Genomic DNA, 70,416 nt, shown 5'->3' with positions numbered 1-70,416 from the left:
TGTTTTAACTTGGTTAAACAAGTGGCCAAAAGAAATAGCCATATTTCTTGTAGCATCAAGACAAGTTACAGTTAATAAGTCATTATGTTACTGAAGAATACACTGCAAACATTCTATTGTGAACCGGAACATGGTTTCCATTACTATGAGCAGTCATCCATACCAACAAATTTAGAAATCCATGCAACTATCATGCATGAAATGCAAAAACTTGTAACATGCAGCAGAATTACATTCTGTGAATACTTTTTGATAGTGTACCTGAGGAATTCCTACGCACGCATTATGTAACCCTTGAAGTTGCTGTTTATCACCCTCGATGGTGGATGCAAGCTTATACCGAGTTTCTGATAAGAAATACGTGATTAGTAGATACAAACAGCTCAGCAAGACAGCAAGGAGCATAGACATTAAATATACGCCATTATTTAAAAAGAAAAAAGAAAAAAGAGTAAAATGGTGTTCAGTAAAACATGCTCTTTTTCCATTTTAAATAGGTGATCTTTATTTATCAGAAAAAAAAAATGGTCAGTTGCGGTTTCAACTCCAGATGAACTAGGACATCCACCTCAAACAAGTAAAAATCCAGAATTAAAAAAGAATAAAACATTTGGGCAAACATGGTATGACATGTTGATTAACATTTTACATGCTTATTTATCACTTTTAAGAAATAATAATTTCAATAGCAAGAATTACTGGTAAACTGGTCAACTATAGTTAGTGCTGGCTCCGTTAGTGCTGGCTCCTTTTGATGAAAATCAGGTTCCTCAATTTTGGCCTTCCAAAGAGCAATAACTGAGCGAGGCTGCGCATCCTGTTCATTGATCAAAATCACAGTTTATATGAAGCACAAAGATATGGTAGGATATGAACCTGAAAAACAATTTTTTTGAAGTACAAACAGACAAATGCACAAATAAAGGAGTAGGTAATGAAAGAGTAGGGTCTGTTTGGCAACACAATTATTCTCAAGTATTCTTAGATATTTCCTTTCCAAACATCACTAAAACACAACACTTTTCAATTTCAAATTTTCAACTTTTTCATCTAATTATTACAACTTTCTCAAACTCCTAAACAAAACACACAAACAATATTACTTTTTCAAATTTCAAAAAAAAATTATATTCAAACAATTTTTTACCTTTATAATATTTTTATTCAACTTTTTCTCTCTCATTTCCCAAAACTTAATAAAACATCTTAACTCAAATCATTTAACTACTATTCACAGATATACTGAGATATTCTAAGTATCCAAATAGGCCTTAACCAGTTAACATATCTTGAAGTACAAATTATAAGTAACGTTTCTTCTATTCTTAGAGGAATTACTCTACGAGTTCAGCTGGTAGCAAGAAGTATTTTTGGCCGCTACTTTAGTAGCTCAACAAATTTTAGTGGATTCTCCCCTCAAAAATAGGGGAAAAAGGATGCAGCACAATGATGGGTATAAAACCCAAATTCTGTTTATGTGGGCAACACCTCAGAGCCAGAGAACCACATGAATAAGGGAGAAATTTATTGCTGCGGCAATCATTATCATTCATCCACCAGCCAGTACCAGGAACTTGGTTTGCGGCTGTAGCAACTCAAATGCAAAAATTTGGATACAATGGCAAATTTAAGAAGTGCTTTGAATCCTTATTGTGAGGAAAAACCTAGAGAGGAAAAACCATGACCCAACCAGGTTTACAATCCATTAAATTAGCAAATCATGGACAGAATTGTTGCATTGGCATTCAGACATAGAAAGGAGCCAGCCAGATTCACATAGAGTGTCTTCTATTATAACAATCATATCGACCGATTAACTTAAGAGACCAAGCATATACAAAAGAAAGAAAGGCTAAAACACATCCATTAGGTTGTGCGCCCACACCGCATTTTCTACCCAAGGTTTATCTTTGCGCTAAGGTGTTAATCAAGAATAATTTCTAGAATCTTTGAAACAAACTGAATATATGCCAAGGTCCTTTGGACCAGATGGTATAAGACCTGGTCTCCAAATGGGAGAACCAAGTTCGAACCCCCACCCCTGTATCAAAAAACAAAAACTGAATATATGAACATCTATGCTCAAGGTTGAGTAGGGATGCCAGCATGTATCAGCCAGGGTCATACAACTCATACCATACTATTACTTTCTATGATATCATAGATAGATACCATCTAGCAGTCTTACTCATCTTTTTTTTTCCCATAATCCAATTTCATAATAGGTAATGGCAGCCAAAAGAAAGATAAATACTCCCACCAAACAAAGAAATTAGAATCACAAAAGTATAAAACCATAAATAACTTCACCGACTATGTTCTGTCATACTTGCAAAGTACGATATATTTTGAGCTCCATTTTGAGAGGCATTGTAGAATTACTGGAACCAAAAGGTATAACAACAACCCAACTGCATGCAATGAACTCATATCAGCAACCATAAACATATATAGGGATCTTTTTCTATTTACTTATTAAAGAAACATATATAGGGATTTTTTTAATAGTAAAATGCTTAAATCCCTTTGGGAAAAATGGTAGATATTGTATCTATAACTAGCATTTGTGTGCTCTCAAAGGTGCATGATCGAAAATGATATCCATAAAAAGAGCATTATAGAAAATGCAGTGAAGACTTATCAAAAAAAAAAAATATGCAGTGAAAATAGAGAATGTGAATGGTATACAGACATTGTTCTTGATAACAGTTTAGGCACTAATGCTTCAAGAAAGCTTGGACCATAAAACTCCCGCAACCAGCCAGAGAAATAGCAGACATGATTCTGAAAAGCAACAAACAAAGAATACAGCTTTGAACAAATTAGACTGCAGAGAGAGAGAGAGAGAGAGAGAGAGCTTTCGAGTAATTGCAACTTTTAAATTTCTCACTCACACCTCAATTGCACGAACAATATTGGCGTGCCCTTTTACTCTGGCAACATCAAGCGGAGTTTGACAATCATCATTCCTCACCAGGGTATTTGCTGCAACAGTTATTAATAAACTAGTCCTTTAGATGTGGCAAAATAAATATCACGCTAATAAATGATATCAGCTTGTTGCAGCAACGAAGCCCATCCACATTAATATGATAAAACAAACCTCCATGGGAAAGAAGTAACTTAACAGACTGTTCCAAGCCTTTTTCTGCTGCGTGATGTAAAGGAGTACCCGTATGAGGCCCTGCCAAAAATGAAACAAATCAGAAAGCAATCAAGAAGATACAATTAATCTTTCCTGTTCATAGTATTGCTATTATTTAAAGTGCCACACGACTTTTGTAACTGTTTTATCATGATTATTTTGTTTTTTCAGTTGTTATGTTAATGAAATAATTAGTAACTTGGTGTAAGAACATGAAGTAAATTAAACACGAATAACTTTGTGTATGTTATGCAACAAGACATACGTCTGACTTTCAAACTACCCCATTTGTAACATAATAGCCAACGATTCAGTTGACAATGTAAGACTTTCACATGCATACCAGGACAGTAAGCATTGACGTTGGCACCCAATTCAATAAGAGTTTTGGCAACATGAATCAGTTCGGGATTCATGCATGCCAAAATGAGAGGGGTCCTTCCTTCTCTGTCAGTCCACTGTACAAAAATCAAATTGTCAAAACGTTCTCCATAAACACGCATAGAGCAACCACATACAGCTTTGAGCAAAAGAATCAAGTTTTAGAATTAACACGAAGAAGTGTTTCTGTTAGAGAACCAGTACAATCAGTTTCAATCACGAAGATACAGTCCCAAGTTATTTTCTTAACAGAATCGATGACTATAACAAAGACCCAAGATGACAGGATACCCTGACTTGATAAATTCACCATAGTTTGTTTATTCTTGTACCAAAAAATGTCGTTTATAGTCATTCGTACTTAATTCTCAATAACCAGATTGATGCTTCCACTGCCAGAAAAATCAACAACCATGTGAAAGCCCATTATGCTAACCGCTACTCCCAAACTTATCAGAAATGAAGAATAAGATGTAGATGATTGAACTTAAAATGTTGAGAATAAACGAATTAGGAGGGGGGGAGGAAGAGGAGCATCGTTGGCTTTACCTCAAGGCTAGCACCTTCACTGCAAAGAGCTTTGATGGCTTCCACGTTTCCAGTGCTGACCAGTTCATAGAGCAACTCCGCTCTGGGTCGTTGTTGGCTCATGGAATTGCTTTGGCCCATAATTCAAGATTCAAAAAGAAAGGAAGTAACAAGAGAGAAAAACAGAGAGCAACAGAAAATCTGAAGCCAAAAGAAAGCAGAAGAATCCACGGGAGAGCAAAATCTGTTAAGTCTCTGAATTGTAAATGGGTTTTGAATAACACGCTCGCTCAACAGTTTTTTCAGAAACTTTTTTCAATTTTTTTTTTTTTTTTTTTGAGAAGGTTTTTCAGAAACTTAGCAGCGAAGATAAGTCCGGGGTTGCTTCAGAGGAGGAGGCTTCCGATATTCTTGAACGTTTGGGATTTTCGAAGGACAATGCTGCCCCTTATCTAATCTTTTATATAATTCTTTTATAGATGTCAATACCAATTTATGAGATTATTTTATATAATTTTTTTTTATAAATGTAATTGTACTTAAATTAAAAATATTAATTATTTTTAAATAATTCCATTTAAGAAATTTTATATTATACATTATATTATTTAATATAATTGATGTAAAAGGTTTATAAAATATACTAAATATATTAAATATGAGATTCTTAAATAAATTTTCTCTTTAAAAGTACTACTCACTCACGTGACGAATATTAAAAGAGAGTGACATTTCTGTCAGTCCCTTGGTTTTATTTTTTTAATAAAATTTGGACCCTGAGATATTCTCTTCAAAACTGTTCATGGTTCATTCAAAACAACGACAATTATCAATAGAAAAAATATACATTTCCTTTCGGTGCTCTATTATAAACAGGGAGAAACAAGAGCTGTATTTATTATTTCCTCCATGGTATTACGAATTAAGCAAGCAAAACAGATCAACTTTGCCGGCAAAGATGCTGAAAAATGCAATTGCTAATCAAAGTCCGAGACTTTCCCCTATGATCTTACCATCAAAATAAGAAACACCCCCAGCATGTTGAATTCGATGCATTTTAACCAAAAAGTAACATGACAAGAGAGACAACAGTAAACAATCTCAACATGGACATCAATAGCTCATATCCAAAAAGACCTAGGAAATGGATAAAGGAAAGATTCAGAACTCGCCAGTCATTGAAGCCCTCGGGAGGGTTAGAACAGGAGTACAAAACAAACTGATCATAAGTGTCTACTACCAAAACAAACTAAAACAAACCTATAAACGAAGAAACGCTATCATGTTTTTGCTTTAGTCATACATCATAGATCATACCAAACTCCCACTTAGCAATTCCACAAGCTCACTCTTCTTCATCTTTGAATACCCTCTTAGACCAAGAGACTTTGCAAGTGCCCTTAATTCTGGTAGCTTCAATGTACTCAAATCCCCATGCTCATTTTTTGGCTGCAAAACTCCATTCTCATCATTAAAAGGTTCGTCAGCATCTGAACTCTCACCTTCTGAAAAATTGGCAAGCCTACTATCTAGAAAAGTGGCCTTTGGCTTGGGCTCAGGCTCAAGCTCCAGCTCCAGCTCTGGTTCTGGCTCTGGCTCTGCTTCCAACTCTTGCTCCAACTCTTGTTCAGGCTTTAGACCCTTCTCAATTCGATTATCATCTCCCTTCTCACTTGAATTCACATGTGGCATGGTATTGATGGTTTCCACACCAGAATAAATAGGCTGGTATTTAACACGAGGGATAGGAGACTTGCGTTGGAAATTTGACACGGGCCTACCTAAGAAAGTGCCATTACGTTCTTGGGCCTCATCCTTCAGACCGTTATTTGAATTATAGTAGATTGTACTTTTTCTTCCATTGTAGGAGTCATTCTGCACTTGCTGGTCCAACATGAGATCTTTGTTACTGCCATTGCTTCTGCTGTTTCTCTTGCTTTGCTCTACAGAGTGTTTCCTTAATAACTTAAGGAGGGAATCTACAGTGTCGCTCTCTTTGCCTTGCTCTTTCAAGGTTTCAATCTTCTTTTCTACTTTGCTTGCAGCTCTCTCTCGAAGCTGAGCCTGAACCTTCCTGAACAGCTCAACTATCTCCTTCTCTCTAGGTCCAGGGGCTGCAGTTGCATGGAACTTTGGGGTATTGGAGAGGGAGAGTAATGGTCCATTTTTCGATGATAATGCATCAGATTCATTGAGGTTATCAAAGCTCTCTCTCTCTTCATTTTGCCTGTGCCTGTTTCTAGAGAAGCCATGCCTGTTTTGCCTGGAGAAGTCTGGATTTCTCCTATGACCACTAGAACTTGCTTTGCAGACTAAAGCTGCTCCCTTAGAAGCATCTTTCTGTGATCCAATCTTGACCTGTGAATGGAATCTATAGTCAGCACGAGAAGAAGAAGATACAGAGGTTGCTCTTCCAGAAACTCCTGAACAAGGAAGACAGCTGCCTTCCACCACTCCACAACCTGCAAGAAACCCAAGATTTATATCTAAAGAAACCAATAATCACAATGAAAAAATTTCTTTTTTCTTTTTTACTTATAACACACATCAACACTAAGCCATCAGATGTGACTCCCACATAAAATAGAAATATTCAAAATTAAATCATTTAAATACCATATAAAAGGTTGATGGTGCTTTTTGCATCTATGCATCCTTATAAACATACCGATTAAAGCAGGGCAAAAGCACAAATAATAAAGTTTGGCCCAGCACACAATGCATGCTGCAAGAGGACCAAACTAAAATAACCAACACTACGTAAGGACATTGAATTCTTAAACACTAACCAACCGTTTCTGAAACATTTATTATTTGAAAGCATGAGCATCCAAGTTCAGGTTGAGTTATTAACTTACCACACGCATGGATTTAGTGATCTTAAATCTATTGAAATAACTGACTTCTTATTAGCAAGTTTAAATATCAACTAATCGGAAAGCAACCTTGAACTCTAGTGTCAGCACTATACATGATGTAAGTGGCATATATTTTTTATAACTAGAGAAGAGGCCCCTGACTATAAATTGTACAAAAAGGAATCTAGGCCCCATTTGGATGTTAAGCTGAGTTGATATAAGTTGAATTCTTTATGAATAGTAGTGAATTGAGATGGTGGAGTGAGTTTTGTGGAGCCCACCTAAAATGAGTTTAGATGTGTTTGGATGTTAAGCTAAGTTTAGATGTATTTATGGAAAGTTGAAAAAAATTGTGGGTTCATGTATAAATAGGTATTAAGTTGAAAAGAGTTGTGCGTCTCATGTGTAAAGAGGTTTTGAGTTGATATGAGTTTAGTGATTTGAGATTTGAGAGTTGAGTGTTTGGATATTAGACTCGGCTTAAAATTAAACTGATCTCAGTTCAGTCCAAGTTCCAAACGGGAGCTGCTTGTTAAAATTAAACTTAAAAATGTTAATCCAAAAGGTTGACCTTATATGTAGATTCATGCTTATAGCAAACCCCCCTAGTAGTTTACGATTTATCCAACAAAAATGAAAACAAAACTTTTAAACAATCAATAAATGCAACAGTACAAGTGCCATACCAATACACTAACATTATAACATAGTTAACCAAATTCAAGACTGAAAGCATTTCAACAAACAGATAGCGGGCAACACGAAATCCACAACGGCGGTACAAATTATTTGTTCATTTCCCATAATTTTTCCTACTGTATTACGCCAAACATGTCCACTCTCCTTGACCCCTTTCACGGCAACAACCAGCATTCAAATACACATATACATAAACAAAAGCGAGAAAAAAAAAAATCTTAGTAACCAATCACCATAAGAACGTCCATTTAAAAGAAGTGTTGAAATTTCAACAAAAAGAAAAGAAAAGAAAAAACTGGGAGACACCCAGAACCGAGTTTTTTTTCTTTCTTTGTCCCACCGTTTCTGAAGAACGAAACACGGAAACAGAAAGAACAGAAGAAGCACAAAAGGAAAGTGGGAGCTGGAGAATAATAAAGAAGACAAGTACCTGGGACGTTCTTGGCGATGAGGTGGACTCCTTGAAACATTGCTCGTACAGGGAGATGTTGGCTGGAGTAAGTTCAACGGTGGTTTAGTTTTGCATTTTACGCAGTCAGGTTTTCTCTGAGTAGGAGGCTATGATGTTTGGCAAAATTATATAGCCATTGATAAGGGACTTGTTGGGTAATATACGGTTCTCATAGGGACAAGAGTGGGTGAAAGGAGGAGTGACTTCACTGACTTGTTATAAACTCAAGGTGGCTGTGGGTTGGGCTAGTTTCGAGTTGGGTCATTTGACCCGAATCACCGTATTTCTTTCTTTCTTTCTTTCTTTGTTACAACTTTTATTATTTAAATCATATTAATTGATATGATGATTTAAGCAATTTTTTATGTCAAATATTTAAATAAAATATAAATATAAATTAAAATATATTATATTACTTTGCGTGATTAAAAATGACAAAATATAAGATAAAGAACATCATTTTCCTCCATTCTTTTTTTTCCTAATCTTTTTAGTTTCAACAACTTCCCACAATAATTCCTTAAGATGGATCAATGTGATCTAATAATTATTTAATGATGAAACAATATTTATATAAGACAAATATTATGTACCCTTGAAAGGGGAAAAAAAAACAAATTTTTAAATTTCACTGAAACACACATGCACTAAAAGATTTATGTATTAGATATGCCTTTTTGTATATAAAATAATGGTATTCTTCCATCATAGCTATGTCATGTCATGTCATATCATATAATATGTGTGCGCTCACACTCACATGCATATATGGTTGATTAATAAGACATAAGATCTTCATGTCTTTTTGTATTTATTACTCTTTTTTGTATTGAGTTGATGGAAAAGAAATCAAGTGATCGGCATTGCGTTGTTGTAATAGAAAATGAGGTCACCGGCAAAAAAATAAATACTAGATGAAGATACTCGCGACCACATTTTGGGAAAAGACAATGTAATAAAGTCTTCTCGTTGCGAAAGGGATCAAACCATACAGCAGAGTCTTTCAACTATGGGTGTCAAATCGTGTTAACGGGTCGTGTTCGTGTCGTGTCAAGACATATATATTATACTATATAGGTCAACCCTAACCCGACCCGTTAAGCTTATCGTGTCAAAATTTTAAATCCTAACACGACCCAATAACATAACGGGTCATGTCGTGTCAACCCGTTTTGACCTATTTATGTAAATGAATTAAAATAAACCCAAAATTAACCTTTTTAATCTAGTTAAGTTTAACATAAATTTATATAAATGTTAAAATCACAATATCTATAAAAAAAAATATAAAACTAACTACAAGTCCAAAATTACAATCTAAACAATGAAAATATCAAAATTAAAATTCCAACAATTTTATTTTTTAGGCATAAGGGTATAATTGTAATTTTAACTTTCTTAACGTGTCATAACAGGTCATAATAAGTTGACCCGTTATCAATCCGTTAAACTATCGTGTCTTAACGGGTCAACCCGTTTTGACCCGAACCCGTTAAGGGTAAACCCTAACCTGCTTTTATCGTGTCGTGTTCGTGTTGGATTAATGGGTCGTGTCACATATTGACACCCCTACTTTCAACGTCCTGAACCTTTTATCTGCTTTCCGCAGTCATAAACGCAAATAAAGCGGGATGGCAAAGGCAAGCAAGAATTGCTATCCCCCCCCCCCCCCAAAAAAAAAAAAAAAACAAAATCGAAACTGCTATATAACTATATGAAAGAAAATCTCCTCCGTATCATTCAATATCACATCAAACAAGACCAGGTTCGATACCACTTGAACTAACTTCTAATGTTAAACAATCTATCATTTAAACCCACTCATGTCCATTCTAGCTATGATTGTTTCTTCTTTTTTCACGAAAGCTGACCTTAGAATGAATATATTGATGGTAGTTTTCAAGTGTCAAGATTTAATTAGGAAAAGAAAATCAAATTTGGTGAAAATGCAAAGCATGATCTTTGAATTAGATTGGCCAACTAAGCCATTAGAACATGAAAATACAGGCAGTGTAAGTGTATTACACTTTTATTGCAGAGCAAAAGGAAAAACAAAGACTGCCCTGTCTAGATGACAATCCCAGTGGTTTGTAGAGCATAAAAAGCATGTTAAAACACGTCCAAGTATGGTCTGCAGGTAGGGTGAAAAATCAGAACAGCTTTCAGAATTAGATGTTACATTCAAAGCTTGGCAATGGCAAGCTCAAAGGCAATTAAAGGCAAGCCATGAGTCCTAAGATAAGCATCCAGAACAGCAACAGATGGATTCCTTTTCCGTTTCGCTCTTTTGGCTAGTTTTTAACACTACCATACTTTTTGAAAGCAAGCTAAATATAGATGAACCTCAATTCGGAGCAGGCCGCATCATATGCTCCAGTTGGAAAGAATGACCAGATTACCCGATTGGCACACCTGGTCAAGGATAACCATGAATATACCAACCTTCCATCGCTGACAATGCAAAATCCATTCTTTTATTTCTCACTTGCAGTTCAAACAGGAAAGAAACGGTAATCCAATTGTGACAATGGGGAGGAAAAGAATTACATACACACCAAGTCAGTGCATTTTGTGGGTACAGTTTACGCTTTGTGGTTTTTTGCCATCTCATCAACATCCAGTTCGACTTCCAGCACTGGTAAATCCTTTCTCATACTGAAATGACTGGTGGAGGAAGCCAAAAATTTCAATCGTCACCAGAACTTTTATAATATAAGAAGAAAGCTGAGTCAAGGAAAATGAACTGTGAACTTGAGCAGCTCACCTGTTCTGCACAGGGCCATGATCCACAGCTGTTCGCAAAGAATATATTACCCTGCCAGCAATGTCTGTCATGGAAACTGGACCAAAGGTTCGACTGTCATTCACTTCCTGCTATTAGAGTGAAAAAAGAAAATAAATTATCCATTCATGCCGAGCATAACGAAAGATCCTTGCCACTCCAAGCATACTTTTTTCTAAATTATTGAGAAAGAAAATGAAAAATGGAGGTAATAAAGAAAAGGGGAATGCATAAATAACTACATTTGTATGATTAAGAACGCTGCCAGATGGGTAGCATTAGGACTGGGTCCAGAGGCAGAAAGTTTTTTTTTTTTATTGGCACCAGGTGTTCGAGAACAAAGTCCCAAATAATCCCGGGGGTGCACAGGCCATTGGCAAAGAGTTTTCTACAAGTGCACCTCGGGTAATTCAAGGCGAAGTTCCCCAGTCCGATGGCACTTAGAAATTGTTTTCACCCAAGAGAATTCGAACCTTAGACCTGGAGGGATCATACCACCAAGACCAAGGCCTTTACCACTTGAGCCAACCCCTAGGGATTGGCAGAAATTCCCATAATCATATAGCACGCTGTAACAAAGGGTACTGTGATATTAAAACTAGAAGAAAATCCCCCAATCTAATGGCCCCTAGAGATTGTTTGTGCCCAATGAGATTTGAACCTTAGACTCAGGGGGAGCATACCCTCAAGTCCAAGGCCTTTACCACTTGAGCCAACCCCTAGGAGTTGGGCTAATAATCCTAAGGAATGGAGTAAAATGACAATCCTCCGCCTTTGAAAGGAGCAGGTCGGGGTTTGTGGTACAGTTACCCCTGTTGAAAACACAAAAATAAAGAAGGATTCCACTTAAGTCAGTTCGAGACACAATTAAATGAATTTCGACTAACACCCACTCGTCCAAGTTTGATAACCCCCATGTCCAAAACTGTATGTCATAGATATGTGATTCCTTCTAAATAAATTTCCAACAACCAAGAGCTTGAAGTCTAAAAGACCTTCACTTTAAAGGCTACAGAGAGAGACAGGAACCTTCTAACAAACAAAGAATGAAATTTGGCAATCTCTCTCTCTCCCCCTTTTATTCAGGGAATGATGCAGATCTCCACCAACAAATTGAAGAAAAAGTAAGAGAAGACACCAAAATCTCTAGTTCCTATGAGCTTGTAGGCATGTGTAAAATCATAAGACTCAGAAAGCAGAATATTAAATACTAAAGTACTTCTCTTGCCTCAGACTCATGTTTCAGTGAACTTTTGTAATCAGCTAAAGAGGTAGATGCCTCCAAAAATTGTTTATATTATTATTAAAAAAAAGCTTCTAGAATTTAAATCATGAACTGAGTTGATAGTACTTTTATGAAACCTGTCTCATAGCCCTACTTATGAAGCTCCAAGAATAAGGATTAGATTTGATCTCTGAGATTTCCTGATGGAAAGCTCAGCATCAGAACAGTCCCAGAGTGCAGTATGTACTGCAGTATGTAGAGCAGATACAATAATAGGTTTCCTGAAGGTCCTTATATAAATCTTCTACGATTCCAAATAACTAAAAGCTAATCCTGTAACCTTGCTTGCTGGATGAAAACTGTGCTTCTGTAGCAAGAACAGCAGACAGCAACTAGGCTTAACAATTGCTCCCATTTCAATCATCATCTTTCTTCAAGTAATTAGAATGTTTGAGAGGATTATAACCGCTTCCCCAAATACCCACCCCCTACCATCCAAAATGAGAGAAAAAAGGTTAAAATTGAAATTTTGAAAGAAGAAAACTGAAAATTTGATATGTAGAATTACATGTTAATATTTCACTAAACGCTTCGAAGCATGGTGATTTCTCTCAGAAGATTAGCTTTTCCGATATGCATACCATGTATAAAGAGAAGTGGGGTAGACCGGTAAACAAACACAATTATCAGATTATTAAATAAGAAAGTCCCATCTACCTTGGGCTTTAAGTTGTCATTATCAGCCAACACCCAGCACTGGTCCTTTTCAAGAACAAAGGGCTCATCTTTTTCATCTTTAGAGACCATTTCATACCCTTCAATAGCAGCCAATCTTCTGACTATATAGTTATCTGAGTTCTGGGGGTCCTTCAACACCACAACATCTCCAACAAAAACACGCCTGCCAAAGCAACACGCATGCTGTAAATCAGATTTTAAGTCCAACAAAAGATATGAAGAAACTAGACAACAAATAAGATATCAAAGAAAACAACTATGATGTCAAAATGATCCCTCGAGTGTGGAAACAAAGGGTGGCAGCATGGTGGAACCGAAATAAAGGCTTAGATTCTTGGTTTATTGCAAGGTCATACACATATAATATTTGTTAATATAAAGTAAATTATGTGCAAGGAAGCAATATCGGAAAACCTTATCCAAACTATTGGACTCAACAATGTAAATCCTGCTTCCTTACCAATGGATTACAAGTTTATGATCTTAACCATTGTCCATGACAATCCACATTATCATTGGAAACTTTGCATTTGCTACAAAGAATCACTGTGACAAGATCATCCTTTGTCAAACAATCTGACAAAAAGAACATCTGAACCTGGTTTGGATAAAAAATTTCAATTATATTCTCTCCATTCCAGTTGGCGAGCCAGTCAACTTTCTAGGGCTTCATCAACAAGCTAATCCAGCGAACTGGTGACTGTTCCCATTACAAAAAATAAATAAATAACTGGTGACTGCACCTATTGTTTGTCAGTGTGATACTCTGCTTGAAAAACAAAGGTTTTCACACATTCAAGGAGATAAATCCAAAAGTATCATCCAAAGCTTATTGTAATTGACAACAACTCTCCCAATAACTAAAATAAAATTCTCACTTTCCATTTATATTCACAGAACTTTTAAACAAAATTCTGAAGTTCTGTGTCTCATGTATCTTGCAGATCATTCGGACAATAAACTGTTTAGGCAAGAGAAGCAGGTTTCCATTCACTCATACATGTGGGCAATTAACAAGTCTCCAGGGAAATATGATCAAGTTCAAAGATATATGCCATTTCCATATTGATTATCCTGCTAAGGTGAGCAGCATTATAGGATGGGCACCTCCCTTGAAATTCTCCTCAGAGAACACAAAAACAAAAGATTAAAATGGGACCAAAAAATCATAATACTCTTTTGGGTAAGTAAGAAAAGAAAATTATTCACACAGTTCCAAATAGGGTCATGTTTGAATTTTATAAATGTGATAGTGCTGACCAAAATTACTGTCATATAAAAGACTCGTTCCTCTAGTAAGTAGGGCAAATCAGGTTTCAATTGATTTATTTTATGCATTTTTTTTTAATTTTTTGTCATAGGGTGTCCAGAACAAAGTCCCGACTAATTCATGGGGTGCCCAGGCCATCGGCAAGGAGTTGATGCATTTAAAATTATCTGAAGTATAAGTGACATAAGGAAGTGAAAATATAAATGCTCTGACTTCTACAAATTGACACTCAACTTTGGATGCAGAAGAGGAGAAGAATGGTAAATACGACACTCAGTTTGGGAAAGGAGTAAAAACTAAATAAGTTCCAATATGAATGATGAGGGCCAGCATATATTGTAACAAGCAGAGACAATACTGGTGGTTATCTTAAGGCTTACACTCACTCCATTTTTCATCACGTGCATAAATTGTTTGAATCACAAGAAAACCATTCTACATTTAATCAAGAACATATAAGTATACAGGATTTGCAAATGAGTTCATGTTAAAACTGTTCAATTCCAAGCATATCTAAAGTCATAGGACAAACCATACCCATAAACTCAATTACTTGATGTTCCAAGTGAATCAAGAAGGAAAAATGTGATGATAAACATCAAGAAAAAATGTGATATAGTCAAGTTATTTTCTAATTGGTTTTTCTTTTCTTTCTAAAATTTTGATGGGGGAAAGCCTCGTCCAGAGTTTCTAACCCACACAAAGAAGTTGTATAAAACAAACAGATCTAGGCCTGATTGGGAACATCTTTGGTAAAAAATGACAATCTCCAAAAAAAAAAAAAAAAAAAAAACCCAGAACCCTCCCTAAAGAATAAGAGGGAGAAAATGTGAATTATAATCACATCTATCAAACGAGATGGAACAAAATGTGATAGAGATCTCTAAACTTGGAGTTGAATTCAACTGAGTTCTTATAATGGTAAGTTCAACAAATATTCTTCTAAACACTCGAGTAACTTGAAAGAAGACATTGGAGAAATATATTACAAACAGATTATTGAAGTGGGGGACCCACTTTCTGAACCCCACGTCCACTCGAAATGCCACATATGAAAGTAACTCAAGTGATCAACGGCTCAGCAGAGTAGTTGAATCCATTTAGATGTGTAGTATGATAACATTACAAGACATGACACAAGAATCATTCGAATTTGTTCGGCAAATTTAGACTAAGAATTATATACTAATCAAGACAATGGTCAAAATACAACAACCACAGCAATATAAAATTTTGACAGAAAAAAGTGTTCCCTTTTAATAAAAAGAAAGGTAATTACGTTGGATCTGCAGCTGGTAATTTCCGAACGAGAAGAGTTCCCCCTTGTGCACCTATAGTAGGGGCCATTTCCTCTCCCTTATTCCAGTGCATGTATGTTAACTTTCCCTGACATAGATTCTTCAAAACGGCATTGCCTACTTCTCTGTCTGTTATTTGACCTCTTTTATAGCTCTATATCGCAGATATGGTCAGAAAAGTATATAATGGAAACAGTTTTATGAACAAAATCCTGTGCTTTATGAACAGGAGAATCAATCTTAATTTTCTATCAAAAATGAAACGTCACTTTGCATTGGAGAAATTTACCCAGAACATGAAAAGCAAGTCAGAAACCCATTAGGAAAACTAAGCATTACTTAACGATGCATCTCTCTATGTAGGCGCTCGTATCAATTTTGGGACACTACAGTTGTAAGATTCAGACCGCACAAATTGATTCACACCATTGTCATCAGAAGCTATAAAAAAAGCTGTTTTCATCTAACAGAAAATCTCAAGACGATATTCTTGAGAGCTGAAGTGAATTCAATGCTCCTTAATAGAGGACACAGAGCGCCCCAAGCTCGCTCGCAGATCCAAGAACCAATTTTCCTAAAACGTTGTCAGGATAACACAATGATGCAAACCTCGAATATCATGCCTCAACTTTCAGAGCAAACTAAAATGAAGGTTAACCGTCACCTTCTTTCTTCCATTATAGATTGCTTTGACTAACAATTCTTCGATGTAAACATTCAAATTTAGGAAATCCCAAACACCATGAAAGCTAAAACGATTACTAGCGCATATCCCAGAAAATCCATTTTCTATTCAGAAGAAACCCCGCAAAGAAACCAGGTGATAACAAATTAGGAATTCCAATGAGAGGAATCAATCAAAATCAACAAAACCGATAAGCGAAATCACATGCAAAAAATGGTACATCGCAAAAAAAGGGAGGGACCTTCCAGCTGAGAGAGACGGAGTACTCGAGCTTGTGGGCTATGTAACGGAACCACGTCGATAGGGAAACCATCGCAAACAGGGAGACAAGGAGTTGCTGCTATTGTTGTTGTTCTTGTCTTCTACGTTTTTGAACTGTAGTTGCAGTTTCAACTTTCAAGTGATTACCAAAACCCCTAAATTATTTTTTATATTTCGGGCTCATCCATTACCACTATTTTTATAGCTTCACCAAAACTTTTCGATTTTTCTTACACGAAAACACTAGAGATAAAAAGGGATCCCGCAAAGAGATCTAACACACTGATGTGTATGTCATGTCTCCTCCTTTTTTCCTTTTTCTTTTTCTTTTTTCTCTCTTTTTTTTCCTCTTCCTGTGCATCTCCCCTCCCCCGACCACCTCAGGGCCAGCAGAAGTCGCCTCGCAAGGCAAAGGCAGAGAGGGAAAGGGGGAGGAGAGGAGGGGAGGGGAGACGCACAGGAGAGGCACTGGCGTGAGGGGAGGGGAGACGACGACGGCTTCTGCCAGCCCTGAGGTGGTCCCTGACCACTATGACAACTACGGAGAAGGCGAAAGCAGGTAGAGGTAGGCGAAGACGCATGAGAAGAGGGAGACTCACAGGGAGGGGGAAAAATAAAGAAGAAGAAAAAAAGTGGGTAGACATGGCACATTAGTGTGCCACATCAGTATTTGTGATCCCTTTGTGTCTATAACAGCTTTTACAATTAGATCCATTGTTATTAGGAGTGTAAACTCAAACCGAAAAACCGGTTCGGACCGAACCGAACCGAACCGGTTTTGAACCAGTCCGGTCCGGAACTGGTTTTTAAAATGTAAAAACCGGCCAATTCCGGTCCGGTTTCGGTTCTGGAATTTTTTGGCCCAGACCGAACCGGACCGGTTGATTAAAAAAATAAAAAATAATATTTTTATATATAAGTTTTATACAAAATATTTCATATATATTAAATATTAATATATATAATGTATAATTATAAATTTTTATATTAAATTTTATATATAATATATATATTCATATATAAAATAATTTCTTATTATAATTTATAAATTATTAAATAAAATGTTAAAACTAAATCACTAGAAGTTTATAACTAATACTAATATATAACTTATAACTCCAATAGTCTAATATTAATACTATTATATAGTCTAATATATTAATAAAAGTATAAGATAGTTTTTTTTAAATCAAACAAATTTTTTTTTATAAACAAATTTTTAATGACAAATTGTGAAACTTACATTTTAAAAAAAGGGACCGGACCGGTAAAATCGGAAGTACCGGTTTAGGAGGGTAACCGGTGCGTAATCGGTTTTGAAAAATACAAAACCGGTACAAACCGGTTCGGTTTTAGATTTTACCCAAAAACGGACCGAACCGGACCGGTTACACGCCTAATTGTTATAAATATCCTATTAGGGTTGGGGTTTTTTTTTTCTTAAATAAAAGAAGGATAGTCTATAGTTATCTAATATCCAATTTTTTTCTTAACGAAAAAATTAGAAATTCGATCCTTCTTCCACCCTCTACCCCTAGTTTTCTTTTATAGTAAGTAAATTTGAAAACCCAAATATACTCCCAATTTGAATATTAATTTAGGAGAAATATTTAATCCACAAATGAATTTCATAAAAATAAACTTATAAACTGATATTTTTTGATGCTTTTGATTCTAAAATAATAAGGCTAGACAACAAGGGTCAGTCTTGTGCATCTTGCCCAGCCCACATGGCGCTAGGCAAAAAACATGCCCGGTTTGCTAGGTGGGCGGGACGGGTTAATTTTTGTTTAATAAAGCAGGGGCGGGTATGATCCATCAGTCTAAATATCCACCTGCTCGCCACTTATATATATACATATATATATATATATATATTCTTCCTCCTCTCCTCACTTATTTTTCTTCAATGTCGTGGGTCTCATGAAGTTCTCTAGATCCTTCTTCTAGTCGTGATGCCACCATTCTAAACCAAAGATCCACGACATCGTCCTCTGGTTGCAAACTAGAGATCCACGGCATCATCCTCTGGTCGAGAAACAAAGACCCACAATGTCGTTCTCTGGTTGCTAACAGGAGACACATGGCTTTGTTTTTTGGTCATGGATCGATTTTGGTTCCATTTTTGTTTGATTTTGGTTGGTTGTTTGGATCTGGGATATGCGGCGTAGAGAATGGTAGATGATGTACTTTTTTATGGTTTTTTGTTGTTTGAGAATGGAAGAGTGGTCAATTCTCGTCCTCCATCCGTTCGCTTGTATGACGGGGATGAAAAACCTTTCTGTAAGGCAAATTGGGGGGTGGGATGGCATTGGGCCACCTCGCCAAAGCGGGGCAAGCGGCGAAGAGAGTGGCTACAAGTCCGTATAGGGCGGATAGTGCACCAAAATACCATTTATTGTAATGTAAATATAATGTATTATGTAAAGGCGCATCAATTTATAAATTTATTTTTATGAGATATATCTATTTTCATATTTAGCACTTGCCTTTATTTATCATTAGCATGCATGTGAATAATTGAATCTAGACATTGGAATGTTTTCCCCTCTAATTCTAATTTCTAATTGTCAATCAACAGGGAAAGGGTTGAACTTTGATATCTCAACTTCAAGTAAATTGTTTTATCCTTTAACTATCACAATAATTATTACAGCGGTAAAATTTTGTGTACGAATAAATTTTATTTTCGTTAAGAATAATAAATGGACTGAATTTTAAGCAATCAAATACATTGCATCTTACTTTAAATCTCTTTAGATTCAAAAAGAGAATTGTATCATGAATTATATGGCAGTAGTGGGATTGACATTCTTTTGATCGCTCGTTACCAAACATGATATTCAAATTCCCCAACACCTAAGATCTAATAAATCCAAAATTATTATATTTTGATGCCCCACTTTTCTTCTTTTTAGTTTAAGTGGCTAATACAAATGTCTTTTTTTTTTAATATTTTCTTAAATAAAATACAATATCAATCACCAAAGTTATTGTTAAGTTTAAAAAAGAAATTAAAAAAAAATGTTGCATGGGAATTAAATTAAAAAAAAAATGTTGCATGGGAATTAACTATATGATTTTTTAGCATAAGCGATATTGAGATAACTACTTAAATGATTTGATGAGAACTTCACAAATTATTGAGTTGAGGATTGATACGAGACACGCCTCTACCTTCAAAACCATTCTCAAAGTAGCCAACTTTTAGTACAACTGTTAGAAAAATTAGATTATAATGCACAACAGAAGCGATATTACCTCGTTGGTAAATCGTAGATCTAATGCGGTTATTCTACGGATTCTCCGTCATCATCGTTGCTCATTCGGAATCTCCCGTATCAATGGTAGAGTGTGCTACGTAGTAATATATCAGAGCAACACTCACATATACCACATCCTAGATGACGGGACTAGAGAGAACTAATTGAGAGAGATAACTTGTTGATCCAAGTATCTAATCCAAAGAGGTGAATGGACTATGTAAGTAGCTCATTTTAAACGTAACCTCCAGCTAGCCCTTAATGGTCAGTCATCAAGTCTCATGAAGTGGTTTAAGGTGCCCCTTTCTTACATCTCTCACTCACACATAGTGGGCAAAACCCCAGGTCTGCATCTCTCAATATGTTCACAATCTTGTTCATACTGGCAAATAGGTCGTGCAACCATCAAACACAGTTGTAAAAGAAAAATGGGAGCATTATACCAAATCTTTCAGAGAGAATTCCAACATAGCAACATCCCTAAAAGTGTCTCGTTATACCCCGACTTATTTGGTCACATCAGACTAAGCATTCATGATCCCTCTCGAGTCTGAATGACGCAGAACAATGCTCAATCCCCATAAAACATGATGTACTCACAACTATATTGCAACTCCCAAGAAGTAACGTAACTTGTCGGCAATGAGTACACACCATTATCGATGTGTTACCAAATAGTTTTTCCTTTGCCCTCATGTCATTTAGTTTCAGCTCAGTCGTTTTTCCAACAATGTTTCTTTAGACCGTATCATTCATGGTCATAGATAACATGTCAAAGTAGCAGACACTAAAACATCAACCTCGTGACATAGTTAAAGGTCTTCTAAGGGCATAAATAAATTAAGGTCTTCAATAATGATCTACAGGACTTACACAGTGAGAAAGTAGGGATTTATTCACTCACCTCTACTGTTAGTCGTAAAAGCACATGTAGTATGAAATACATATTACGGTGGAATTCTCTTTCCGAAGAAAGAGCATATATCTAATCTTAATGCATTGTACAAATCTTAGTCTAAACGCTATCTCAGCGTCTAACCCAAGTCCCTCTATTTGCTCGCTATCTAAAGCGCCAAAGAGGATCATGTATCTGGCTAAACCATATGTTACATGGATTGTGGATAACCATGCACGGTCCTTTTAAATATGATGGACCTCGTCTTAGCTCTCATTAAGGCGAAATATATTTTGTATCTTACAACTTATCCCTCATTGGACAAGTACCGAGTAACACATTGTCTCATTTTTACTCGCTACCCATGTATAACGCCAAAGGTGATTGCTCATGTGTAAGTGAGTCAATCTAAGCCTGTCAATATACATTTTTCACCATAATTACTAAATTTATGATGAATGTGTGTGCTTACCAAAAAATGCTTCCAATCACGCCACATGATCATAGAATACATCAGTATCATGTGCACGACAAGCAATACCATGAGGTACAGAGAAAACACATGGTCAACAATAAATTATTAAACCACAACTCTCAAGTGGTGTTTAATGATCATTTCTCTCCATGCGCATTCTAATGTGTAGTAACTTTCCAAAAACATGTTCATACCAAGAGACTCTGCTTTTAGATATAAAAGCCCTTTGCACAACCATGAAGTCAGCGATGACTCATCGCGAATCTAATTTAGGTCAAATTCACAATATAAATCTTAGATTCTAGTCAGCAACTGCGATTTTTAATAATCTACAAGGTGAATACAAAAATCATTCAACAAACTTAATTTGCAATTTCAAGGTTTCAAATAAGTCTCTTGTACTTAACAAAATCATGTGAGATAACCATAATTTATTTTTTATTAAGGGTAAAGCAATTAGGGCCTTTGCTCCAAAAAAACAATCATAATAGTCTAGTCATTACTTTTAACGACAATCGCATCACAAACTCACTTAATCAAGTAGGCCATATATATCCTCTAACAAAATCTTAACCTCTAACTCTCATAAGTAAGCCATAATGAAAACGCCAAATTGTATAGGCAAAACTAAATTCTTTGGTATTGTCAATCTCATTAATTATCTATGGATTTTGAACAAAAACTTCTAGAAATTATTTTTATACACAGTCTCACAAGACGTGAAATTTTAGCTACCACAAACTCATGTTCATTACTTCGCAGTATGGAAAATCTCTCATTATGCGACAATTAATTATCTAAAACAACTAGTTCGCAATATCTCTTAAAATGATACTTTTCTAAAATTGTCAACAGCGTTCAAAGAACCTCATTTTATTCAATAAGTCGTTTAATAAAAAAATGACTAGGTAGATTGGGTATCTTTGAATAGATGGTTGTTTGGGCCGCATGTAAACAACACTAGTAACATTCATTCGCTTTCTGTACCAAAATAGTACTAGCAACAATCATGCGCTCAAAATATTTTATGTCTAAATATCACAAAAGCTAACTATCTAATTCTCTTATGAGAATCAGTTATTTAACATCTTCAAGAAATAATGTCAATAAATTTGCGATCAATAGCTATCTAAATGCAACTCAATTAGTGTCAAGAGATGGATCTATACATCTATCAGCTCCACTTTTCCTTTGTCAATTATATCAACAACCTCTGGTTGAATCATATAAATGAAGCGAATCTAAGATTCTATGTTGGGATTCCTCTTAATATAAAGCTACTACGTTATTTATGATGATCCTTATATTCTATGAATTTTTGGAGTCACTATCACTAGTGGTATACCATTACTCAAAGGTATACTTACATTAGTTGTTGAATTACTCTCACTATTTTTTGAGATCTATTTTTTTTAAAAAAAATTGAAAATATTAAGGCTGTGGAATGAAACATAATCAAATGTTCTTTCCAAAAATAAGTGTTTACAAAAATCTACAATTCTCCACCCTCGCCGAAAATATTAGTAATTTTATTTATTCAATTAAAAAATGATCAAACTCAGATCCTCTAGATTTTTAATAGAATTTACGTTTGTACAAAATGGTCATTCAACCTTTCTCAAAGACGAATGAACTCGATCTAAGGACAACAAATCATAATTAAGACCGCAACCCCATATTACATCAACTCAAGTTTGATGTAACAACTGCTTTGCGTCATAATTCATTTATAACACCATTTTCAGCAAGTCAATAAATTGCGAGATAATTATTCTCATCATATAACTCACATGATTGCGATTTTGAAAATATTTTAACTGAAAAATATATTTTCCTAAAAAAACTTGGAATCATATTTATAAGATGAAACAATATTTTTATTATTTCATGTCCTTAGTGTGCAAGTATAGAAACTTTTATTTAAAAAATGTTCATATTTCTTTTCTCTTTGACTTTTCTAAATAGAGGAGAGAGATCTCATTAGCGAGAAAAACTTCAATTTCTCAAATTTCACACCCATCATCCTATGCCTTCACGGCACATTTTAACATATCATCTCTCCACTCAAGAAATAACATCACTGAGTCAAAGAATGCCCATCCAACTTTAAAAATTCTAGAAATTCTCACTAATATCAGTATTTTCAATGAATCTTAAATCAAATTAGGTATAGACTTCACTAATATTGCATTAAAAAATGTTATAAAAATATCGTTTTGTGCAACAAGTGCAGTACATGACGTTTTAGCTGCTAGCTAGCGATATATCCTTATTTATTACATACTCAATATTTTTCACATCCTCCAATCCACTATGGGAGAAAAAAGAAATACTTTGCGAAAAATTGCCTTAGCCTAAAACCTATATTGCATCAGTACAACCACGAGCAAAATTTTTAGGTTAGACTTATATAAGTTGTACCTAATTATTTAGACTTTTGTCAAAATTACCATACAAACCTCCAAGGAGTTTGATATTACATTACTCTCAATGGGTGCTCCAAAGTTTATATATATGCAATAACTTATTTGTTCTCATTAGAGAGAAATAAAACTTGGAGCAAGATTATCAGTGCTAATACCACATAAATGTGTACTAATAAAACCTTTAAAATGAATGTGTCAATCAAGAATGTCTTCAACACTCTTACACACTCAAATCTTAATGTCTTACTTGCCAGACATACTGGCAAGTATAGAGGGTATGTGCTTATCTGTGAGTTAATCTAAGTTACTTCAAGATTTATAATGTCCAACCTCAAATATAGGAGCAATAAAAATAAACACGCAACTTCTGTTATTATCCATAAAATTCGAAGGCAAAATAGTGGTTTAGCTATCTGATAGTTGATCTTATCAATTTCTACGAAAAATTATAATGCATGCGTCCCACGCGCACTCCAATTTTATTCTAGACTTTTCAGAGGTTTCACAATAATGATGGTCTAAGACTATCTAATAATAATTTTTATTCATTTCCAATTACTTGCTCATGCAGGAGATTAATGTGACAACTAAGTTGCATTCATAATCGCTAGGCTTTATTCTTAATTATCTCAAAGTTTTTAACCTATGCGCATCTAATTGCACACACATATAAGAAATTTGCCGCGTTAATCTATGTCAAAACAAAAATAATTAATACATGCCGCAAGATCGAAAACTTGTTAAGCTTTCTAATCATCTCTTGTACCTCGATGCCTAATTATTAATTTATAACTTAATTTTTGCGCAAATTTATATCGTCTAGGAGATTAATTCTAAATCAATCTCAACCATACTCCCACTAGGATAAGTAAACTACCGAGTCAATCACATGAAAAATAATTTCTTTCTTGATCAAAGAAAACAATTTGAGCCAATCAGAAACATGGACTAATCAAACTCTGGCTACTTAATCCTCTAGTTTATCACATGTAAACATGTAAACATAATATATGTACAAAAATTCATCACATCACATTTCATCCAAACAATTATTATTCATAAATAATAATAACATAGGCAATTTATACTATAAAAATAAAAAGTCTAATAAATGTGACAATATTTATCTCATAATCTCATGGCATTCATATATTTAATAACTACGTGCAAAAAATATATTTCAAGAAAATAAATATTTTATGCCACAATTACATGCTGAATTACTAAATAAAATCAACATACACACTAACAATAAGTTTTAGCCTGATAGTTGAGCTTATAGCCCTTGTGTGTGTGGTTTTGGGTTCAAAACACCACCCAAGCAAATTGTCAAAAAACAATTGATGTCACTGTTCTTGGACAGCCAATGGGCCGCACCACCTTGGGCGCCCAGCTGCAGAGCAGGCCGAGATCTTCTGAACTCACAAACCAAATCAGCCAGTGGCCTTTTTAAAAAAAATAATGGACTGCTGCATTTTAAATATAAAAACATAGATGGATTGGATTTAAAAATAAATTTGTTTATTGCCCAAAACATTTCAGCCCAAGTAAAAAACAAAATTCACACAAAAATGTGATTTTAAAACAAGCCCAAGTCAAGTCCACTGATTTTTAGCCTAGCCCAAATTTTTTATTTTATTTTATTTTTAAAACAAGCCCAAGCCCGTATGCTTTTACATACAAATACAAAAAGCTATTTATCTTATTCCTCAAATCGTAACCTACATATAGTTATTATTTATCTTAATAGACAAAAAAGAATTTTAGCTGCCATCAACAGCAACGTGCGCCCATGAATGGCAACTTCAAACCTCCTGGTAGGGGCATCAAGCCATGGCAGCGCCACCCCACTCTTCATTGTGTGTGGCGTCACTCAGCTGGGAAGATAACTCCTCCATAGCTCACTGATGCACGCAGCACTTGGTGGGTGCTACACCTGGTGCCTGCGGCACCTTATGCGCGCTGCACCTTGACATTGCAGGTTTGGCGCACAGCATCATGTGTGATGCTGCTCATCATGTAGCACCACATACGCCGTTGCTCTGGCGAAGCAAATTTCACTACGCATGATGGTAGTGTTGCTCCTTTGCTGCACACGGTGGTGAGGCACGCGATGTTGCATGCTACACTGTGCTGATGGGCTTCACTTCCTCGTGGTAAAGTTTCACCTGTCATGTGCACGGTAGTGAGCACAGTTCTACGCTCAAGGTAGCAGTTCGCGCCCTGGTGTCGGGCACTGCTCACAACAGAACTTGCCGTGGCTGTTATGTGCATCTGCTCGCACATGGTGCCGCTGCTTTCAACAGCTAACGTTGTCCCTTATGGCAGCGTGCAGCTTTGCCCCGTCAACGTAGAACTGCATCCTTACACCTATGGTGATCGTCACACCGAGGCTGTAAACGTGGTACCCGTGTGGCAGCACCCAAGCTCGTGATGTGCATTGCTTCCTCTTATGGTGATCGTAGCACCCTCAAGCACACGCTACTGCCTCATATGGCTCAGTGTTGAGACCTGGAGAGCCTCCACATGCAGAGGTCTACGCTGTTTTATGAAAAACGATTGCACTAGGCCTCATGAAGGTGCTCCCAGCAACCTAGGTGCGTAGTACATTGAGGTAAATGCAACCACCTTCAAGTGTGCTCTACTGCTAGTCAAACCCACCTCATTTCGAAACCGTGTTGTCTCATGCACTTGGTAAAAATAAATCAAACATACAATGCAAAGCATTTCAAACAAATTTGATAAACAACCAAATTATGACCATTGGGAACAATCGGTTATGCTTTGATACCAATGTTATAAAAACTAGATTAGAATGCACAGCGGAAGCGATATTATCTCATCAGTAAATTGTAGATCTAATGCGGTTGTTCCACGGATTCTCCATCGTCATCGTTGTTTATCTGGAATCTCGTATCGATGGTTAAGTGTGCTATGTGGTAATATACCAGAGCAACATTCTAGATGTCGGAACTAGAGAGAACTAATTGAGAGAGAGAGCTTGTTGATCCAAGTGTCTAATCCAAAGAGGGGGATGGACTATGTAAATAGCTCCTCTTAAACATAACCCTCAGCTGGCCCTTAATGACCAGCCATCAAGTTTCGTGAAGTGGTTTAAAAATCACTTTATAACCTCCAAGAGAAACTAAATGGGTGCCCACTATGAGTGCCCCTTTCTTACAACAACAATAATAATCGATTGAACAATGGTGCGTGAAAAAGTAATCTCATTCTTTTATGATGAATTTTATTGTGTTCAGTAACATTGGTTGACACATATTAAGATGGAGATAAACATTTCTCACACATACTTGTTCATATTGTTTCGATAATCAATACAATATTAGGATGAAGACCATTGAGAATAAAATTAATATACGTTTAGTCTCTCTTATGATTAAAGAGAATGACATCTAATCGATTTATGGTTTATATAGGACGGTCAAATTCCGTTGTCTCACCCTCGAATTAAGGGATGGGACAGTCGAACAATAATGAGGCTAATCTCTCAAACGATGAAAGGCGAAACCAATGGCCTGATAGGGTCTAAGGGTTAAAAATTTAAAATAATAAGTATTCAATAGTCACGAAATTTTAAATTGATAGTTGGATTTTGGACAATTGTTATTAGAGTAGAGACTACGTCACGAGTTTTCAAGTCGAAATGATTAAAATGCAATGGTACTATATATGTGTAGTGGGCATAGTGTTAAGTCATTAAATACTTATAAATGAGCGAAGCCGCCAAAAGGAAAAATGCTATCATCGAGTCAATGTCGATAAAGTAGGTTGTCGTGGATGTCGTATTGGGAGGCATGGTGGAATGTTATGATCTCAAATGTTAAAAATTTAGTCAAATCAATATCCAATAATCATAGGACTTTTAGATCAATAGCTGAGTTTTTAATAAAGCCTTAAAAGTCTTGATAATATATACATTCTGAAACAGTACATCGATATGTATTGATATCGAAATATTTCATTATGGTATTTCAATTGAAATGATTACCGAAATAAAATTTAAAACTTTGCCCTAAGTACACATGACTTGGTACCTTCATTCTATCACCACGTGTCATGTTATTAAATTTGTCTACACAAGCATTATTTATTTAACATGACATCTTATAATGGGATGAAAATACTGCAAATTTGTACTCTATGAAATCTTTATAATTCTTCATCTTTTTGTTATAAAAAAAAACTAAATTACAAAACTATACAAGATTATAATGAAAAGTAATATTATTCATTTCAAATATTGTATTCTTATTGATGTGAGATACGCGATAGCTTGAATTCAGAGAAGAGTTAAGATAGTTTATGAATAGTAAAATAAAATATTGTTAGAATATTATTATTGTTTTGAGATTTAAAAATGTTGTACTGTTTATTATATTTTATATGAAAATTTGATAAAATTGTAATGATGAGATGAGATGAGTTAGAGTGGGTTTTGAATTCAAACCACTCTATTATTATTAAAGTGAGTAATACATAGAATCATTTAAGATGATTACAAGCTTATTTTTTAAAAACGAAAATGATTTATATAATTATAGAGTATACAAGTTTTGTGTTACTTCAATATAAAAAAAGTAGGAGAAATTTGTGAATCGTATAATTTTTTATAATAGACTCAACTTTTTTCAGAGAGAGTGTATGTGATTTGCATATCCTATAACTATATATAGCGATAATTTTTTAAGAATATAGCATTGGAAATTGGTCCACAATGACAACGGAAAATACTAAGTTACTCCCTAGTTTTGCCCCATCAGTTTGACTGCTCGTGTATTTTATTTTACTTTTTTAATAGTTAAGGAAGTGATTACTAGTGGATTTGTATATTTTTTTAAAAAATATTTAAAGATGTTTAAAAGATATTTGAAAAAAATAAAAAAAAATACAATTACATTAGAGGACACGCCAAACTATTCATGCCGGAGGACAAAGTAGCATTGTTTTTCTAATGACAAAAGCATTAGCAGTTTGATATTTTGCAATTATAATGAATCCATTCCATAAATGATACTCATTAAAACCTTGAGGGGTAGTTCAACTGGTCCGGCCTTGGGTTTGCTCCACATTGGTTACTAGTTCGAGTCTCCTTAAGTCTACTGGAGGTTTACCTGGTCGTTAACTTCATGTTACTATGAGATTAGTCGAGGTGCTCACAAGCTGACCCAAACACCTACGGTTATAAAAAAAATAAAATGATACCCATTAACATTGAGCCTCTAATATGAAATATCTTAGATATAGCCGGCATGAGCTGTCTCCACCTGTCTCCACTCCTATTGTGACAAACCGTGAACAAATCTAATCTGTCGGTTTAATTTGGATAAAGTAGTTATGCTCATCTGCCACCTACTTCACATATACCACACACTCTGGTGACATGTCTTTTATTTATTTATTTATTTATCTTGTATCGCTAAAATTCCATACTTGTCGGTTAAACTTAAGTTGTTTTACAATGAAATAGCTCGGCGCCAAATTCAAAATTATTATTTTTTTAATTGTCTTTGAAATCAAACACATAGTCAAAAAAAGAGGTTTGAAGACAAGTAAAGAAGTAGAAGTAGGAGCCAATTAGTAAACGAGTGGGAATTCCATACATGTTGGTTAAAACTAAAGTTGTTTTACAATGAAATAGATTGACTTCAAATTTAAAATTAATTTTTTTAATTGTCTTTGAAATAAAACATATAGTCAGAGAGAGAGAAATTTGAAGCATAAAAGTAGAAAATCATAAGTAGGAGCCAACCAGTAAACGAGTGGGGACTTTGAGGAGCCGATTAGACTAGGCCTATAACCCGACCAATCTGGTCTATGTTTGGGCTAGACCTGATTCGTCTCGACTATCAGGGAACATAAACCGACCCGACCCAGTGCAGTTATTATTTTTTATTTTTTTAAAAAATTATTTATTTTTAACAACGACACCTTTTTATTTTCCTCAACATTTTCTCGGAAACCAAACAACAACAAGAATCTTACCCATAATTAAAAATGATCGATAACAAAACAAAAATGAGCCACAAATAGAGAGAGAGATTTTCCTCAATATTTTCTAGGAAACCAAACAAAAATGAGCCTAAAAAAGAGAGATTTTTCCCAACACTTTCTCGGAAACCAAACAACAGCAAGCATCTTACCTAGACATAAAAATGATTGATAACCAAACAAAAATGAGAGAGTGAGAGAGAGAGAGAGAGAATAGCCACTGTACCACCGAACAATGTTCAAATTAGAGAAAATGGCCGATCTTCCACTTCACACAAAGGGTATAACTATATATTGAATTTCAACACCTAGACAACAAAGCCCACAAGAATATTCGTCGACTATGCAAGAACCTTTGAATTTGAAATGGTTTCCAAGATAATGAAAACGTTGAGAGAGAGAGAGAGAGAGAGCGCTCTTGGAGACAAATATTATGTTAGCATGTCAATGTGAGGCCGATAATGACAAAGAGAAATGGGATGACATTTAGCGTGTTAGTTGGATCAAAACTGGCATTTAGGGGGTTCAACCCGCAAGTTTGTTCAAACCGTTTTTATCGGTAGGGTCGAGTCTCGCGAACAGACCGGGCCAGCAACTTTTATGCACAGACCTAGATCAGACGGTCATGTTTGATAAGATCGACACACAGGCCTTACATGGTGAATCTTTTGAAGAATCTGAGAGGCAGTCCATCGATCTTGGTTGCGTTCCTCCTCCTCCTTTCTCCAAGTATCTCTTTACTTCTCGCACTTCCACTCTCTTTACGTCTCTCTATGTTCCAGCTAATACTTGGTAATTTGCACTCACTAGTTTCTAAGATTTTGTTTATTCCCTTTAATTTTTAAGATTATAAGAAATTTTTGTTTATAACATATGCGGTTCACGTGGGAGAGGGGATCGATAGGAGGGGAGATTCTGTTCATGTGGGAGAGGGGATTTCTCAGATGGGTGGAGAGCCGAACGACTGTACGAGAAGAGAGGGATTCAGAGGAGGGAAAGTTAGTAGCGGGGTTTCTAAATTTTTCTCACTAGATTTTTTTAGTAGTAAGGCTATTAATTTCGAGGAACTACTAGACCAGACTTTTATTAGACCAGATCTGCCACATCAGAATAGTGTGGTGTGTGATCTTAATACCAGATTGGGAATAGGATTTTCCATTTGGATAATTATGTGTATATCTATATGGAAAAATATTGGGAGCAACCACTATTGAGAGCAGCCACTTTTGTACACCCTACGTGGTATCATTCAAACTATACATCTCTCAAATTTGAAATTATTATCGGATTGAGAGAGACGGTGATAGAGGGTTGATGAGAGAGAGAGGGGAGATGAGAGAGAGACGATGAAAGAGAGATCGAGATGAGAGAGCTAATGAGAGAGATGCTGGAGAGAAATGATGAGAGAGAGAGGAAGAGAGAGAGAGGGGTAGAGGTCTGGTGCGTCTTTTACCAAAAAAAAAAGAAGAAGATTAGAAGCAGCCACGTAATCTATACAATATGTGCATAGTTATAATGACTATTACGTAGCAATACTCTATTTATATTTATAATCGACATAGAAAAGAAAAGCATTTATTTCCATTTTCTACGTAGCCACGTGGCCGCATACCAAGCAACGCGTGTCTCAGCTTTTGACTATTCGCATCTCTCTCGCGACATCGGAGGAATTGATTAAAATAAATAGAAACTAGGATAAATTCGTGCCTCATCTTCGAATCCTTCAACTACTGAACCCATCGAAGGTTTGTTGAATTCTCTCCTTCCCATTTTTTATTTCTCTTTCTGATCTGTTTGGTTGCTATGATTTTCTTGGCACTATAACACATAACGAAAATTGGATGTATTTATAAAATTATGCCCTGGATTTTGCTCCCCTATATGAGAGAGGGAGCGAGAAAAAAAACCCAGGTATACTCTAATTTCTCGTTAACCAAAGGCTTTGGATTTGGTATCATAGTTTTTCCTTCCAATTTTCTTAATGACCAAACAGTGACAAACCATTTTAGACGAGAGAACTGAAACTGAACTCGCTAGGTTTGGCTTAGCACATGAGACTAATGAAATGAAGTTTCTTTACTTTTCATTTATATTTCATCTTGTTTGATTTTCTCCGAGGCCACGCAGGACCCGCATAATGGACAAGTTGAAACTAGCCGAATGGGGCGAGCGTTTGAAGACCGGAGGAGCCCAAATGGGCAGAATGATGAGCGAGAAAGTGAAGGGAATCCTCCAGAGCCCCACGCCAGAGTCAAAAATGGTGGACGAGGCCACGTCGGAGTCCATGGAGGAGCCGAACTGGGGGACGAACTTGCGGATATGCAAGATGATCAACAGCGAGGAGTTGAGCGGGACGGAGATCGTCAGGTCGATAAAAAAGAAGATCTCTGGGGGGGAAGGCGCGGTGAGCCAAAGGTTGAGCCTAGATTTGTTGGAGGCTTGTGCCATGAACTGCGAGAAGGTGTTCTCGGAGGTGGCGTCGGAGAAGGTGTTGGATGAAATGGTGAAAATGATCGATAATCCGCAGACGGATCGTGGGAACAGGAAAAGGGCGATGGATTTGATTAGGGCTTGGGGAGAGTCCGGGGACCTGGCGTATCTACCTGTCTTTCGTCAGGCCTACATGGTAAGCATCTTGCAAACGACAAAAAAGGCAATGAGCAAGGAATGCTTAAGATTAATGATAAATGATATATAAGTACATGCAATGAGAATTGAGTCAGAATAGTTAGAACTGTTGAAGAACTCAAGCGTTATGTGAGGGGCGCCACTGCTACGATAGTAGACAGAAGTTCTTTTGTAGCTTAGTTTAATAGAACTACTCATAGTTAGGGATGCTGCTGTCTTTATGATTGATAGAATGTATTTTTCATTCTTAGTTATACCTGAATTATTTTAATGTTGAGCTTCTTCTTAGTCCGTTATGTATGAAACTTTGTGCTTGTGCTTTACTTAGCTATGCTTGGTGACTTCTGGGTATCAAGCGTAGTCCTGCATCCACTTGAAGTACTGGGAATCTCAAGCCGCCTAGTACTACCTAGGCGTTGCCATGCAGGAACCTAAATGCACAACACCGTTGGAATTTTTTGAATAGATTGATTTTTTTTGCCTTTCAAACTAATCTCAAATTTACATTAAAGGCACATCTGAAACAATTTGACGTTTGTTTAGCAGAATGCCGCTTGGGTGTAATTATTCACGAAGACGACTACATTGAGTTTTCCCTCAAGTGCTCTTCAGGAAATTTTCTGAAGTGGACCATCCAATTGTATCTGCCTACCTAAAAATGCCTAAGTATTCAGTTAAAAGGAAAGTGTTTTGCCTGTACAATTTAGTGCGTTTTTATATTAGAGTTGGACTGCCAGATAAGTTCAATATTGTTGACAGAAATAGCTTTTATAATGGTGAACTTATATTCAGTTGACCTAGGTTTCAATATTTTTGAACTTTTCTGTTTTTTTCTTCCATTCTTTTGGTAAAAAAAAAAAAAAAAAAAAAACCAAGGACAAAATAAACATAGAGAGCAGAACCGAAAATCTGTTAGCCTCAGCCTTTATGTTTTTTTTTTTTTTTTAATTCAACGTGGCTTTCTTCATTCTGATGGTTCCTTTATGTATGTTGCGTTTACTACTGTCTGAATGTTTATATGACAGGGCTTGAAAGGAAGAAGCATACCTCCACTAGTAGAAGAAGGGAACTCACTCCCCATGCAGTATTCCTTGGAGTCATATGTTCATCAGCAACCTGTGTCTCCACCCGGAAGCTACCCTATTCCTGACACAGGAATGCATGATTCAGGCGGTAGTGCATTCCCTTTTAACTATCCAGGCCTATCAGTTGAAGAGAAGAAGGAATACCTTGTTGTAACTCGAAACAGTCTTGAACTGCTCTCCAGCATATTGGATGCTGAAGCTGAGCCAAAACCTTTGAAGGTATCATCCTGACTTCTGATAACAATGCAAAAATATTTATTGATAATAGATGCAATTCTGTCAAAAATTTCAGCAGTTTGTTCATGTTCACCCCTTCCTCCTGTGCTGCATAATTCTATGTTACATTCTCTGTGGAGATCTTCTTGCATAAGATATCTAAATATAACCACAAGTAGAGAGATATTAACTTTTCATTGTTTGAGTACTTTAGAATGTGAACTAATCATAACTAAAAGGTAATTATGACAATTGACATCGAGAATTTTCGGACGTACATGATGTTTGTATATATGTTTGTGTTAATTGCATTTACTTCGAGTCCATAGTCCTAAACGTGCTGGGAAGTTTTTTACTTTCCTGGGTTATCCAAGTGCCGTGTAATTTTGTACCTTGACGTGTATAGGCAGAAAATAAAATAAGAATTGATAGAAGCTATTGTGCTATTGCAGGAGGATCTTACAATAAGCATGCTGGAGAAGTGCAAGCAGTCGCAGCCTGTGATTAAGGATATCATAGAAAGCACTACAGATGATGAAGGGATGCTCGTTGAGGCTCTTTATCTTCATGATGAGCTTCAACAAGTAATCTCCAAGTATGAGCAGTTGGAAGCTGCCGAAAATCCTGGAGGACAACAGCTGGAGAAGACGGACCCCATCAAGTATGAAGAGGTGGAAGCAACTCAAAAGTCTGGAGAAGAATTGCCTGAGAACTCAGTTGCCTCCAAGAGTGAGGAGTCAGAAGCTGCTCAAAAGCTTGAAGGAAAATTGCCAGAAAATCCTTATCCCTTGAAGGCCGAACCGATTGCCACGAGCACACTTGTGGATTTATCCGAAGCAGAGGGCTGTGACTCAGGCCGCAAGAAGAAAAATGAGGAATGAGGATCAGACGTAGACATCACAACTGATGGCTCCTTTTGTACCAATGACTTGAGCATCAGATTATTGCAATTGGGTAGTGGTAAATCTAATTAAGGCTGTTGTAGTGAACGTTTTCCCTAGACATGTGATATCTGCAGGATAGTTTGCCAACAGCCTTTCTGGGCTGTGTTCAACTTTTATGGGATCTTAGTCCCTTGTAGTACTGAATAAAATACATTTTCTTTCTTTATATTTTACACCGAACAAATGCCTCCCATGGGAGAAGCGAGTAAAATTGCAATTCAGAGGGTCCCAAAGAGATTATCTTGAACAAAAATTACTGGTAAAAGAAACAGTAACAGTGACGAAAACAGCATAGTATTCGGAACACAAGATCGCATTTGGATAAGCAGTTGATCTTATCTTATTTTATCTCATTTTAATATTTAAATACTATTCAAACACAAGTATTTTTTAATTTTCTTTTATATTTTCTCATCTAATTATTATAATTTTTTTAAATTTTTATAAAAAATACAAAAAATAATTTAATTTTTTTTTCAAATTTCAAAACAAAAATTATATTAAAAAATTATATTATAATAATATTTTAAATTTATAATATTTTTATTTAACTTTTTCTTTCTCATTTTTTAAAATTCAATAAAAATTTTTACTCAAACTATTTTATTACTATTTATAAATCATTTTATTATTATTCACACAATTCTCATCTCCTCTTGCTATCAGACCATAACTTCATAGCAAAATTCAATTATTGAACGAGGAGCGTAGAATGTCAACAACCCATTTGAAGGAATATTACTTTGTAACTCACAATTATCGTTGAGAAATAGACAGGATTCACCTAGACACCAAGTTTTTCTATGGACCCCATTTTATAAACTATGCTCCAATACAAAATCCGGATTTCAGCCTTTATTTTAGGCTTAGTTTAGATGCTAAAATGATCTCAATTAATCTATAAATAGTAATAAAAAAAATATATATGAAACTACTTCACTTATCAATCACACCTAGTCTCATTCTTGTTAAAACGATTATTTTAATCGAGAGAAATGATAATTATAATCATAAATATCTAAGTGTCGTACAATTATTTTTAAAAAATAATAAATATGAGATTTACATAAAAAAAATTAAATTTTTAATAATAGACTCTACTCTTTTTTAAATTGACTATATAATATTTTCACATTTCACGATTATATATAATATTATTCTTTAATCAATTACCTATGGCGGTTTTTTTTTCACTTGCGGTCCTAGATTACAACTGCTTTTTTTTTTTTTTTCTTTTGTAAAAATCTTATATCTTTATTACATAAGATTCTGTAAGAATTGCAAACTTTAAAACAATTTTCACTATAGTCTAAATTAAAGATAATTTCCACTCAACGTCCATAAATCCGTTGTAGTCTAGTTGGTCAGGATACTCGGCTCTCACCCGAGAGACCCGGGTTCGAGTCCCGGCAACGGAAACTTTTTTTAAAATTGCTCAGAGGTATATAAATATTAAATACAAAAAGAAAATCGCCCTTTTATTTTGTGCGCGCTCTCTCTCCCTCTCGTAGATGGTTACTCATCATCACCCTCCCTAAAATCCCCCCCATCTTCCCAAAATCTTCCTCCCGCCAATTCCCTCCACAGAACCAAAACCTCTCTCCTTTCAAACCACGCTCACTCGCCCAAACTTCCACTTTCCCCGGAAACTCTCACCTTTCTCCATCAATATTTCCCCTTTCGCAGAAACCCTAACCATCCCTTCCCACTCCCAAGACCCCAGGGTCTTAGCAAAAGGATGCCGTCCCTCGCCTCCCCAGGCAAAATCCTCCGATTAGAGCTCGAGAACTTCAAGTCCTACAAGGGCATCCAGACAATTGGGCCCTTCTACGACTTCACGGCGATTATTGGCCCCAATGGCGCCGGCAAGTCCAATCTCATGGACGCCATTAGCTTTGTCCTCGGCGTACGCACAGGACAGCTCCGTGGGGCGCAGCTCAAGGATCTGATCTACGCCTACGACGACAAGGAGAAAGACCAGAAGGGCCGCCGAGCCTTTGTCCGTTTGGTCTACCAGCTTGGGAACGGCTCGGAGCTCCACTTCACGCGGACCATTACGAGCTCTGGTAGCAGCGAGTACCGGGTCGACGGGACGACCGTGACTTGGGATATCTATAATGCCAAGCTCAGGGATCTTGGGATTCTAGTCAAGGCCCGGAATTTCCTGGTCTTTCAGGTTTATTTCTTAAACCTCTGTCTGTCTTTATCATTTTTTGATTTGACATATTCTTTCCGTTTTAAGTATTTTGAGGGCTGCGAATAATACCCATGTTCCATTGAGTGGAGCCCATTACTTATAAACGGGGTTGTGGTATTGGCTTTTCTGGGTTTGTTCAACATTAAGGTATGAATGTATTGGGTTTTAGGTGTTTTTAGGGGTTATCCTTTGTAATTGGGCTATGCCTTTCTTTTCTTATGAATAAAATTCCTTGACTACCTTTTAAAAAAGGTGTTTTTAAGGGTTATACCATCCTCCGTATTTTTGAATGTTACTTGTTTTGTTGTTTATCTTTTGTAATTCGGCTTATATGTCTTAAGTTGGTATGAATGTATGACTGTATTGTTTAATATTGTAGTACTTGTATAAAAAAAAATAAAATGTTTGACTTTGTAGTATGAAAAATATTATATCTAAAATGGATTATTTGTATTTTTAGGGGCCAAAATATATATATATTTTTTTTGATAAGTAATCAAGCAGTTTTATTCGTAATAATAGGCAAAGCCCAAGTACACAGGAAGTATACATGTGAAATACCTATCTATAACTGTACAACCGTAAGAAGAAAGTCATGAACATTGAGTCCATTACAAACAATAGCCCCCACCCAAGAAAATAAAGTTTTAAAGAAAAAACGTTTAAGCTTCTCCATCTAAACTAACATGTTCATTTTTATTAGATACATCTAATTTAATTTGAATATATTGCTTAATATTCATATATCTGATTAAATTGGTATGAATTTATTGTCTTAAAATACCATTCAACATCGTGGTATATATCTCTATCATACCATCATATCATAATTTTGCATAGAAGCAGTTTTATTTGCACTGCAGACTCTCTTTGCCTTATGTAGTTGTTTTGGGAAGAAAAAAATGACTGCATTTTTAGGGAGTTGAGTTGCTTACTTTTGAGCCGAAATCCTTAATTTTACAATCTTTGAACCAGTGGTAAATTGTATCTGCTGGCTCTTTTTCTTTATGCACATACATCGTTGATTGAGTACCTTTGATAGCAATTCTTTAGGGACTTATATATATATATATATTTTTATCAAACTTTTATAGGATAATAAGGATAGGCAATAGCCCATGTACACATGAATTTTTTTTTGATAATTAATAAGAGTTTTATTACCAAGAATAGGCATAGCCCAAATACACAGGAGGTATACAAGAGGAAATACCTACATACAGTAGCTAAAAAGACAGAACAGACTAAAATAAATCCAGAATATATCTTCACCATTCATTACAATAGCCTTAGCCCAAAAACATAAAGTTTTGAAAAAACATTCCCTAATTTCTTCCAGCGATTGTTCTTTATCTTCAAAACATTTTCCATTCCTCTCTAGCCATAAACACCACATCAAGCACAAAGGAATCATTATTCATATGGCTTCAATACGCTGATTCCTCTCTACACCTCTCCAACAAACTAGTAAATCCCTCTCTAAATGATATCTCCATAACCATTTTCCAAAACGAGCTTTATTAAAAAGCCTCAAATTTCACACTCCCAAACCTCCACTTGAAATCGGTTGACATACCTTATCCCAACTCACCAAATGATATTTTCTTTCCTCCCCTTTAACCCCCCCACAAGAAATTCCTATAACTCTTTTCAATTTTAGTAGAAACCCCAGCCGGCAAAGGAAAGAGAGAAAGGAAATATGTTGGAAGATTAGTCAATGTACTCTTTACCAAATTGATTCTACCCCTTTTAGACAAATATAACTTTTTTCAGCTGGCTAAGCTCCTCTCAATCTTCTCAATCACCCCATCCCAAATCAAAATAGATTTGTGCGGAGCGCCTAGGGGAAGACCAAGTTACCTTAGAGGCAACGATGATATCTTACACCCCAAGATATTAGCCAAATTTGAAATATTTGAAATTGAGCCCACTAGAACAATTTCAGACTTGGTTAAATTAATTCTAAGGCCCGAAACAACTTCAAAACATAATAAAAGAGCTCTTAAAGACCGAAGATGTTCTTGATTAGCTTCGCTAAAAATTAATTAGTCGTCGGCAAAAAGGAGATGAGAGACTTTTACACTACTCCGAGAATAACAGCCCACCCCAAAACCCGACAAAAAGCTACCTCCCACCGCCGCTTCAATCATTCTACTCAAAGCATCCATGACAAGAACAAAAAGGAAAGGCGATAGTAGATCTCCTTGTCTCAGACCATGAGAACTATTAAAGAAATCAACGGGTTGCCATTCACCAATATGGAAAATCTCGGCGTAGAAATACAATGCTTAATCCACATATGCCACTTCTCACCAAAACCATATTGCCCAAGTAAATACAATAGAAACTCCCAACAAACATGGTCGTACGCCTTTTCCATGTCCATTTTAATCAAAACTTCAGATTCACCCATTTTAGTAGAAGGGGTAGAAGGGTATTTTAAATTTGAGCATATGTGGCTTAAAACTGACGGTTTTGTAGACATGGTCAGACAATGGTGGACTTCGTACAGTTTCCAAGGCTCTCCAAGCTTCATTATGACAAAAAAGTTGAAAGCACTGAAACAAGACTTGAAGCAATGGAATGAACAAGTTTTTGGCAATGTGTTTCAGCAGAGGCGCTCTCTTGTGGAGGAGCTACAGGGCCTGGAAGGCGAGGAGGAGGCTAGAACCCTATATGAACCTGAAAAAACTCGCAAGAGTCAGGTAGTTGTTGATCTTGAAAGGTTAACTTTGATGGAGGAAATTTCTTGGAGATAGAAATCAAGGGTACTTTAGCTTAAGGAGGGGGGATAAATGCACTAAATTCTTCCATAGGATGGCTAACCCTCACAGGAGGAACAATGCTATTGATATACTCATGATAGATGGGGCAACTTCTACGGATCAGAGGGTAATAAAAAATCACATTGAACAATACTATTAACAACTCTTGTCTGAAGAGCACAATTGGAGACCGGAAGTGGATGGTTTGTCTTTTTTCTCTTTAGACCAACAGAGCGTAGAGTGGTTGGAGAGACCATTTACAGAAGAGGAAATGTGCAATGTTATTAGAGGAAGTGTGCAATGGGATTCTTTCAAACTTGTTGGGAGGTGGTCAAGGAAGATATTATGCAAGTTTTTCTTGAATTTCATACTAATGCTAGGTTTGAAAAGAGTCTTAATGCCACCTTTTTAGCCCTCATTCCTAAAAAGGTGGGGTCTAGGGATGTGATAGACTATCGTCCCATTAGTCTTGTGAATAAGGTATACAAGATTCTATCCAAAGTATTAGTGAACATATTAAGCTTGGTGGTGGAAAAACTAATGTCAAAGTCGCAAAATGTGTTTGTCAAATGTAGACAAATCCTTGATTCGGTACTTATTGCAAATGAAGTTTTGGATGGTCGATTGAAATCTAGAGAACCCGAGCTACTTTGCAAGTTAGACATGGAGAAAGCATATGATCATGTCAACTGTAAGTTCATTATTTACTTACTTGGAAGATGCGGTTTTGGGGGAAAATGGCAACAATGGGTTGAATTTTGCATCTCTTCAGCTCGTTTCTCTATCTTGGTAAATGGCTCACCGGTTGGTTTCCTCAATTTCTCTTGCGGCCTGAGACAAGGAGATTTGCTTTTTCCTCTACTTTTCTTATTTGTCATGGAAGCTCTCTGTAAGATGATTGAGGGCCTGGTGGACAGTGGGTTGCTCCATGGCTTTACGGTGGGGAATGGTGACCTTAACATCTCTCACTTGTTATTTGCTGATGACACGCTCATCTTTTGTAGTGCACACCTTGGTCAGGTTCAAGCTTTGAAGGCGCTACTCCTTTGTTTTGTTGTTGCGTCAGGGTTAAGTATCAATCTTACAAAGTCGGAAATGGTGCCAGTGGGGGCTATCCCCAATGTGGAGAATCTAGCTACTATCTTGGGATGCAATATATCTTCGCTTCCTATGAAGTATTTTGGCTTACCTTTGGGTGTCTCATTTAAATCTGAAAGGATGTGGAATGATGTGGTCGAAAGGGTGGAGTGCAGATTGACTGCTTGGAAGAGGTTATACCTGTCGAAAGGCGGTAGGTTGATTTTGATTAAAAGCACTCTTTCAAACTTATCCACCTACTTTTTGTCCTTGTTCTCGATTTTCACAAAGGTAGCTAATTGCATTGAGAAGTTATAAAGAGATTTCTTGTGGAGTGGATTGGAGGAAGAGTTCCAATTCCACTTGGTTAATTGGTCAACAGTTTGTACTCCAATTTCTGGGGGTGGTTTGAGAATTCGCCACTTGATGAAATTCAACCAAGCTCTTTTGGGTAAGTGGTTGTGGAGATACCAAAACGAAAGGGAGGCCCTATGGAAGTCTGTTGTAGATTCATAATTCGGGGAAGTTTGGGAAGGATGGTGCTCAAATGAGGTATGAGGCACTCATGGAGTGGGGTTGTGGAAAAACATTAGGAGCCATTGGGGGACCTTCCGAGGACATGTACACTTTGTTGTGGGTGATGGTTTGCGTTTTTGTTTTTGGTTTGATAAATGGTGTGGTAGCCATTGTCTACGAGATTCCTTCTCTGTTATCTTTGCGCTCGCTAGAGAAAAGGAGGCATCAATCGCCGACCTTTTGGTTTTTTCAAATGGCACCCCTCAATAGAATATTGACTTCATTAGGATAGCCCATGATTGAGAGTTGGAGCCTATCACAAAGTTCTTTGCGGCATTATATTTTGCAACTTTTTCAGAGGGCACTGGAGACAAAATGCATTGGAATCATTCTAAGAAATGTATTTTCTCTGTTATTTCTTTTTATCAAAAGCTTACGAACTCTAGTATGTCTACATTCCCATGGAAGAGCATATGGTAGATGAAAGCTCATTCAAAAGCAACTTTTTTTGTTTGGACACGATTCTCACTACAGATAATTTTAGGAAACGACGGGTTATTGTCCTAAATTGGTGTTGTATGTGTAAGAAGTATGGAGAGTCAGTTGATCATCTGTTGTTACATTGTGAGGTGGTCAAGGTTATGTGGGATGATTTTTTCTCGAGGGTTAGATTGTCTTGGGTTATGCCCTGTAGATTAGTGGATTTCCTCGCAAGTTGGAGAGGACTACACAGTGATTCTCAAGTAGTGGCAATTTGGAGATTGATACCAATATGCATGTGTTGGTGTATTTGGAGGGAGAGAAATGCTAGAAGTTTCGAAGATCAAGAGAGAACAATTGATGAGCTAAAACTTTTTTTTTTTAAGTCATTGTTCTTATGGGCGGGGGCCATCGTTTGTAACGAATATAGTGTCCATGATCTTCTTCTTTCTATTGTAACCTCTAATTAGGCTTTATTCATGTATTCTTCTTGTGTACCTGAGTTTTGCCTATTTCTATGAATATAACATCTTCGATTACCTATAAAAAAAAAAAATTCTATAATCCAAACATTCATTAGCTATTAAAACTGAGTCTAGTATTTGTCTCCCTCTCACAAAGGCATTCTTTGACTTCAATACAATCTTTTCCATCACCACGCTCATTCGATTAGCTAGCACCTTAGATATTATCTTGTAAACCCCATTAACCAAGCTAATTGGCCTGAAACCCCGCATAGTCGCTGCCCCCACTTTTTTAGGAATCAAAGCTATAAACGTAGCATATAAAATTTTCTCAAATTTCATAAAAGAATGAAATTCTAGAAAAACCTTCATAATGTCTTCCTTCACTATGTCCCAACAAGCTTGGAAAAAAGCCATAGCAAACTCGTCCAGACCCAGAGCCTTGTCTTTTGCCATTCCTTTAACAACATCAAGCATTTCTTCTTCTTCAAAAACTCTCTCTAGCCATTCTGCACGCACTTGGTCAATAGAATAAAAAAATAAGCCATCTAGCTTTGGTCTCCACGAATATTCTTCCTTGAACAACTTCTCATAATTCGAGGACCAATTCACTGCCCCACTCACTGCAATAGACGTGTGTCATGTACTTGGCACAAAATCAAGATCTAAGAAGAGCAGAGAGCTAAAATGTCTTACTTGGGTAATCAACTATGATGATAAGGGAGGTACTTCAAGTTGAGGGAGGACCAGAGGGAAGAGAGAACCAATTGTATATTGTCAGTAGGACCAGTGCGTTAGGGAATTTACAATGGCTTGGTATATGGCCAAAATCTGGTTTGATGGGATAGGCATTGGTGCACTGGTGGTGTTTTGGGGCAGGCTCATTTTTGGGCTTAGGCTAGGGCTTCGTTAGGTTCATTTTCCTAGATGGGTGGTTTGTTGTTGGGCTAGGGCTTTGTTGGGTTTATTGTTTCTCGTATCTTTTTTGCACCTCAACTATGTGTTTTCTCTTGTATACATCTAGTGTACTTGGCTATGCCTATTGGTATTAATAAATTTTTACTTATATAAAAAAAACAACTTCTCATAAAATTGACTGCATGTTCCTTGATGGCCTCTTGATCCGAAAGAATATTTTCACCATCTTGATAACTTCAATTGCATTATTACTTCTATGAGAGTTCGCCATTTAATGAAATTTCTTTGTACACTTATCACCTTCCTTTAACCAACGAACCCGAGATTTCTGCCTCCAAGAAATTTCTTCCATTAAAGTGATATTTTCCAGTTCAGCTATCACCCCTTTTTTCCTCTCCAGTGAGATACTTCTTCATACTCTTCTTATATGCTTATGTCTCCCCTTTTATGATGAAAAATTTCAATTCTGTTAAAAAAACATATGAATACCTTCCTAAGAACTCATGTTGTATAAAGCAAATCAAAGGTTTCAATAGGGTTAAGCCTCCACAGAGACAGTTGTAAGAACTTGCACCGGTCTTAGGTCATGATAGTCTGGTTCAGATCAGTTTGTTGCAGGGATTACTTAATTGCCTGAATAAGCATTCTTTTCTTGCTGCTGATTTTGGGTTGGATATGTGATTTTCTTGGAAGGTGATGCTTGCTCCTAATAGTGAATTGACTTTGTTGTGTAGGGTGATGTGGAGTCCATTGCATCTAAAAATCCTAAAGAGCTTACTGCACTTCTTGAGCAGATATCTGGGTCTGATGAACTGAGGAGAGACTATGATAAATGTGAAGAAGAGAAAGCCACAGCTGAAGAAAAATCAGCACTTACTTATCAGAAAAAAAGAACAATAGTGATGGAGAGAAAGCAAAAGAAAGAACAAAAAGAAGAAGCAGAGAAACATCTACGCTTGCAAAATCAATTGGTGCGCATCATACGGTTCTTTGTGGGGTTCTAGTTAGGAATGTGTGCATATTCATCCATGCATGTCAGTTTACTTTTATGTGTATGTATATTTTATTGATTGGATAAACAGCTCGTTGTCATAGTTTCCGTAGTTCCTCTTTAGCATTGTACGTTTGTCATTTCCTTGGCCTCCATAATCTGTAATGTTCATCTGGTTCTTACTATATTAGTTTTCTTAAAAGTGCTTTTGGGTGAAGTTGAATGAAGACTGGGCAGTATCCTCACGAGAGGGCCTCATCCTTTCATCTGTGTACACTAATAATATTCCGGAAAAAGTTTTCTTACATAGCTTTGGAAACCCAGTAAATTTCATGTTAGTTCTTCATATTCGAATATAGGCTGACCTAATGTCTGGTTTCCACAGTTCTAGTCTTTAAGGGTGCAGGTTTGTTTTTTGGTTAAGAAGATCTTTATTAATAAGCTCAAAAGCACAATATACAAGAGAGACACCTAACTAGTAGAAGAAGTCTTTAAGGTTGCAGTTGTGTAAGATATATGGTTGCAAATTGAATAATCCTTAATAAGCTTTCTTAAGCCCGCAAGGTGGTTTTTACTTGTGAAAAGAGCACAACAGGGAAGATTTTTTGTAAGCATATTAGGAAAGATTATGTCTTATGTGGTGCCTTTGGATGGAGGGAAAGGGTCGATGCTTTTAAGACCAGGAATGTTGCTTGGATGAACTCAAGAGGGTTTTCTTCAACACTTCGTTTTTATGGGCTAATGCCATTGTTCTCAATGGGGCTAGCTTTCATGACTTTCTCGTATCCATTTATAGTCCTTAACTTGTAATTAGGCGTCTCATTGTATACCTCTTGTATACTTGGACCATGCCTTTCTTCCTTTCAATTAACTTTATTTTACCTGTCCAAAAGAAAATGTTAGGAAGTATTTCAAAGTGTTTCATTTTTATGCTACCTATAAAAAAAGTGTTTCATCATCACCCCCGGGATTAGTCGGGACGTTGTTCCCGGATATCTAGTGCCAATAAAAAAAATGTTTCATCATTCTTCTTTACTACTGTAATTAAATAAGTTTCATACTCTTTGTTTAGATGGTTTTCAAAAGCTCTACTTTTTGGTTGTTGTTCCTTGTTTTCCTATAATAATTTGATATGAATTTTAGTTAACTTACTTCTTTTGATAAGTAATTTTAGTTAACTATCTCTCACAGGCAGATACATGCATGGCCAATCTAGGCTTGGTGCTGAATGCCTATATTGATACATTTATATTATGGTCATATCTAAGTATACAAGTATACTCATCACTTGAATGAAGAAACCGTGGAATTTTATCGAAAGTAGCTTCAGGCTCAAAACATTTGTCTTAAAGATTGCGTTATTGTTCTTCTCAATGTCCTATGAATCTTCTAACTGCAGAGTTCGCTATATACCTTATATGTGATATATTCCTTCATTATCATCCTGTTTCTTATCCTTCAGAAATCTTTGAAGAAAGAACACTTCTTATGGCAATTGTCCAATATAGAAAAAGACATTGCAAGGACAACTGAGGAGCTTGAAGACGAAGTGAAAAGCCGCGAAGATGTTATAAAAGATCTAGAAAAGTATGAACGTGAAGCAGGTAAAAAGAAGAAAGAGCAGTCGAAATATTCCAAAGAGATTACACAATTGGAAAAGAAGATTGCTGAGAGGAGTAATAAACTTGACAAGAATGTGAGTCTCTCAATGTTTTGGCATTTTATTTTTGGAGGGGGAGGGTGGAGGGTTAACAACAATTTTTCACTGTAGGTTAGACATAATAGTTCTGTTCATGTATCATATATTATTTGCCGATATGCCTTGTGTGAATTTTGGTGCTGACCATGCTTATATGTTTTGTTTTGATAAGTAATTGAATATTATATTAAAGATTGCGAAATATGATGCATACAAGAGGAACACCTAATAAGAATTAGGAACTCACCATGCCTATATGTTGCATGTGGTATGGGGTCAGCAAGTAGATCTAAAAAAATGTGGTTATCATTTAACAAATGTGATAAAAATGGAATTTGTGAATGAATACTACCGCCATGACAGCACTGATCCATGTCCTTTTTGTTTTTTCCTTTTTCTGCACCTAGTTACCTGTGATTTTTTTTTAAATTCTTGGTCCATTTTAGGAAATAGGATTAGTTGCTACACTTGAAGAGGGGGAATCCTCTTTGACATGTGTGTTTGTTGGGATTGGTTTGGCATTTAGAATTAAATGTTTTCAATGATACCGTTAATTAAGGTTTGAGATTTGATGGATGGAAGCGTAGGTTGAAGTAGTTGTACTGGACACCTATATAGTTATTTTTTTGTGAAGTAATCGAAGATTTTCTTAAAAATTCAAAAGGTATAGCCTGAGTACACCTTCTATGTACTTCTTTATTAAACTTAATGAAGCAAAGCTTGGTTAATATAGCCTAAATGTTTAGTATGATTGTTTTTTATTCTCATTGGTACTGTGGCACATATGTGCCACATCTACGTAAATAGAAGAAAATATTGTGGAATCTGTGACACATCTCCTGATTATTACTGATGCTTTGTAATTTGGCTGATTATTTGGAGTTCATGGTTTTTAAGTATTCATATTCATTTTTTCTTGTGTGTACTCAATGGAGCTTGTTTTAATGATTTATTTATATCCCTTTCCAGCTCCCATGTTAAGTAACTAGGTGTATTCTGTTTGTATACCTCCTGTGTACTTGGGCTATGCCTATTTACTTCTATTAATAAAATGTTTCTTATAAAAAAAGGATTCATATTCATTTTCTCAAGTGCTTTTCTTTTTCCCTGTTTGTAGCAACCTGAGCTTTTAAAACTAAAGGAGGAGATGTCTCGTATAAATTCAAAAATCAGGAAGTTCCAGAAGGAACTTGATAAGAAAAAGGTTGAAAAGAGGAAACATGATCGCGATATAGTAGAGCTAAAGAATGGCATACAGGATCTGACTGCGAAGCTAGAAGATTTACAAGCAAAAGGTTGTGATAGTGGTGAAAAGCTCAAGTTGGATGACAATGAATTGAGGGAATATTTTCGAATGTAAGTACTCCTTTCTTCCATTGCTAATACATTTTGTTATTATAGGTTCTTACTTGCATGGTGGTTGGAGGATAATTTTATAAGAGAACTCAAATGCATGTTTTCTCATATTTGAATCAGGCTTGCACTTATTTTGAACTCAAGTGCATGTTTTCTCTCATATTTGAATCATGCTTGCACTTCTTTTCCTATATTTTTCTTCATGGAGTTGTTGATGTATGACAGAGTTAAGGTTTACCGTCGGTGATTAAACCATTGAATTTAGAAGGTGCAGTTTCTCATAATGAGTATGTTGATTGATGTATACAATTCTCCAAGAGCCATGCTACGTATCTTGAGGCTGAAAAGAAACTCATATAGGTTTTCTGGATAAGTAAAAGATTATTCGGAGGGAAGGGGCAACATGCATGTGATACTATGGAACCAATGCAATTAGGTAGCGTTGGTGGTGCATCTGTCACTTGTTTATTTCATATGAGAGTGTCTTCAAAAGTGAACGGAAAAGTTGTAATGCCTAGATTTAATATAGGAAGGTGGTGAATGAGATCCCACATTGCATGGAAGGGAGAAGTTTTGTGGTTTATTATGATTCTAAGGGACCGCAATGGTAGCCTCGAGTAGTCTGTTTAGAGTACAAATCTAGACATGTATTGGACTTTCCTTTGGTCGTTACAAAAGTTGAGCATATTGAAGATAATTGAAATGTTCATCATTTGTTGAATGAAGAGGGAATTATTGTTGCAATGAATTGAATTTGCATTCTGTATACTATTCCTTGGGTTGTGCCTTTGGCACTCATTAATTAGGATTTTTTACTTAGAAAAAAAAACTGTTTTTGGGTGGTTGGGTTTGTGTGTCCGGGGTTTCCTCCCTAAGGGTGGATTGATGGAAGGGCCATTGTCAGAATAGCTGTTTATGGGAATCTAAGTCAAACAGGCTCTGCATTGCAAAAAACAAAAAAACATGTTTATGTGAATCTAAACCAATTGGAATTCCTCGTACCTGTTCCCAGTTTGTGTAGAGTATGGTGAAGGGAGTCCAAATGACCATTTTCTAGAGTTAAGCATAAATTACATTCTGACTCCCTTGGTTCCATATTTCCAGGTAGGGTTTGATGTTGACAAGATTTGTCTCAACTCAAATATTGGTTGAGGATGCCATAGTGTAACGACAAAAGATGGTGGCTTGCTGTTTCTTTCTTCTTTGGCTTAATATGGGATGAAACTGATTTTGTTGTGTATTCTCCCATCTTTTTTTCATTTCTTTTCTACTTATCACAAAGTGACAAATGCTTTTAGGACAGAATCTTTTTAGAACTTTATCTTTTCATTGTTGCTGGCTTAGATACATTTTTTGGATTTTAGATGATTCCCGTATGATTGTTTTTGGTCAAACATAGGTTGTACTGCTGGTTCCTTGATTCCTTTTGAAGGCAAAAAGTTCTTTAGTGTGTCTTTTACTTCAATGGCAACTGCAGTGTGTGCCTATTAAGAATCGTGTGGCAAACTATTTGTTTTGAGGAACTGGTTGAGGTTGTAATGTGGTTTTTCATTATCCATAAGCATCCTAGAACAAATCAAGGCGCTGTGCTAAGCAAAGTTTCTTGTTGGCTGGAATTGGTTGTGCAATGGCATTCTCTAGCATTGTCCATGGTTTTGGTGAGTGAAGTTTTGCGTAATTGTTCGTATGTATTTAGTATGTTTTTCATGTGGGCATTTCACTTGTTGATGGCAGTCATGCATAATTGTTATTAGATAGATAAATTCCAGAAACTACCGTGAATCTTGTCAGTTGGCAGTAGGTGAATAGATTGGTCTGTGGTAGTTTACCCTCTAGTAGTTTTTTCCATAGCAGCTGCATATCATATTGCTTGCTTCCTTCCTTGCCCGATAAAAAATAGATTACTGAAAATCTTTCTACTTCTTTATTCTACATAACAAGATAGCTTATCTATGAATTTTCTGTTTTTTTAAGAGGCTTTTAATTCCTATTGGAATGCTGATGTTACAGTAAGGAGGATGCTGGGATGAAAACTGCAAAGCTAAGAGATGAGAAAGAGGTTCTGGACAGACAACAACATGCTGATACTGAAGTTCAAAAGAATCTGGAAGAGAATCTTCAGCAGCTTAAAAATCGAGAGCGTGAACTGGACTCACAGCATGAACAGATGCAAGCAAGACTGAAAAAGATTTCTGATACATCTGCGAAACATAAGGCTAACCTTGAAGAACTTAAGAATCAACTACGTGCGATGCAAGACAAACATCGAAATGACAGGTATGTGGTTTGTTGGTGTACTTGTTTGGTTGATGCTTTTTTAAAGACAGAGCCTTTTCCCTTTTAATATATTCATTTGATTAGTATATTCTTTTTACCTATCAAAAAGAAAAATAGTATATTCTTTTTAGCCTATGGCTTGTATATCTTTTGCCATCTTCTGTGTGTTCCTTAGATTTGATCTTTTCTATTGACATTTTCTTTTCTTCAAACTTTATGCCTATTCATTTCTTTTGCCCTTACAGATCTAAATATGGAAATTTGAAAAAAAGGCTGACTGAAACAGAAGATCAACTGCGTGAATTGAAGGCAGATAGATATGAAAATGAGAGGGATGCCAGGTTGTCTCAAGCAGTTGAGACTCTCAAACGCCTGTTTCAGGGAGTCCATGGTCGCATGACAGATCTTTGTAGGCCAACGCAGAAAAAATATAATCTTGCCGTTACTGTGGCTATGGGTAAATTTATGGATGCAGTAGTAGTAGAGGATGAAAATACGGGAAAGGAATGCATCAAGGTACTAAAATAATTTTCTAATTTGTTGTTTACCCGGTTGCATTGGCCTTTAAGTTATTGATGTGACCACTTATTTTACTTCCATCAGCAGTTTTTTGTGTTTGGAAGGAAACTTAGCAAATATAGCTGGGAAATAATATTTATATAACCATTTGGGCTTACTGAAAACCAATACCTCTTGATCCCCCTTTTCTTTTCAAGATGATGGTACTTAATTCTATTCAACTGCTTTCCAAGGTTACTTTCAAATATGGTTAGCTGAAAGGCATAACTTTCCACTGATTTCTTAATAACTCAACTTTGGTCTATCATTTATGTAGGAGTTGATTGAGATTATTGAGTTGATTTATGTAGGGTCTTAACTTTCAAATAAATTTATCAATTTAACTTTTATTGAGTTGATTGAGATGATTGGATCTGTGAATAACAATACAACTGTCAATTCTCTTGCTTCTCTATAGTACTTGAAAGAACAAAGGCTACCTCCTCAGACATTTATACCTCTTCAATCAATTCGTGTGAAGCCAATAACTGAGAGATTGCGAACATTAGGCGGTACTGCAAAGCTGGTCTTTGATGTAATCCAATATCCTTTGATAAAACTTGTTTACTTTTACTTATACATGCTGCCAGTCGTACTTTCATGCATGTTGTCCTGTTCATTGACATAAATCTTGTTTGATATCTATTTATACTACACTATGATCTTAATTTGATGGTACCCACCCATGGGTAGCCCAAGTGGTAAGGGCGAACTTGTGTGCATGAGCCCCATGTCACAGGTTTGATTCCCTCTGGGATCAAAGTGCGATTTAAGTGGGAGGCTATGGCGGTGGGTTGTTGTGTTAGTCACCCTATGCGTTTAGGTTCCATGGGTAAGTTCTAAGGGCTTTGCCGTGGGGGTTGTTCCCCCGTCATAAAAAAAAATGATCTTAATTTGATGGTGAGTTCAGCACCCATTGCAACTTTGTTATGATTCTGTGCTCCCATAACTTATGATCTGTTTTGTATATTGCCCCTATATTTTCCATTTCATCCAGAAATACTACATGTAGTACAAGAGTATAAATGAATGCCTAGAGTTTGTGAACCTTAACCACTACACGTTTGATCCTGCCTTGGAGAAGGCGATTCTTTTTGCTGTGGGAAATATTCTTGTTTGTGACGACCTTGCTGAGGCAAAGGTTCTAAGCTGGAGTGGTGAGAGGTTTAAAGGTAATTATGACTTTACATTATTTACTTGTTCCATCTTATCAAATTGATTTTGGTTTAAAACTTAGTTATTTATGCTTCAATCAGTTGTGACTGTTGATGGAATTCTGCTCACTAAGTCTGGAACGATGACTGGTGGTTCAAGTGGTGGAATGGAAGCAAGGTCAAACAAGTGGGATGATAAAAAGATTGAAGGTTGGTTCACCTGTGACAATTTCAAGTCAAGCATGGGATGATTTAAGTGTTGAAAGTTTATTTTGGAGTTTGCCTGTTGCATTGCTGTTACTGTCCTGTAGGATGTCAGAAATTGAAGGAACAACTCGAGTTGGAGTTGGAAGAGCTTGGTTCTATTAGAGAGATGCAGGTAAAAGAGTCTGAAGCATCTGGGAAAATTAGTGGACTAGAAAAGAAGATTCAGTATGCAGATATCGAAAAGGTAACTTCAGTAACTAATTTATACGTTATGTTCTCTGTTACTCTGACGTGGTTACCCACTTGTACCTGTACCCAGATCCGGATCCTTGTCCCTGTTCCCAAAGTTTTAAATGTTTGGTGAATCAAATACTCTGACTCGGACATGTACTCGTATTCGACACTTGAGCCCACGTCCATGTAGCATACACACTAAATATATTCCCTTATGCAACTTGAGTCTTTTACAATTAGTTTGGATTGCTGATTTGCCTTTGTCATCCTTTAAGTCTTTTTATGTGGTGGCACCATGTATTTGACTTCTGCGCCCCTCCCCTCTTTAATATTTTATTAGGTTCTCCAGGGCAGTTTTAGTGACCCATTCTATGCAAGTGCCAGAGCCTTGTGGAATGGCTTTTTTGGTAGAGTTGACTTGATTTGGATTATGCTCAGAAGAATAGTAGACCTCTTTGCCAATTGGGGAGGAATATGGGGTAGTTGACGAATTACTTAGTGTGAAAGATGGTTCCTATCTATCCGGTGTGATGTTTTTTGAGGGAAAGGAAAAAGAAATTTTGAGAATCATGAACTGATGATAGGAGCTAAAAGTTTTCTTTTTATGTACTTTGTTCCTTTGGGCAGCTGCTATAGATTTTAATGAGCTGAGTTTTCATGATTTTCTTGGATCTTTTTTCTATATCTAATTAGGTATTCGTGGTTTACTTGGGCTATGCTTTTGCATTTGTTGGTGATACAATTTTTCTATTACATTTGAAAAAAGAAATCTTATTTATACTTCTGAAGAAAGAATTATTTAAAATTACTTGCGGAAGATAATCTCTATATGTTATTTGGTATTGCCTGTTCCCATCCAGGGATACACTTCGTAGTCAAAAGTTATCATAATGGTAAAAAATATCTGTTTACATGAGCTTAGAATTTTTTTTTTTCAATACTTTACTCCATTGGTTGATTGTAATTGATTTTCATGGCATGACCATCCATGAATTCCTTGTATCACTAAACCAGCACGCTTAGGCGTTGCTCTTGTGTATGTCCCGTATACTTGGTTTTTGCCCACTCTTTTGATCAATAAAAATATGTTTACCGATCAAAATAAAATTTTGTTTACTAAAAAATGATGAGTAGTTCAAACTGATACACTGTCAATTCCTTTTAACTGGGTCATATTGGAGAAGTGGTTATGGTGCTATGCTAATGAGAGATAGCCTTTGAAGAATGGTAATAGAGCTGAAATATGGTAGTTCTCGGAATGATAATAAGATTGAAGAGATTTGGTGTTAAGGCTATTTATTGATCTTCAGCTATGGTTTAGCAAATGCCATGGGTGGAAAAACATTTTGTATGTGTCATTTCAGCAAGTTGCATAAGCTGATAAGGTTTTGTTGGTTTTGGTTGTGCAAATACTAGACGTTGTACTTTGGTAACTCTTTGTTTTTATTTTTGTGATTAAAGCACCTTGTGGTAGATTGATTATCTCAAAAATTCTCTTCCAGCGAAGCATCGAGGACAAACTTGCGAATTTGCGGCAGGAGAAGCAGAATATTGAAGAAGAAATCAATCGTATAAATCCTGAACTGCTGAAAGTAATGTCATGACAAATATCACTCTCCATCTAGGCTGTTGTTGTATATCTCTTCACCCAACTGACTGCAATTGTTTTTGTTTTTTGCATGCAGCTAAAAAGTGCTGTTGACAAAAGGAGTGTTCAAATTAAGAAGCTGGAGAAGAGGATCAATGAAATTGTTGACCACATCTACAGAGACTTCAGTGAATCTGTTGGGGTGGCAAACATTCGTGAATACGAAGAAAATCAACTAAAGGCTGCACAGAATATTGCTGAAGAAAGGCTTAGTCTGAGTGGCCAGCTGGCAAAGTTGAAATACCAGTACGTTCTTTTTTTTTTTTTCCTCTGTTCATTCTGCTTTATTAATTGGTATTCCTGTTTTCATTATGATGTACATAGGATTGGTGTACATTATGCATGTAAGCATTGATGCATGCTTGTATTTCATACTGGCATACAAATACATGTCTACAGGCATGTGTATGTGCTCATATGTTTAGATGTATGCTCTCATGCATTCATGCATGAACACATACATGCCTGTTGTTTGTATATTTTGCTAAATTTCTGATTGAAAAAAAATTTTATATTCTGCTGGACGCATGTGTTGAACATGAAAAGTCCAACGACAAGAAACTTGTATGGCATTCATTTTGTTGATTACTACCCCCCTCCCCCCCTTCCAAAAGTACAATAAAAAATAAAAATTGTGAAAGCTTTACAAGTGTTTTGATTCATTACAATTTGTCCTATTGCTAGTGCTGGGAATATTCCTTATTGATGATTCTTCAATTTTTGTGATACCCCATTTTGATAAGGGTAAGTGATGTATGAGATCCCACATTGCTTGGGAATGAGAAATTCTTGCTCTTTATAATGTTCTAATAATTGTGTCATTGACAAATTCTTTTGGAGTATAGACCATGTGGCTTGGACCTTCTATTGAGGTGTTACAAATGGTATTAGAGCCTATCTCAACTAGAAATATTCCCAATTGAGTGGTGCCACCTACGACGGATTGGCTCGACGATAATATCGGGAATATAAGGGTGGAGATTGTGATATCCCGTTATGATAAATGTAGGTGGTGCATGAGATCCTACATTGCTTGGGAAGGAGAAGTTTTTGGTCTTTATAATGTTCAATAGGGCTCCACTTGTATTATTGACTAGTCTTTTTGTAGTATAGGCTATGTGACTTGGGCCTTCCCATTGGGTTTTTTTTTTAAATTTTTTATAAGTAATAATTTATTCAAAGAAATAGGCATAAATCCAAGTACACAGGATGTATACAAATGAAACACCTACAACTTCCACAAACGAAATGAGACTGACACCTAGTTTAAGTTTATGGTGTTTTTTTTTTTGTTGGGGGGGGGGGTGTTTACAATTTTGTTGCGAGTTCATGGTATAGTTTAAGTTTATATGGGATGATCTGAACAAAATCCTAGTTTAATCATTTGAGTAATGCGGATTTCATGTCAATCCTTGCAATTGTCACTTGTATCTCGATTATATATATATATATATATAATTTTTTTAATTATGTCCGACCCTCGTGAAGGTCCCCACAATCCAATAAGAGGGGGGGAAGTGATCAGAGCATAGTAGAGGGAGACGTTTTTGGCACAAGTTAGGAAAGTGGGCCTCCCACGAAGGGGAGACAATAAATCTGTCTAGCTTGGACCAGGCCCTCCCATTAGACCAGGTGAAGTCTCCTCCCGCCAAAGGTAAATCAACCAAATCCAGCTCAAAAATTAGAGTTGAGAAGTCATTCATGGTTGACCCGATACTAGAGTCCACCGACCTTTCACTCAGGAATTGAGTGGTGTTAAAATCTCCTCCAATACACTACGGTCCATCCCACCAACTACACAAACCTGCAATCTCATCCCATAAAAGCCTTTTGTTACTGTCGACATTAGGCCCATACTCCCTGAAAACCCCACCCGAAACCATCATCCACATTTGTGAAAGAGCAAGCCACCAAAAATTCACCAACAGACTCTATTAGATTAACTACTCTCTTATCCTACATCACTATAGTACCTCCTGAGGCCCCTTTGGAAGCTAGGTAGACCCAACCCGTATGGGAGCAACCCCACAAACTTCTGATTATGTTCTTGCTACAATCTTCAGCTTAGTCTCCTGTAAGCAAATTACATCAACCTTCCATTCCCGAATTAGATTTTTCACCCGTGAGTGCTTGTTCTGGTTGTTCAGCCCCTAAACATTCCACGACAGAATTTAGGTGTCATATGGCACCAGATCCCGATCAGATTTGTTTCCCGAGGGCACTATTACTTTATTTTGAAGCTGTTTCCGGTCTTAAGGTGAACTTATCTAAGTCTGAAGTGGTACTTTGGCTTGGTCCATAATCTAGGAGAATTGGCTGACATATTGGGCTGCAGGGTGTCATCCTTGCCTATGAAGTATATCGGTCTTCCTTTGGGGGCTTCACACAAGTCTAAGGCAATGTGAGATGGAATTGTTGAAAAGATTGAATGTAAATTGGCAGGTTGGAAGTAGATCTATTTGTTTGAAGGTGGTAGAATCACCCTAATCAAGTGTACACTATCTAACCTACTAACATATTTCCTAGCTTTACTTTCCTTACCTGCAGGGGTGGCCAATAGATTGGAGAAAATTTTTCGTGATTTCTTGTAGGGAGGTTGTAATGACCCGAACCAATAATTATAAGGCGGAATATTGATAATTTTTATTAGGCTTAAATTATATTTAATGAGCTATATTGGATAAGCCTACGAGCGATAAATTATTAAGGTTGATTAAAAGTTTTAATTAGACTCAATAACTAGGTTAAATCCCATTTGATATTTATTGAACGAGTTAGATTCATTTTAAAATTTAAAGATCGGCTATTAGAAGTTTATTTCAATTTAAAATCATCACTGATTGAAGTTCCTTACACAGTCTCAGTTACTCCCAATCCTACATTAAATGAACTACTAGAGTATTTTTTAATTTCAAACAAACTAGGATTACACTTTTAGAATCCTTTTCACCTTAAAATTCCTAAACCCATACCATCCTATTAATAGTCTCATGCACTGTAAGTGCACCTACCTCTTCAAGCCTATGCTTTTTGTTTTTAGCTCTCTTTTTATTTTCAGCATGCCGTAGCCTCATCTCCCCCCACCATGAAACATAGCAAGGCCACCATTGTCTCTTCTTCCCTCCTAATCACAACCACTGTCGTCCCTTTATCGCATCGTGATCGATTTTGTATCGAAAATATTTGGAAGCAACACTACAAGGTAAATAATTTGATCATAAATTAGGATTAACATACGTTAGCTAGCTATATATATTATTATTAAAGCAGCTAGTTCTTTAGAAGCTAATGTTTATGTACCACACATGTCATGATATTTGCAAGCACGTCATTTTTTATGTTTCATTCCGCATATTATAGTTATGTATATATTATGTATCTCATGCATCTCGCGTCGCATAAGACACGTAAGCTATCTTAAGTTCAAGTGCAAGATAAGTTCAGATCAGTTTAATCAGATGACCATTCAGATGCATGGTACCAATGCAGTTTCAGGGTGGATGTGCAAGCCACAGACTCAACCGTGGTCCACCATAGTATGCCAGAATACTATCAGCGACTCCTTGTGACCGCGGAACGTGGGGCCAGTGCACAACCTCAAACACAAGGTTAAGTGTGTTGGTCAGTTAGATCAATCAAGGAAAGAAAGCTATGATGGAATACCTAAAATTTTTGAATGCTGGGATGATATAACTCAGGATTCCTTACACTAATTGTTACATGGATTGAATGCTTATATCTAAGTCTATGCAATTATGGAACTTTGATGTAAGCAGGCTCCTGGCTTGTCAGTGATTTGCTCTACTGTGCGTTTATTTATTTACAGGCCTGTCCAGGATTGGGAAATTGAAGAGGTTACTGATTTTTTTAGATTGTTGTATTCAGTGGATATTAAAAGACATGACAAGGATCAAATGTTTTGGAGATATACAGCGTCTAAAAATTTTTCTGTTAGATCATATTATAAGATGTTGTCTGATCAACATTACATTTCTTTTCCTTGGAAGAGTATTTGGAAGGCTCATGTTCCGTCAAAGGTTGCTTTTTTTGTATGGACAACAGCAATTGAGAATATTCAAACTATTGACAATCTGAGAATGCGTGGAATGATTGTTATGGAGTGGTGCTTCATGTGCAAGAAAGATGTGGAATCAGTGGATCATTTACAGATTTACTTCTACATTGTGATGTGGGTAAAGTGTTATGGGATGGTGTGTTTAGAAGATCCGGACTCACCTGGGTTATGCCAAAATCAGTGGTAGATTTACTTGCATGTTGGACTAGACTTCATACTTGCTCTCAAGTGGCAGTTGCGTGGAAGATGATTCATTTGTGCATTATGTGGTGCATTTGGTTGGAAAGGAATGATATGTGTTTTAATAATAGGGAACACAATGTAGAAGAACTCTGGAAATTTTTTATGTGTTCCTTGTTTTGTTGGTTTTCAGCTATTGTACTTAATGGAGGGCTGTCCATGAGTTTTTGTCCTCGTTTTTCTAGTATTAGAATGTATTTAAGCGTTTCTTTTGTATACATCCTGTGTACACGGGCTTCACCTATTGCATTTGATGAATACAATTTTTACTTATAAAAAAAAAAATTATTTACAGAAGACCAATGTGGCAAAGGTGAAAGTATTTAATTGGCGTTCCGAATCTCTAGACTCAAGAAGTAAGGTGAGAAGGAGAATGGAATAGGGTAGGTATGGAATCTTCTTTTAATCAAGTTGTTAACCTTCTTTTGTTTATCTAGGATGCATTAGTGGCTTATTGCCCTAGCCTGGGACCATATTTCATGCAATAATTTGGATGATAGGTGGCACTTGTAAACATTCAACGAATCTGCTTGAATATCAATAACAAGGCAATGCCTATAGTATTTTTCTTAAAGCTTTAAAATTTACATTATTTGCATGTTGTGTTGTTGTTTACATAATTTTCTCAGCTTTCCATAACTTTTTCTTAGCTCATACATCTATTTACTGCAAGAACATGTCATTTGTCTTTTAAAGTTCCAAAGAGTAGCGTTAACTCAATGTTAATGTTTAATGTAATATTTGTTTAGCTGCTTGGGCACTTACCCAGAATTACATGTGCTCGTACCTTTTATTTTTGGCCAGGTTGGAGTATGAGCAAAACCGGGACATGGAATCGCGAATTAAAGAGCTGGAAGCTTCTATTAGTGCTCTAAAAAATGATTTAGAACAGGTTAAGGATAAAGAGGATAGAGCCAAGTCATCAGCCGAGGAAGTTACTGGCGAGGTCAGTCAATATAAGGAAGAAGTACAAGGTACAGTTTTGCTTCCTAAGTTACTGATGAGATCAATCAGTCTAAATTTCATAGCCTTCCTGCATCTGAAAACTTGCTCTATGCTTTCTACAAATTCCAGCTTTGTTTCATAAATACTACATTCATGCAATACTTTGAATTTTAGATTGAACATCTATAGATCATAAAATCAAGCAACTGTACTGTAATCAGGCTATTTAAGTAGAAATCATCCCTATTGTACTTAAAGAACCTCCATTTCTTTTAATCAGTAGAAATCATCCCTATTGTACTCAGTTACTTAATCACCATGGATAACCTAAGGAGAATGGGGAATCAGTGGATTATTTATTACTGCATTGTGAGGTGACAAGAGTGTTGTTGGATGAGGTTTTTAGAAGAATTGGTGTGGCTTGGGTTATGCCTTTGAGGGTGTTGGATTTAATAGCTTGCTGGAAGGATATTCAAGGCTGTCCCCAAGCAGCTGCAGTTTGGAGGATGGTTTCTTTGTGCATTATGTGGTGTATTTGGTTGGGAAGGAATGATCGGTGCTTTGAAGATAGGGAGTGCAAAATGGAAGAACTTGGGAACTTTTTTGTGCACGCCTTATTACTTTGGTTTTCAGCCATTATGCTTAATGGAACTACTGTTCATTACTTTCTGTTTTTAATTTCTGGTTCCTAGAATGTATTTAGGTGTTTTTTTGTGTACTTCCTGTGTATATGGGCTTTATCTACTTCATTCGTATCAATAAAATTTTCATTTTACTTGTCAAAAAAAAAAAAAAAAAGATAACCCAAGGAAACATCATATTATTGTTATGGATTGGTGCTGTATGCTGCGTAGAAAGGGAGTGGAGAGCATGGACCACCTCCTACTCCATTGTGAGGTTGCTGGCGCTCCTTAATTGGTATGATTTCTTTAGCATAGTTGGTTTAACATGAGTTATGTCTAGAAAGGTAGTAGACCTCCTTGGCACCTAGAGAGGATTAAAAGGCAGTATACAAATTGCAACTGTATGGAAGATGGCTCCCATTTGCCTACTGTGGTGTATCTGGAGGGAAGGAATGATGCAAGGAAATTGTGAATGAACATTGGATGAACTTGAAACTTTCTTCTATAAAACTTTTCTTCTTTGGTCAATTGCTATAAGTTTTAATGGACTGAGTATCCATGAATTCCTCTTATCAGTATCTACTTCCAACTGTCTTTCTTTTGTGGATGATCCATGTACTTGGGCTTCTCCTATTTTTTATTTTTAATAAAAAATAACTTGGTAGAAAATAGCGTTAGAGAATAACAAGAGCTTTACCTAACAGGATTTGTTTTTGGCAAAACTCAAGGAAAAACACCAAGAGTGGTTGGGTATGAATCTTGATGAATTTGTTGTGAAAGATCGGATCTTGCACTGATTTTGATGATAAAACCATTAAAAGAGGTTGTGGAAATCCATTATAAGATGATTAGAAAAATTGAAGAAAACTCACCTAGATTACCAAATAGAGGCCTGTAGCTAGGGTTTATGTTGATGAAGGAGAAGGGCTGTGAATTTGTAATTGGGGGCTGGAAGGGGGCAGCGGCATGGGGAAATTGTGGCTGCTTTGAATAATTGGTGTTAGGGTTCTATCTATAAGAAGATTTAAGGTTTTCTTGGGTTACATCTAGACTGACAAAAAGCTGCGTTTTTTGTGTGGACAGCTTCCTTGGGTAAGATCCTCACTACTGATAATTTGAGGAAACGGAAGGTGATCATCGCAGATTGGTGTTGTATGTGTAGGATTGGGGGAGAATTTGTGGACCATCTTCTTCTACATTGTGTGGTAGCCTGAGGGTTATGGAATGAGGTTTTCAGCATACTAGACTTAAGTTGGGTCATGCTGGAGACAGTAGTGGCGGTATTGGGCAGTTGGACAGACTTAAGAGGCAATCAACAGATAAAGGCTATATGGAAGATGATCCCCATCTGCATCATGTGGTGTCTATGGCAGGAGCGCAATGAACGGACATTCGAGGACAAAGAGAGATCGATGGAGGAGCTTAAAGCTTTCTTTATTAGAACTCTTTGTATTTGGGCCAGCACCATTAATTTTAATGGCCTAGACCTTCATGATTTTCTTGTTTCTATTGCTCCTACGTAGTTAGGGCATTCTTTGTTCTGAACGAGGCTTTCCCTATTCTTTGATTAATATAATTTATTTACTTATAAAAAAAAAGGATTTTATTTTCCTATAGGACTATGTTTCCAAGAAATAAATCTTTCAAACAAATTCTAATATCCCTAAGACAAACTTTTTGCCAAATTAAGAGAGAGAAAGTGGTTGTAGCTTTGAAGACAGCTGATGGCCACAACAGAGAAACTCAAAGCTTTCTTTTCTAATATACCCCATTAATGGATGGCTGCCCTTTCATGTTCACCTAGCTTCCAGATTTTCTTTACTTTTTGTACTTCTTCAAATTAGGTTATCTTATGTAAGTCTGCGCTTACTGGATAGTGGTTTTTTTTAATCATTAACAATATATCTAATAAAAAATATCCAAAGTTTTAGCGTTTTCTAGTTATCAAATAGGGTGACAGATTTTATTAAATAAGAAAGCCTTTGTTCAACCAAGATTTCTAATTTTTCTTGCACCCCTTTTTGGATAATCCTAATAGAACTAGGTTTAGTCCTTGGTATATCATCGTTTTTTTCTTTTTGAAAGAAATTTGGTATATTATCGTTAAAAATAAACAAATTTTCTAACACTTCTTTGAAGCTCCCATAAAATAGGACCTAGAAATTAAAAATAAAAAGATACAAAAATTAACAAATTTCCTAAATGTTTCCTTAATAAAGTCATGGGTATGATAACAGTAGCTGGTAGCCACTGTTGCTTTTTAGACTAAAATATTTGGACATAAATAAGTTCCAAATTTTGGTGTGGATCTGCTTCTAATTCCTTAATATTACTTTTTGCCGTTGCTGTCAATAATTTGTTAACAGGTTATGTGATATTTTCTTCTCTTCCTACACTTTTCAGAGTGGAAAACTAAGTTGGAAGAGTGTGAGAAGGAGATGCAGGAATGGAAGAATAAGACCTCCAAAGCTACAACGAGCATATCGAAAATTAACCGCCAGATATCTTCTAAAGTAAGTTTCTGATGGTCTTTTTTTTTTCCTTTGCTCGTGTTAATGAATTCAGAAGCCAACTCACATTTTATTGACTTTACAGGAGACACAGATTGAGCAGCTGAAGTCACGGAGGCAGGAAATAGTAGATAAGTGTGAATTAGAACAAATAAGCCTTCCAATGGAGACAGGATCCTCAGCAGAAGGCCCCATCTTTGATTTTAGTCAGCTAAATAGATCGCTTCTGCAGGATAGGAGACCTGCTGATAGAGAGAAGCTTGAGGTTGAATTTAAGCAAAAAATGGATGCCCTAATATCAGAAATTGAAAGAACAGCTCCAAATCTGAAGGCTCTAGACCAATATGAGGCTCTGCAAGAAAAGGAAAGAGCTGTAACTGAAGAGTTTGAAGCAGCCAGAAAAGAAGAGAAGGATAAAGCTGATAAGTTCAACTCAGTTAAGGAGGAGAGGTACTAGTTATGATATGTTATTATATATCGAAAATTAATACCCTACAGTTTTGGCAAGACTTGCCAACTCTAAGATTGAAAGTTGGAATGTTAGACGTTAAACTTTTCCTAAGCTGAAGAAGGAATTTGGATTGTGTAGGGGGCTGTCCTATCTAAACAAATACAGCCCCTCTCTCTATGTGTAACATTTGTCACTTTATGTAGAATTAAAACAGATATGGGTGCATGATTTGCATTTTCCCATCAAAGGAATGGAGCTGATTTTTTTTTTCCATTGTACAGGTACAAGTTGTTTATGGATGCTTTCAATCACATTTCCAACAACATTGATAAGATTTACAAACAATTGACAAAGAGCAACACACACCCATTGGGTGGGACAGCGTATTTAAACTTAGAAAACGAAGATGATCCATTTTTACATGGCATCAAGTACACTGCTATGCCCCCAACAAAGCGTTTTCGTGATATGGAACAGCTATCTGGCGGGGAGAAGACTGTTGCAGCACTTGCATTACTTTTTTCCATCCACAGGTATGCCTTCGATGTACTTAATTATTTTTATTTTTGTCACACAGGTATTCACAATATAAGCATATGTGCAGGCATGTGTGTTACAAAATATTTCCCATGGAACTTTCCAAGATGTGTAGATGGCCTACTTTATAATTTTCTATATCCGCTTGGGTTGTGGAGTGTCAAAATACTCAAACTGACCATCACGGTTCAGCCACTTCTCATTATCAACGTAATCACCAATCTTTACAAGGAAAGTAGATATTATGCTATACACAGACAAGTCTCACGTATTCCTAATATTTGGCATCTATACATGGTAAATATATTCTGTACAGCTAATATTAACACAAAGATAAATATACATGTAATAGTCAACATTCCTAAATTGTATATTTATTCCTAAATGGTATACGTTAACATGGAGTTCGGAATTTCTTAGCTAATTTGCAATTGACTTCAATCCATAATTGCCTTTGGATTAGGATCTAAATACATGGAATTATGGTTGAGGGTATGGCATCACCCTTAAATCTAATTTTTTATATTCTTTTTTTATGGGCGTTTTGACTTGTTTTCCACTTTGCGTGTTTCTTCTTATGGCTGTTACTTGCTGTGCTGCTCTTTGCTATGTTCTGTTGCAAAAATACAGTCCTGACGGCTGACAGAAAGCAGTCTTGTTATGAAAAAAATTTAATAACCTACATTGATTAATGGGATTTCTCTTTCCTCCGGATTGTTTCAGTTATAGGCCTTCACCATTTTTCATACTGGATGAAGTTGATGCTGCACTGGATAACTTGAATGTGGCCAAGGTTGCTGGATTCATTCGATCAAAATCATGTGAAGGAGCGAGAGGTAATCAGGACGCCGAGGGAGGCAATGGATTTCAAAGCATTGTGATATCACTGAAAGACAGCTTTTATGATAAGGCTGAAGCTTTGGTTGGCGTTTACAGGGACTCTGAGAGGAGGTGAACTTCATTGCATTTTAATATTGAAATGAATAATTACGTGTGGGATGCATTTTTTCCCCAATCACTTCAAGCAAATTAACTTGTGACATGGCGATTATGCTTTTTGCAGCTGCTCGAGAACTTTGACATTTGACCTGACCAAATACCGGGAGTCATAGAGGTGCAACTAACTGCTCGGGATGATCAATTGCTTCTTATGTAAATAATTTAGTCACACCTTATTCCTAAAATTACTGTATGACTAATTTCGTAGTTGTAATCTTACTAGGCATTTTAAGATTCACTGATGCTGGATGTATTCTGTCTGTAAATCTGCTTTAAAATGTTACTCATGCTAAGGCAATCTGAAAAATATGTAGGATAATCTCGAGCCACCTCCCATGTTTTCTGGACCTCGTTCATGGCTTTTGACTTATTGTATCTTGATTTGGAGATTCTCGAACGCACTTGACAGGGGAAGAAAAGGCCTATGCGCCCCACAAATGAATAGGAAGAGGAACCAAAAAACAATTGTTTTTGAAATTTCACTTGTTGGCATGTTCTTTGGTTGGTTCTTGCTTCCTCCAGAGCTGGTTCAAGTATACAGTATGTAAGTTCTGCGAAAGCTCCAGCAGCATGCAAGTTTCAAGCTCAAAGAAGAAAAGGTTTGCTTCTTCTTGGCATATCCTTGGGCTCTTTTACGACTCTAGTATTTGTCTGAGCCGTGTTGTGTGAATCATAGATTTTCTTTCTATTAACAAAACTCCAGCAAAATCTGATCTTTATTCTTTTTTTCTCACTTAACCGTAATTCAGCGTTGATATTTCAGATTAAAAAAAAAAACGGGGTGACGAAAATAGTTTTTTTCATGCCTTAAAGATTCAAGTTTAAGCTCAGTACAGTGTTCATAACACACTTGGTAGTCTTCAGCTCGTTGTTGTAGGATTCTTTTGTTATCTCCCTTATCATTTCAGTGGTTTGTAGCAACACCTTTTATAATTTCGCCACAATCTTGCAGAAAAAATCGTGAAAAAGGATTATTTTCATTGCTGCCTAAGTATAGAAAATGGAATTTGCAATATCATCGTTAAGAGACTTGAAGAACCAACACCACAAGTTTTTTGGATTTTCATTATGATACTTATGCTAATGGATCTTAGTGCATAATGCAGTAGTAAATGATTGATGCATAATGATGTATGAAATGATCGGTATATAGGAATCTAATTTTTAGGGAAATAAATCTAGAAAAAAAAAAAAAAAAGATGCAAAAAGTTAAGAGGAAACATCGTTCATTAAAGAAAGAGTATCTGTAAAGTTCACTCTTTCTGATTTTCCCATTTATTGCAGCCACTGAAATCATATCTGTAAACAGTGAACACACATACTTTTTCAAAGGAGAGTCGAACAATTCCGTGCAAAACTAACCGTCAGTTACTGCCTTCAAACTCCATACCCTAAATTTGGCACCTGACAACCAACGATTGGCGTTTGAAAAACCCATCCCAGATGAGTCAAAACTGGTTTTTCTTGAAATAGCAAAGGATAATCTCATGCAAAAACTCTCTCCCCTGTATCTCTTTCTCTCCAATATTGGATGTGAGCACCTCTGAGCTCCAGTTTCCGGCGAGTCACCTATTCTCAGGTACCCGGAATTCTGCACAAGGAGGAGCTCCACATCAACCAACAATGGCGGAGAAGAAAGAGACAAGGCACAATGAGAATGAGCATGAGAAAGCCCAAAATGGAAATGATCATGCTGAAGAAAATGGAAGTGGGAATAATGATCATGATGATCAGACCAAAAATTTGAACACCCACATACGCCAAGAAACTGATCAAGAAGATGAAAGCGCTTATGCTGCTGAAATGAAGAGCAAGAAGAAGAATGAGTTACTGCAGTTCCGTCTCAAGGTCGAGGACGCGATTATTGGGAATTATCTTCTTGGCAAACCGGTCAGGAATCCTTCAGCTACGCAAGCAAACTCGAAGACAAAAGAACAGCCAAGAGATATTACCATTTGGGGTGTGCCTTTATTGCCAAGTAAAGGTCATGCAGGGACCGATGTTGTGCTCTTGAAATTCTTGAGAGCCAGAGATTTCAAGGTTCAGGACGCTTTTGAGATGCTCCGTAAGACGCTTCGATGGCGGAAGGAATTCAAGATTGATGGAATACTTGAAGAGAAGTTGGGTTCTGACCTCGAAAATATTACTTACTTCAAAAGTAGAGACAGGGAGGGCCACCCTTTGTGTTACGTTATGTATGGAGCTCTCCAGGACAAGGAATTGTGCAAGAAAGCGTTTGGGACGGAAGAGAAGTGCAGGAAGTTTCTGAGGTGGAACATGAAAAACGTGGAGAAGGGAATCAAGAAGCTGTCCTTCAGCGATGGAGGCCGTGCGGACTCCATTTTGTATATCGTAGATTTAAAGAATTTTCAAGGACCAGGAATGGAAGAGGTTCGTTCTGTTAACAAGAAATTCATGATGCTGATTGCAGACTATTATCCTGAGATCATTCACAAATTTGTAAGTGACTATATATATAGTAATTTATTCCGATCGAGGATTATTAATTAATATTGCCTAATATATATTAATGTCGAGTCATTGATTAATTAATTAATTAATTATGCTGTGTGCAGATTGTTATAAACGTACCATTTTGGTACTATGCATCCCATTTGCTGCTTTTACGGTCCATGGGTCGGAGAGACAAGAAAAATTTCATCTTTGCAAGTACAGCAAGAGTTCCAAAGACCCTTCTCAAGTGAGCATACTAACTATATACGTACACTTTTCCATAATAGATTTTTTTTTTTTTTTTTCTGAATAAAACCTCAGATTATTTCATTACGAAAACAAATAATCGTATCCAAGTTTGCCTAAAATTAAACCATATATATGATCATGATCAGGTTTATAGCCCCAGAAAATCTTCCAGTCGAATATGGTGGCCTCAAGAGAGAGAACGATGAGGACTTCACTCCTGCAGAGAAGGCTTCAGAGCTTATAATTAGAGGAACTTCAATTACGCATATCGAGTTACCAGTCACTGAGGTACATAAACTACTTAAAACAAGAAATCTTTGAAGATTCCGATCGATGACTACTTTGTTATTTTTCTTTGTAAAATTGATGATCGATCGTTACTTTTTGGTTGGCTTTGGGTTGTGTTGTGTTTTAGGCCGGGGTGACAATGGTGTGGGATGTGACTGTAGTCAGAGGGGATGTGTCCTACAAGGAGGAATTCATTCCAAACGATGAAGGCTCGTACAATATCTTGGTCCAAAATCGAAAGAAAATGGGAGAGACTGTTAGAAACTCCTTCTACATCAGTGAACCTGGCAGAATAGTGATAACCATTGACAATGACACCTTCAAGAAGAAGAGAGTCTTCTACAGATCTAAAACCAAACCCACGAATATCCCTAGCTATGTACGACTTCTCGAGTAGGATCTAGCTAGCTTCCATGCATCTATTATACATGTCGACATTATATGTTCTTTCTGCGAAGTGGGTTAATGTAAATTAATAGAGGAATTAAAAATGTTACTCGATCTTGGGTTTATCTCATATCTATATATCTATATCTATATATATATATATATATCATGTTCTTCCTATATTTTATTGTCATACTACGTACTCATGTTAAGCTTAATTGATTGTAAATCCCAGTCTTGTAGTGATCTAGGCCGATTTGAAATGAAAACGAAGTTGTACGTTGGTATGGTTTCCTACTGCCAAAGAAAACAGAGTGAGACCTTTGCCAAAAGTGACAAGCAAGAAATACCTCTATTGATGATTAAGTCAAGATCATGTTTTATATATGAGTAATGCTAGGCACAAGTTCTAAATAGACAAATACCATGCATGACTTTTGTAAAAAAATGGGTTCTACTAAAAAAGAACAGTTTTTTTTTTTTTTTAAGGTGATATCTACTTTCTTACAAAGTCCGCGAGGCCTGTCTATTTAGAGATTGTACAAATTATTTTTGTTTATATATGTGTATTGAGAGAGATCTTTCTACCTTGTTTAGTGGTATTTATATTAGAGTCATGAATGTTGTGAGGGGGGAGATGTTGGATAGGATAAAAATTGTTCTGACGGCTAGTTAATCAATAAAAATTAGAGATTAATTAGATTGAGAAAATTTACAACACAGAGAGAAAACTTTGAAAAATATGATAAAATTCAAAAATTATTTTATGAAGCCCACAAACTAGGCTTAAATAGTTTCAAAATTCGAAATTATAAGGATTTTTCCAAAAAAGAAAAATCTAAATTATTGCATAAAAATGAAATACGTAAATCCTAAAAAAATACTATCAAATCTAAAACTTGAAACTAAATATTTTCTAACAAGGAAAAAATGAACATAACTAGATGATTTTTTTTTTGGGAGGGGGGGGGGGGCAACTGATAGTTTCCAATTCAATGAATAATAGAATATTAAGCTTTTTTGCCATATTTGCCCAAATTTACCCTTTTAAGGTAGTTCAACACAATCAACATAGAATTTGGACCGGACGCCCCATATCAATTTAGATTTGCATAATTCTCACCAAATTGGAGAGAATTGTTCTCGAATTCTAAATTTCTTATTTCAATTTCTTGGATTTCTAATTAAACCAATCTTTCTTTTATTTTGTAGTATTATCTCAATGATCATGAAAAAACTAAAATTATTTTGACTGGCTCGAAATAAAGAAATATTGAGCATCTAATACTCCAAAATTAAATTTTCTTCCCACATCTCAAATCCTACAACAATATTTTGCAGGGGCCATGGCATGCCTGCGGGGCTGTCAAGGGCATGTCATGGTAGGGGTCATGACATGTCAGTGGGGCTGTCCTGGACATGTCATGGCAGGGGCCATGGCATGCCTGCGGCATGTCTGTGGTACTGACTTGGGCGTGCTGATGCTGTTGGGTAGGTTGATGGGCGCTGGGCAGGTTGAGGGGCGCTGGGCTGCAGCTGGGCACTCTGTTGGGCGATGGGCTACTGTTGGGTGTGCCATGGCATGTCAGCAACAATGTCAGGGTATGGCCCGTGGGGCTATCAGGGTAAGTCCTCGACAGTGTCCTAGCATGGCCCGTGGGGCTGTCAAGGTATGTCCCTGGGCTGTCAGGGTATGCCAACGACAGCGTCGAGACATGGGCTGTTGGGCTGTCAAAGCATGTTAGCAACAGTGTCAAAGGGTTGTCATGGCATGTTAGCGGCAGTGTCAAGGGGCTATGATGGCATGCCAGCAGCAGTGTCGTGGGGCTGTCGTGGCATGTCAGCAACAATGTTAAGGGGCTGTCAGGATTGAGCCACGGCACGATCAAGAGGGAAAACGTGAGCCACGTTCTAATTAACCCATGTCATTCTTGCAATCTTCCTAGGGCATACACTAGACCCCTAGGAAAGTCCTCCAAAGCTGGGCTTGACCCTGAAAGTGGCCCAATCTCGACTATCCATGCATGCCTAGGACCTTGTCCTAGGGCGATTTTTGTTGGGGTCTTGTCATATTGGCTCTAGGTGAGGTTCTCCCGGGGGAGGGGGGGGGGAGAGAGAGAGAGAGAGAGACGAGAGAGAGACGAGAGTATCGAGGAGAAGAAATGAATAAAGGAAAAAGCAGGCATTTTCTTAGGGTTTTAATTTAATTAGCTTTTGCAGCGGGTTATTATCACCGCAAAAGATAATAACCTTGCTGCAAAACTAATAATCCACGAAACAAATAAAAATAAAAAAAAAAAAACAAAAAAATTTGGGTAAGTTAATTTGCCTCAAAAACATTTTTCCTCACAAACTTTTACTTGCCGACTTGAACTCGGGGTAAAAGACTTGTTTTTTTTCCACGAACAGTTTTTGTGTCATAAGTTAATTATAATTTGCCACCATAGTATATCTTGGAAAAAAAATTAGTAGAAAAAGACCATATTTATTGTAGTGTGTCTTTTTGCATTTGTTACTTGTAAATCTTTCTCGGGTCTTGAGTGGTTCACTCCGGCCTCCTCTTCTAACTTACCCATTTTGCGCGCAAAGTTCATTGCCATCGCTCGTCTCCTATCTAGCCTGTTTGCTATAAATTGCCTTGTCCAACGTCGATCGGCTTTAGTACACCTCTTTGGTCGCCGTTTGGGCTTTATATTCATGACATGCCTAGCTAGTCCAATTCTCCAAGAGAAGTGCTCAAGTCAATGGAAGGAATCGGATTTGATTTAATTTATATTTAGAGCCTGATTAGATTGATCCTTGAGGAAGAACTTCAATGCAATGAAATTTAAATGGTTGGCAGTTATTGTAATAGAACTCAGTTAGCAAGTTGAACAACAAATTAATAGTTCAAAATTATATTAATTAAGTGCCTAATTAAGCTATATGCATGGTATATATACTCCGAAGTACCTTAATTAGCTTGCATGCGGCTAGCTAGGCTATGTATGGTTAGGCGATGGCAAATAATAACGCATGTACTGATGCGCTCAATGGACACCTTGGTAATCTTCATGTACACGTGGCCTTCTCCAATATCTCAATCCTTGCTTTGGCCCAAGATGGTCATGTGTTAGTGATTTAGCTTCCAGCTCTATTTCCATCTCCAACACTGCAGCACATGTGGAGTCCAAATCATTCAAGCAAGAAGAAACTTCTAGAAACCATTTGTTGTAAATATTCTCAGCTGGTTATTGTTGTAAATATTTTATTGGTTACTCTGTTTTGTACAAAGGACCTTTTTGTTGTAACGGTCCCTAGACAAGCTGGCTCGAAAGCTTTGCACATAAATTGTTTGTCATTTTGCCTGAACAAATGTCGGCAATACTAGTCTATAAATAGAGCCTTGTACACTGTTCAGAACGTATGAATGAAGAGGAATATTATCAGAGAGTGTTTGATTTACATGGTATTAGAGCCATCCATAGACAAACGTCTTCCATGGCCGACGACTCCCTTTCTATTATTCCAACTCCTCCCCCTCCCTATTCTCCTCTTTTATCCCATCTCAATCATCTCGTCTCTGTTAAGCTTACCAACGATAACTTCCTTCTCTGGCAAGCTTAGATGGTTCCATATCTGAGAGGCCAACGATTGTTTCATTTTGTTGATGGGTTAAATCCCCCACCCTCTCGTTTTTTACAAGATCAAACCACGCCAAACCCAGATTACATTACTTCGTCTCAAACCGACCAAATCATCCTCAACGCTCTTATTTCTTCTCTATCAGATAATCTGATTGCTCAAGTCGTTGGTAAATCCACGGCTAGGGAGGTCTAGGCAGCCATTGATAAGCTTTTTACCTCTCAATCTCAT

The 70,416-nt window shown here is 36.5% G+C and overlaps 6 protein-coding genes and 1 non-coding gene across 13 annotated transcripts in view; 4 read left to right on the top strand and 3 right to left on the bottom strand.

The window, feature by feature from the left end:
* Positions 1 to 4,472, bottom strand: part of LOC108995959 (putative E3 ubiquitin-protein ligase XBAT34) — a 6,158-nt gene extending 1,686 nt beyond the window's left edge. The window contains exons 1-8 of the mRNA XM_018971640.2: positions 4,076 to 4,472; positions 3,489 to 3,603; positions 3,104 to 3,184; positions 2,897 to 2,985; positions 2,693 to 2,784; positions 2,330 to 2,411; positions 700 to 817; positions 262 to 347 (exon numbers count right to left, since the gene is read on the bottom strand). Coding sequence (XP_018827185.1) covers positions 262 to 347; positions 700 to 817; positions 2,330 to 2,411; positions 2,693 to 2,784; positions 2,897 to 2,985; positions 3,104 to 3,184; positions 3,489 to 3,603; positions 4,076 to 4,195 — 783 coding nt within the window. The 5' untranslated portion in view covers positions 4,196 to 4,472. The remainder of the gene's footprint in view (positions 1 to 261; positions 348 to 699; positions 818 to 2,329; positions 2,412 to 2,692; positions 2,785 to 2,896; positions 2,986 to 3,103; positions 3,185 to 3,488; positions 3,604 to 4,075) is intronic.
* A 674-nt stretch (positions 4,473 to 5,146) lies between these two features.
* On the bottom strand, positions 5,147 to 8,183 carry LOC108995960 (rho-N domain-containing protein 1, chloroplastic). Its single transcript, XM_018971641.2, has 2 exons — positions 8,042 to 8,183; positions 5,147 to 6,516 (listed from the first exon to the last, which is right to left on the bottom strand). The coding sequence occupies exons 1-2, from the start codon at positions 8,079 to 8,081 to the stop codon at positions 5,366 to 5,368; spliced, it is 1,191 nt and encodes a 396-aa protein (XP_018827186.1). The 5' UTR covers positions 8,082 to 8,183; the 3' UTR covers positions 5,147 to 5,365.
* A 1,988-nt stretch (positions 8,184 to 10,171) lies between these two features.
* On the bottom strand, positions 10,172 to 16,604 carry LOC108996034. 6 transcript variants are annotated; one of them, XM_018971765.2, is made up of 6 exons: positions 16,302 to 16,604; positions 15,357 to 15,529; positions 12,787 to 12,970; positions 10,827 to 10,936; positions 10,618 to 10,726; positions 10,172 to 10,474 (listed from the first exon to the last, which is right to left on the bottom strand). In XM_018971765.2, the coding sequence occupies exons 1-5, from the start codon at positions 16,371 to 16,373 to the stop codon at positions 10,645 to 10,647; spliced, it is 621 nt and encodes a 206-aa protein (XP_018827310.1). In that variant the 5' UTR covers positions 16,374 to 16,604; the 3' UTR covers positions 10,172 to 10,474; positions 10,618 to 10,644. The 6 variants fall into 6 exon arrangements, with proteins under 6 accessions (XP_018827310.1, XP_035550321.1, XP_035550323.1 ...); XM_035694428.1 differs by having other exon boundaries at positions 10,172 to 10,513; positions 10,827 to 10,933; positions 16,302 to 16,526; XM_035694430.1 differs by having other exon boundaries at positions 10,827 to 10,933; positions 16,302 to 16,526.
* A 14,353-nt stretch (positions 16,605 to 30,957) lies between these two features.
* On the top strand, positions 30,958 to 34,435 carry LOC108996004 (TOM1-like protein 2). Of its 2 annotated transcripts, none has more exons than XM_018971716.2 (4): positions 30,958 to 31,134; positions 31,517 to 32,015; positions 33,043 to 33,321; positions 33,771 to 34,435. In XM_018971716.2, the coding sequence occupies exons 2-4, from the start codon at positions 31,527 to 31,529 to the stop codon at positions 34,197 to 34,199; spliced, it is 1,197 nt and encodes a 398-aa protein (XP_018827261.1). In that variant the 5' UTR covers positions 30,958 to 31,134; positions 31,517 to 31,526; the 3' UTR covers positions 34,200 to 34,435. The 2 variants fall into 2 exon arrangements, with proteins under 2 accessions (XP_018827261.1, XP_035547627.1); XM_035691734.1 differs by having other exon boundaries at positions 31,128 to 31,300.
* Positions 34,436 to 35,607: 1,172 nt separating this feature from the next.
* TRNAE-CUC lies at positions 35,608 to 35,680 on the top strand. Its single transcript has one exon. It is a non-coding gene; the product is annotated as a tRNA-Glu (tRNA).
* A 68-nt stretch (positions 35,681 to 35,748) lies between these two features.
* On the top strand, positions 35,749 to 63,512 carry LOC108995972 (structural maintenance of chromosomes protein 1). Its single transcript, XM_018971664.2, has 18 exons — positions 35,749 to 36,438; positions 43,414 to 43,650; positions 45,133 to 45,366; positions 46,487 to 46,725; positions 48,736 to 49,002; positions 49,248 to 49,518; positions 49,979 to 50,103; positions 50,623 to 50,732; positions 50,817 to 50,924; positions 51,026 to 51,165; positions 52,658 to 52,747; positions 52,841 to 53,049; positions 57,923 to 58,092; positions 61,090 to 61,199; positions 61,282 to 61,646; positions 61,929 to 62,180; positions 62,908 to 63,135; positions 63,248 to 63,512. Exons 1-18 carry the CDS (start codon positions 36,001 to 36,003, stop codon positions 63,294 to 63,296), a joined length of 3,642 nt encoding a protein of 1,213 aa, XP_018827209.1. The 5' UTR covers positions 35,749 to 36,000; the 3' UTR covers positions 63,297 to 63,512.
* Positions 63,513 to 64,434: 922 nt separating this feature from the next.
* LOC108995973 (patellin-4-like) lies at positions 64,435 to 66,691 on the top strand. Its single transcript, XM_018971665.2, has 4 exons — positions 64,435 to 65,643; positions 65,760 to 65,884; positions 66,033 to 66,174; positions 66,302 to 66,691. Exons 1-4 carry the CDS (start codon positions 64,807 to 64,809, stop codon positions 66,569 to 66,571), a joined length of 1,374 nt encoding a protein of 457 aa, XP_018827210.1. The 5' UTR covers positions 64,435 to 64,806; the 3' UTR covers positions 66,572 to 66,691.
* The last annotated feature ends 3,725 nt before the right edge of the window (positions 66,692 to 70,416 follow it).

The sequence above is a fragment of the Juglans regia genome, chromosome 1, assembly GCF_001411555.2.
Source record: "Juglans regia cultivar Chandler chromosome 1, Walnut 2.0, whole genome shotgun sequence".
In the NCBI taxonomy this organism is placed as follows: domain Eukaryota; kingdom Viridiplantae; phylum Streptophyta; class Magnoliopsida; order Fagales; family Juglandaceae; genus Juglans; species Juglans regia.
This window is presented reverse-complemented; position numbering and strand designations above follow the sequence as displayed.

What these genes read in the sequence shown, in the direction of transcription:
- LOC108995960 (XM_018971641.2), bottom strand. Translation starts at nt 8,081, where the DNA reads ATGTTTCAAGGAGTCCACCTCATCGCCAAGAACGTCCCAG. An exon ending in CATCGCCAAGAACGTCCCAG is followed by an intron (nt 6,517 to 8,041) that starts GTACTTGTCTTC and finishes GGTTTCTTGCAG; the next exon opens with GTTGTGGAGTGGTGGAAGGC.
- LOC108996034 (XM_018971765.2), bottom strand. Translation starts at nt 16,373, where the DNA reads ATGGTTTCCCTATCGACGTGGTTCCGTTACATAGCCCACAAGCTCGAG. An exon ending in ATGACAACTTAAAGCCCAAG is followed by an intron (nt 10,937 to 12,786) that starts GTAGATGGGACT and finishes TCACTCTAATAG; the next exon opens with CAGGAAGTGAATGACAGTCG. An exon ending in CATGGCCCTGTGCAGAACAG is followed by an intron (nt 10,727 to 10,826) that starts GTGAGCTGCTCA and finishes TTCCTCCACCAG; the next exon opens with TCATTTCAGTATGAGAAAGG.
- LOC108996004 (XM_018971716.2), top strand. Translation starts at nt 31,527, where the DNA reads ATGGACAAGTTGAAACTAGCCGAATGGGGCGAGCGTTTGAAGACCGGA. An exon ending in TCTTTCGTCAGGCCTACATG is followed by an intron (nt 32,016 to 33,042) that starts GTAAGCATCTTG and finishes TTTATATGACAG; the next exon opens with GGCTTGAAAGGAAGAAGCAT. An exon ending in CTGAGCCAAAACCTTTGAAG is followed by an intron (nt 33,322 to 33,770) that starts GTATCATCCTGA and finishes GTGCTATTGCAG; the next exon opens with GAGGATCTTACAATAAGCAT.
- LOC108995972 (XM_018971664.2), top strand. Translation starts at nt 36,001, where the DNA reads ATGCCGTCCCTCGCCTCCCCAGGCAAAATCCTCCGATTAGAGCTCGAG. An exon ending in AGTATGCAGATATCGAAAAG is followed by an intron (nt 51,166 to 52,657) that starts GTAACTTCAGTA and finishes ATTCTCTTCCAG; the next exon opens with CGAAGCATCGAGGACAAACT. An exon ending in TAAATCCTGAACTGCTGAAA is followed by an intron (nt 52,748 to 52,840) that starts GTAATGTCATGA and finishes TTTTGCATGCAG; the next exon opens with CTAAAAAGTGCTGTTGACAA.
- LOC108995973 (XM_018971665.2), top strand. Translation starts at nt 64,807, where the DNA reads ATGGCGGAGAAGAAAGAGACAAGGCACAATGAGAATGAGCATGAGAAA. An exon ending in GTTCCAAAGACCCTTCTCAA is followed by an intron (nt 65,885 to 66,032) that starts GTGAGCATACTA and finishes GATCATGATCAG; the next exon opens with GTTTATAGCCCCAGAAAATC. An exon ending in TCGAGTTACCAGTCACTGAG is followed by an intron (nt 66,175 to 66,301) that starts GTACATAAACTA and finishes GTTGTGTTTTAG; the next exon opens with GCCGGGGTGACAATGGTGTG.